This window comes from Eumetopias jubatus, unplaced genomic scaffold, assembly GCF_037043125.1.
Source record: "Eumetopias jubatus isolate StellerSeaLion01/CBP00866 unplaced genomic scaffold, mEumJub1_p1.0 scaffold_30, whole genome shotgun sequence".
NCBI lineage: Eukaryota > Metazoa > Chordata > Mammalia > Carnivora > Otariidae > Eumetopias > Eumetopias jubatus.
Window position 1 is genome coordinate 713,183 of NW_028274836.1, and position 72,089 is coordinate 785,271.

Below are 72,089 nucleotides of genomic sequence, written 5' to 3' on the forward strand. Positions count from 1 at the left end.
TATTTGCAAATGACATATCTGAGAAAGGGTCAGTATCCAAAATATACAAAGAACTTATACAACTCAACACCCAAAAAACAAATAATCCAATTTAAAAATGAGGAGAAATAGGAATAAACATTTCTCCAGAGACATATAAACACATGAAAAGATGTTCACCATCACTTTCCATTTGGGAAATGCAAATCAAAACCAAAACCACAATGAGATATCACTTTACACCTGTCAGAATCACTAGAATCAAAAAGAGAAGAAATAACAAGTACTGATGAAGATGTAGAGAAAAAGGAATTTTCATGCCCTGTTGTTGGGAATGCCAAATTGGTACAGCCACTGTGGAAAACTGTTTTTCCACTTGGCCGCATATCAGTTATCTACCCTTCTTTAATCTCTGCTCTCCGCTAGGGAAAGCTGATCCCTATGGACTATAACTCAGGTTTATTTGCTTGCTGAATTCTAGTTGAAGTTCCTGAGTCTAGGCAATTCAAGGCACCAGGAAGACATGAACAAATTTAGAAGGAAAGCCATCAGGATAATTTCTCCCTACTCTGTCTCTGTTTAAATACATCTCTGAGAGTAGCAACATCCCTATAGCATGCTCAGAGCAGCTGCATCCACAGTTCTCAATCACCCTCTACATGGATGACGCTTGCTCCTTCCCTTTGTCTTTCAACGGGGAACATGCTTCCCCCTGAGGCTAATTTCTTGATGCCCCACCATCCCTTCTGTATTCCCAGATTCCCACTCAAAATGGTAGATATATCTTCATTAGACATTAGAGTCATTGTATCTAAACCATCCAAGATGATTTCTCTTATATGTAAAGTCCCTCTTCCCCCCATACTTAAATGATTTCTAATTGTATCATTGAGCCACCAACCTACCAGACTACTTTTTGCCTAAGAAACTTAGCCCATCTAACATTTAAACTGTAATTGCACAGAGTTCCTCTTCCTTACATCAAAACTCACTCCACTGTCCTATATAGGTTTTATATTAAATGCAACTTCCTCTGGGGATAAGTCCCTCTCAATACTGTCAGTTTTGCATTGTCTGTAAACCCCCATTGTAATCTCTCTCTCTCATTTTAATTGTCTTCAGAAGTAGAGTGTTCTATGATATTCTTCACTGATCATAAGAATTATATTTCTAGAAAAGTATTAGTTTAAAAAAATTATGAGCACTTATTAACACTGAAAATACATAAATGAAATATTTATTAAATCCAAGTAAACCTTTTTAAATTATTATCAAATAGAGTTTATACAAGTTTTGCAAAGATGAGTCAATCACAGTAAATATAAGATACAATTCATTAGAATAATAGCCTAAAAGAAAAATTTCACATAATTTTTTAAGTAAATACAGGGGGAAAAAAGCATCTGGTAGAGTTGAATGGCAACTTGTGATTTTTTTTTAAATCTCAGAAAACCAGAAATGAAATGGAAATTCTTGTATCTATTAAGAAATATATGCCAAAACCAACTTTTAATAATATACTTAGTGGAAAAAACTTGAACACATTACTTTTAAGACTTAAAAAAAAAAAAAAGATTGCTTGCCATTCTGCTCTCTACTAATGGCCCAGGTCAATATAAGATAAGGAAAAACATGGTTAATGCACAATTCAAAATTATGAAATAACTAACTGAGTTTTAGCCTTAACTTGTTATTGCTGGTATATAAGGAGTGTGTTTAAGGTAGCATTGTTATATAAATGTTTATTTATGTTTAATATAGCATTGTTACCTGACCAATTTATTGAAGCTAATCATTATTTATTTGATTCATTCAATTATTCAACAAGTATTTATATAGCCTATTGTAAGCAAATGACACTCTCTTTTAAGTTAGACTAGAAATGATGGTAAACTAATTTGAAGAACACTAAGGAGACATATCCATGGATATAATGGTTGATTGGATAAGGAAAGTGAGAGAAGAGAGGATTCACAGATGTCTCGTATGTTTCTGGTTGAGGCCGCCAAGCAGAAGGAGAAAAGTTTTAGTCTTTTTTCTTGCTTTATTGTGTATTTTACAGGGACATAATGGTTTCTATACTGAAAAAGAATACTCATTGGGAAAGTGACAAAAGAACTTCAGTAACATGTGAAGTCTTTGGAGCTATGAACAGTCCTGAAAGTACTACTCCTAGGGATGTAATTCATAATGGCTACTGCTTATTCTTAGTGCATGTGGCAGCCTATTGCCTGTCAGTGATATTACAGCTATTTTCCTTTCCACAAAGACAGAGAGGAATGCCTATAGGAATTAACTAGAAAGTAACCTCCCAGTTTTTTAGTCAGGTTCGCTTTTAGCAAAATATATTCATGGGATGTAAAATACAAATTCAGCCCACCTTACTATGTCCATATACATCAACTTGATCAACAAAGTTGATTTGTTGAAACAGATTTTTGCAAAATTTTTAATTAAATTTTAAAAATAAATACCAGGATTGTGAGAAGAGTTGGCATCATGGTGCCAAGAAATAGTTTAAATAATTATGCATTCATTCAAAGAAGTTGTACACCATATACAGACAATCCAGACTTACAATGATTTGACTTAAAAATTCTTGAATTTACACTGGTGCAAGAGTGATTCATAGAAATCATACTTCAAATTTTAAATTTTGATATTTGTCAGGATAACATGTAGTCTCATGATGCTGGGCAGCAACAGCAAGCCAAGGCATAGCCCCCAGTCAGCCACATGATCACGAGGGTAAAGAACTGATACATTCACAACCATTCTGTACCCATACAAGCGTTTTACTTTCAGTGTAGTATTAAATAAACTACATGAGATATGTAACACTTTATTATAAAATGGGCTTTGTGTTAGATGATTTTGCCCAATTGTAGGCTATTGTAAGTGTTCTGAGGGTGCTTGAGGTATGTTAGGCTAAGCTATGATGTCCAATAGTGTCCAATAGGTCAAATGTATAAAGTGCATTTTTTACATAAAATATTTTCAGTTTATGATGGATTTATTGGGGTGTAATCCCATTGTAAATTAAGGAAGACTTGTGGTCTATTCCATATGTTGAAAATGTTTAGGTAAAGGGAAGATTATATTTTCAAGGGACATTTTTTTTTTCTGGCTCTGCAGGCCAAAGACCAAATCAATAACACTGAATTAGTAGAAAGGCAAATTTCCAGTTTAATCTAATTGAAAAAAAAAAAGCATAATAAGCATATATTTCAAACCGTGGGATAAAACATTTTATTCAAACAATATGCAAACAAACTTGAATGACTACTACTCAAAGGTATTTGACAGGAATTTGTATAGTAGATAAAGCCAGATGTCCTCTAAGGTCCCTACCGACTTGGAGATTGTATACTTCTAAATAAACTATCTAAAATTAAAGTAATCCCCCAAAATTATATGTAGAATCGCTCATGTTTTATATTTTCAGGTGATAAAACACTACTTTGTCTAACTCCATCTTCAAAATAGACTCTCAGCTCTGTAAGATGGGTATTTTTATACCCACTGAAAATAATAATGACAATAAAAGAAATTACGAGTTGACCATTGTTATGTAGCTAGTTATTGGTAGAATGAAGATAGACATAGGTGAACTTCTCACTTACCTAATCCTTGTAAATAAGCTATAAAAATATAATAACATGATTAAATGAATTCTGACACGGGAGTTTGGCTACTCAGAAATAAAATAAACTTGACCAATTTCTTCAGAATTAAAAGCATCTCATGAATTGTTTGCATTAAGCAGTCCTCCAGTTTCCATCATCTCTTCAAACTCCTTTTTCTTTAATCTTTCCCTATCATCTTCCTCAGTGCCCCTTTCATGTCTTTGTTACGTAATGTGTAGATGAAGGGATTTAGAGCTGGGGTGACAATTCCATAGAGCAAGGCCATGAACTTGTCCTGGTTCTGGAAGGTGGCTGCCGTGGGCTGCAGATAAGCGGCCATAGCAGTGCCATAGAAGAGAAACACCACCACCAGATGGGAGAAGCAAGTCCCTAGGGCCTTTTGGCGACCTTCATGGGACTTGATCTTCCACACAGCCCGACCAATGCAGCTGTAGGAAATAAGAATGAGAGTGAGAGGCACCAGGAGTAAAAGGGCACTGACCAGGAAGAGTTCCATCTGATTAAATGTGGTATCCACACAAGCCAGTTTGAGGAGAACTGGTACTTCACAGAAGACATGGTCTATGACATTCCTTCCACAAAGAGGAACCCGTGTGATGAGCACAGTCTGTACCAGTGAGCTAGCCAAGCCAGTCAGCCAGGTGGTGGCTGCCAGTTGCCAACAGATGTGTGGATGCATGAGAGTGGCATAGTGCAAAGGCCGGCATACTGCCATATAGCGGTCCACAGCCATGACTGCAAGGAGAATGCATTCTGCGGAACCCATGGCCAAGGACACGTACAGCTGACCAACACAGCCACCATAGCTTATTATCTTTCCTGGGCCCTGCAGGTTAAACAGCAGCTGGGGGACTGTGCTGGTGGTGTAGCAGAGGTCCATTAAAGACAAGTGGGTGAGGAAAAAATACATTGGGGTGTGGAGCCGGGGATCCAGATGAGCCAATATAATGATGGCCATATTGCCAAGCAGAGTCAGCAAGTAGAAAACCACAGTGATAACAAAAAGGGTCATCTCTAACAGAGGCTGCTCAGAGAAGCCCAACAGGAAAAATCCACCAAAGGAGCTGGTATTAGGAATAACCATTACTTTTCATTGCATATATGAGACTGAATAGAAATCTGTCATCATCTTTCCTGGGTGCCAACCTAAAAGATGCAAAGAAAGCACATTCCTCTCTGAACCATAAACAATCACTTAAAATTTAAACCCTCACCCCTCTCTTATGCCTACATTAATATTTTCTCCCTGCCTTCCTTAGAATTTTTGTCATTTGCTTATTTTATACATTTACATTGTCTGGGACCTCGACTACTCCCATTTTCTTTTACCTCTGCCTTCAAATATGCATATATATCCCATATTTTGAAAAATTGAGAACAGAAATTTTCATTCTGAATGTTGCTAAGGACTTCATATATGTTGCAGCATGCTCGGAGCTTTGTCGGAAGGTTCCATCTGCCAGATCCTTATTGCCAAAGAAATTCCTTAAACATGATCATAATATAGAATAGGCAGGGAAATGAAAGTACATTTGACCACTTTAAAATGGATTATGTTGGTGTACTCACAATGAACACCATCCATATTTTACTTTCCTAATATTTTTTAATTGGTTTATACTTTCTGAAAATTTAATTGAACTATAAATGTGTTGTGTCACACATTTTGCCTACATGATAACATTCATATATTGGAAAAGGACAAAATTATTTAAAATATTTACATGAAATCCAAATAATATTGTTTTCAAGTTAGCACACCCTCCATGACATAGAGTGAACAGATTGGTAGTTTTGGATCTATGTGCAAATAATTCATTCAATTAATTGACATAAGAGAAACATATATCTGGTAAAATACTGAAAAAAAATCGTATGAGCTTCCCTTAAATCTAGTTAATAATATAAAACTTTATTCAATTATGTATTTATTACAAAAGAGCCATAAATAAGTGATTGCTTTATTTTCCACGAGCCTCTTGTCACGAGATCTATGGACACATACATATGAAGAGAAATAAGGGCATTGTCACTGATGTTGTTTACCTGAAGTCGAAAAGCAGATGCCAGCAAAGAGAAAATGAGTCTACTCTTGGAATAGACTCTCCCTTGTCTCTAAAATGAGAATATAAGGAAGTAAGGAAGAGGGATATATAATATGTTTACTTGGCTGAGGTCACTGGGGCAAAGAACCCCAAGGAAGTAATTAAGACATGTGTTCACTAGTGTATAGTTCATCAGGAATCACTTAGGGAAAAGGATGTCTGTAGGATACAAATTTTTGTCAGTCTAATCTTATTACTTAGCAAGAGGTTATTTGAACTTTTCAGCATCCAAATAAGATGACCAACTTACTTCATTAAGTATTATAATTTCCAGAGCTACCCATGTTGTTGCAAATTACAAGATTTCGTTCTTTTTTTATGGATGAGTAATATTCTAACATTTTATATATATATATATCACATCTTTATCCATTCACTTACTGATGGACACTAGGGCTGCTTACATAATTTGGCTTTTGTAAATAACATGTAATAAATATAGGGGTGGTGCAGATATCTTTTCAAATTAGTGTTTTTGCATTCTTTGGGTAAATAACCAGTAGTGGAATTACTGGATCATATGGTATTCTATTCTTAATTATTTGAGGAAACTCTATACTGTTTTTCACACTAGCTGCACCAGTTTGCATTCCCACCGACAATACGTGAGCGTTCCTTTTTCTCCACATCCTCACCAACACTTGTTTCCTCTGGGTGTGTGTTTGTGTGTGTGTGTGTGTGTGTGTGTGTGTGTGTGTGTGTTAGCCATTCTGATAGCTGTGAGATAGTACCTCATTGTAGTTTTAATTCATATTTCCCTGATGATGAATGATATTGATCATCTTTTCATGTGTCTGTTGGCCAACTGTACTTCTTCTTTGGAGAAATGTTTGTTCATGTCTCTGCCAAACACCCTGTCTTTTGACTGGAGCATTTAGTTCACTTAGATTCAAAGTAATTATCAATAGGTATGTACTTATTGTAATTTTATTTCTGGTTTTATGGTTGTTTTTGTAATTCTTCTCTGTCCTTTATTTTTGCTTTCTTTAGTGATATGCTTGGAATCCTTTAAATTTCTTATGTGTCTGTTATAGGTTTTTTATTTGTGTTTACCATTAGGTTCACATATAACATCTCATGAATATAGAAGTCTATATTATGTTGATGGTCACTTAAGTTTGAGCCCATTTTAAAAGCACTAAATTTTTACTCCCCTCCCCATGTTTTATGAATGTGATCTCATAGTTTACATTCTTTATTTTGTGCATTCTTTGACTGATTTTTGTATTTATAATTGATCTTACTGCCTTTGTGCTTTAACCACCATACTGATTTTATAATCATTAGTCTACTACTCTTTTTATATGTTTGCATTACCTTTTAAATGTTTTCGTTTTATAATATTCTTACTCTTGATTATGGTCTTTTCTTTCCACTCAAATAATCCACATTAATGTTTTTTGTAATGCTGGTTTAGTGGTGATAAACCCCTTTAAATTTGTTTGTCTGGGGAACTTCATATCCCCTTCTACTCTGAATAATGACCTTGCTGGGCATTCTTGGATGCAAGTTTTTCTTTTTTATTCTTTTTTTTTTCTTTTGAAGGCTTTAAACCTATCATGCCACTCTCTTGTTGCTGTAAAGTTTTTGTTAAAAGATCAGCTGATTGAATGGATAAAGAAGATGTGGTCCATATATACAATGGACTATTACTCAGCCATCAGAAAGGATGAATCCCCAACTTTTACATCAACATGGATGGGACTGGAGGAGATTATGCTAAGTGAAATAAGTCAAGCAGAGAAAGTCAATTATCATATAGTTTCACTTATTTGTGGAACATAAGGAATAGTATGGAGGACATTAGGAGAAGGAAGGGAAAAATGGGGGGGGGAATCGGAGGGGGAGACGAACCATGAGAGACTATGGACTCTGGGAAACAAACTGAGGGTTCTAGAGGGGAGGGGGGGTGGGGGGATGGGTTAGCCTGGTGATGGGTATTAAGGAGGGCACGTACTGCATGGAGCACTGGGTGTTATACACAAACAATGACTCATGGAACAGTACACCAAAAACTAATGATGTATTGTATGGTGACTAACATAAAACAAAAAAGATCAGCTGATAACCTTATGGGCTTTCCCTTGTTTGTAACTTTTCTATGCTGCTTTAAAAGTTCTCTATCACTACTTTTTTTTTTGAGATTTTATTTATTTATTTGTCAGAGACAGAGCGAGTGCACAAGCAGGAGGAGGGGCAGGCAGAGGGAGAAGCAGACTCCCCGCTGGGCAGGGAGTCCTATGCAGGACTTGATCCCAGGACCCTGGGATCATGACCTGAGCTGAAAGCAGACACTTAACCAACTGAGCCACCCAGGCATCCCTCTATCATTACTCTTTACCATTTTAATTGTTATGTGTCTTGGTGTGGACCTCATTGGGTTGATTTTGTTGGGGGCTCTCTGTGCCTCCTGAATGTGGATATCTGTTTCCTTCTTGAGGTTAGGGAAAATTTCAGCTATTATTTATTCAAATAAATTTTTTGCCCCCATCTCTCTGTCTTCTCTTTCTGGGATCCTTATAATGCCAATGTTATTAGGTTTGATGATGCCACCTAGTTCCCTTAATGTATTTTTTATTTTTTTATTATTCTTTTTTTATTTGCTATTCAGCTTTATTACTTTCCATTACCCTGTTTTCCAGATCACTGATCTGCTCTTCTGCTTCCTCTAATGTTTTAGTGATTCCCTTTAGTGTATTTATTTTGAAATTTCAGTTATCGTGTTCCTTATTTCTAGTTCATTTTTATATTTCCTATATCCTTGTTGAAGATCTCACTGATATTTTCCACTCTTTTCTCAAGTCCAGTGAGTACATTTATGACCACTACTTTGAATTCTTTATCAGGTGTATCCTGCGTCATTTTGCTCTTTTGCTGTGGTTTTGCCCTGTTCTTTTATTTGAGACATATTCTTCCATTTCTTCTTTTTGTCTGACTCTGTTTGTTTCTATGTATTTGGAAAGTCAGCTATGTTCCAGATCTTGAAAATTGTGGCCTTATGAAGAAGAGATCCTATGGCGCCCTGTCATACAATATCCCCTACTCACCACACGAAGCACTTGAGGTGTGTCTCCTGTGTAAGTTGCAGGTGCCCAACTCTTGTGGCTGAACCATGTTTATTTTCAGTCCAGTTGGCTGCAATGTTCTGACACACTAGGGAGGGCTGCATTCCTCTGCCGTTATTGGGCCTGTCTGGGGCCACCATGGGCTTGTAGTTGGCATGTCAGCACTCAGAGCTGATGCCTGCCTCAGGCTATTTGCTGGGACCACAGTCACACTGAACTGCGGGGCCCTCTCACTATGCTGCCCCCTAAGAGACTTTTGTTGCTGGGCTGATCTGGCCATCAGACCAGATGCCTACTCCCAGTCCATTTATTGGGACTGCAGTCATACCTTCTTGCAGGGTGCTCTTCCCTATATTGTCCCATGAAAAGCTTTCATTTGTGGGTGGGACCAGACAGGCTAGACGCCTGCCCTGGTTTGCCCACCAGAGCCGCAGTTGCACTGATTAGCAGTGTGCTCTCTCTCTGCTGCCAGGTATAAGATTCAGCTGCTTGGACTGCTGGTGCACTGGTCTGATCATCTTCCCCCTACCCAGGGCAGGAGTCACTTCCGAATGGTGCTGGTCCCTGTTGGGGTTGCTTCCAGGGTGTATTGGGGAGTAGTCACTTTGGAGGGAGGCCTACAGAATGCGGTGGGCTGATTGGGGTGGATCTGGAGGAGAATATGTGGGTGAGGTGCATGGTGTTAGCAAGGTAGGTGGAGGCCATTCTTGCCAATCCCCACAAATGTCTTGCTATCTAGAAAATGGTGTCTTTTTGTTCTTGGAGAAGTATTTATTTACTTGAGATTAGTAAATAAATCTCCTCTTGTGTATTCTAGGCACTTTTCAAACTGCTGATTCCATGGTTATTTTTTTATGCTATCTCTTTAAGGGTGGAGACTCAGTTTTCTACTGCCCTCCAGCTCTCCTGGAGCTAAGACACTTATTTTTAAAGTACCTGGAGTTAAGGCCCAGTGATTGTAGAAACTCACCAATTTAAGCCCCACTTGTTATCAAGGCCAAATATTAGGGGGACTCATTTTAGTGCAGGTTCTCCATATCTGGGGTGCCTGGTGTGGAAGTCTTATCTTCTTGTTTCACCGTGCTTATGGTGTCCCTTTTGTTTGTGGTTAGTCCTGCCAGGTACTTGCTTCCCAAAGTATCTGCCTTTCCTAGCTTTTCTGATATGGCCTCTTCTTGATAATTAACTATGGAAAATCTGTTCTGCCAGTCTCCAGGTCCTTTTCAGAGTTAGTTGCACTAATGTGTCTATTATCTCAGTGTATTTGTGGAGTGAGGTGATCTCAGGATCTTCCTACTCTGCCACCTTCCCAGAACTCCCAATATGCCTGAATTTTAAGACCAAACACTCTTTACAATCCTTCAGCAGAGGTAACTAGTAATAGATTAAATTAACTAGTATGTTGTGAACAAAGCTATACGCACAAAGTTTACTTTTGGGTTTTTGTTTGTTTGTTTGTTTGTTTTTGTTTCTTACTGATCTTTGAACAGAGTCTTCTGATTTACCATTGGAGAAAAAGACAGTGCGTAACTAAACTTGATGTACTTCTTCCTTTTAAATGACTTTCAGCTTCCCCTCTCAGAAAAGTCAATATCAAAATCTATTGATTCTTGGAACTCCTACCACAATTTACAAACAAGAATTTCTAATACATGAAAGAATAAAAATTTAAGTAAAAATCAGGTTAGCAAAGGGTCTGGTCACTGGTCTTATATTTTAAAACTTTATTGAGTAGATTACACCTCAAAAGTGAAATAGATAATTATGAGCAGAAATTTTTGGCATTTGAAATTTGGAGAGCAGTGTTGGAATTGGATATTAGGTCATATATCTATGGATGTCCATTGCCCTAGGAAGGTTCCATCATCTCCATGTCTTCAAACCTTACAAACAAAAAGATGTAGAATACTCTATACCTTTATATCAATTTATATGGCTTAACCCAAACCACAGAATTGTCATGTTCCAAAGATGTAGAAACACTTCCCTGGAGGTCACTATTCTGTATCATCTCTGTTAGTGTAAGATGATGAAGCATGAGATTTCTAGTGGGGAAGCACAAGTTCATAATCATGCTCAAGGGTACAGGAAGAAGGCCTAGTAACACAAGTCATCTTGACAAGGGCATATTCTGTTTCTGACCCATTTCTAAATGGCCTCACTCTCTTTGTGGTAGAGTCGATATTCTCATAACCATCATCATTGGAGCTCAGGGAGGGCCTCCGATAAGGTCTGTGACTAATGATGGAGTAGCACAGTTCCTCAGAACCACTGCCATTCTCATTTTCCTGCCAAGCACAAAAACAATAATAACAATAAATAAAGGATCCAAGACCATCCATCAAATTTGAGCTTAGTGACTGCACTTCCTTTCTTCTTGTCTGACAGTGATCTTACACATCAGGTATCCAAAGCCCTTTCTCCAAATCCTGATATCTTACAGACTTCATTTTAGCAAATATGGACTGTGCTCTGAGCTACTATTCATTATGCTTTCATTTCACTTCAAATAACAAAAGAGAAAAGAAGTATATTATTATCCTTCTGAATATCTAAAAGAAAGTAGTTGTATACATTAAGTCACACATATACAGACATTAAATAGGCAATAATCATACCTCAAATGAGTAATTAATCAAACTACATAAAAAAACAAGTTTCATAAGACAAAGTAAAATTAAATTTCTGAGCTTAAATACATTCTCAGTTGCATAGACTATGAAAGAAAAATGAAAACATTAAGATACTATATTGTAATTAAATCAATAAAATGTTTGTGATGTAGTATTAAAAGGAATAAACATTTTTATGTCTATTAATTTCCACCATATTTGTAAATATAAATGTTAACTCCTGGGCTTAACTATTAGAACACAACATGGAAAACAAAAGAATTAATGTTTTATAGTAATCAAATTATAAGTGTAAATTTATTTCATTTTATTGTTGTTATGGTAGCTTTGAAAATTAAAATAATAAACTTCAGTAGAATTGCGTCAACAATTAGACATTGCCAGTCACTAAAATCAGTTAAAATAATGTTTTATTTTTTTAATGTTCTCTATTTCAACATTAAAATGATAAATAAAAGTATTTAAAGCATAAGATACATTGATAAGCTCATTCAGAAATTACAAGACCTACAGCTATCTTTAAATAAAGTAATCTGTATTTTGACATTTATCACACAAAATATTTTTATTACCTGATTAGAAGTAGATGAAACTTCTTTACCTGAAGGATTAAAAAAAATAAGATTTTTTGAACAATCACAAGATGGGGAGAAAGAGGGAAAGGATAAAATACAGTGACAAAACTACAAGGAAGTACACTATCTAAGTATGTGACATTATCTCATTTTATTATTGAGATTCTCAAGGTGAATGACAAGATCAGGAAAGAATAAATGTTAATATATGTGAATCAATGTAAAAGAACATGTGTGAATATATGTTCAGGAAGCATTAATACTGTGTTTCTGTGTAATTTGCTAAAATAAATTTGCTAAATAAAGGTAGATTTTGGATTTGAGTAATAAAATTTTCTTCACAAACATGCTATGACAATAAACTATGGCAAGTTCAAAGAAAGAACAATTATATATGAAATTTACGATATAAATTCTATAACATGACAGAGATAAATACTGAAGTAACAAAATCAACTATTTCAAATTAAATACAAATATTAAGATTCAGGTTAATTGCATCTATGAATGCTAAAGTAACTTATATTTTTGTTGTTAATCTGAGATCCACAACTGGTATTTTTTTTTTGGAGAATTATTTCTTTATTTGCCCAAATCTGTTTTTTAAAGTTTATTTTTCTTTTTTATTCCTCTTGCTTCCAGAGACATATCTAGAAAGAAGTTCCTATGGACAGTGTCAAAGAGATTACAAAACTAAAAGGCACATATGGAATGGTAGAAGATATTTGCAAAAGTCATATTTGATAAAGGGTTAGTATATAAAATATATAAAGAACTTATAAGACTCAAAAACAAAAATAAACAATCCATTACAGGGGGGCAGAGCAAGATGGCAGAGGAGTAGGAGACCTGGATTTCGTCTACTCCCAGGAATTCAGCTGGCTAGGGATCAAACCATTGTCAACACCTACAAACTCAACAGGAGATCGAAGAAAAGAATAGCAACAACTCTCTGAACAGAAAAGTGACCACTTTCTGGAAGGTAGGATGTGTGGAGAAGTGAATCTGAGGCAATATTCGGGAGGATAGACGGCAGGGGAGGGGGCCTCCATCCACCGCTTCTGGCAAGTGATAGAGCCGCAGAGCACAAAATTGGAAATTTTAGAAGTCGGCTCCGCCGAGGGATGTGGCTCCAGTGGCTAAGCTAGGGGTGGAACCCTCGCGGGACAGTGTGGTCTCAGGACCCTCGGGGTCACAGAAAGACCGGGGGTGCCTGAGTGTGGCAGAGCTCCCAGGTATCGGAGCGGGGAAGCCGGCTGCAGAGACGGAGCCGAGGAGCAAGCTCTCAGCTCGGGGTTGCCATAAACTGTGATTGGTGACAGTCAGGCCACTGCTCCTCCAGCAGGGACCCAACAAGCGGCAGATCCGGGGAGACCCCCCTTCCTCCCCCGGGAGGAGCGGCGCGGGAACGCACCGCAGGGATCTGCTGGGTTTGGAGATTCCACACGGGGTCGGGTGCCAGAGATAGAAACGCTCGGTCACAGGCCGGGTGAGCACGGAGTGCGGCCAGAGACTGGGGACACGGGAGTGACTGACTGCTTTTCTCTGGGGGCACACTGAGGAGCGGGGTCCTAAGTTCTTGGCTCCTCCAGGCAGAGACTGGGAGCCCGCCATTTCCCCTCTCATCCTCCAAAGGTGTAGGGAAAGCTTGCAGGGAACAAAAGCTCCCGAGAGCAAACCCGAGCAGCTTGCTTAGCCCGGACCGGCAAGGGCAGGTCAATTCCGCCTCCGGCAAAGACATTTGGGAACCATGGCAACAGGCCCCTCCCCAAGAAGATCAGCAAGAACAGTCAGCAAGCCAAGATCAAGTTTACCGATCAATGAGAACAGCAGAACTCCAGCGCTAGGGGAATACTGCACATAGAATTCATGGCTTTTTTAACATGATTATTTGGTCTTTCAAAGTTAATTTTTTTAACTTTTTTTAAAATTTTTCTTTTTCCCTTTTTCAACCAACATCTTGTCAATCTCTTTTTTAAAAAAACATTTTTATTTTTCATTTTTAGAGTCATATTCTATCCCTTCATAGTAGTTACCCTTATTTTTGGCATATATATAAAAGTTGTTCTCTCTTTAAAATTTTGAGATACAGTTTCTTCTAACAGATAAAAATATACCCTAAATCTCTAGCATATGGCTTTGTTCTAATCTCCTGCCTGATCACATTCTCTCCCCTTTTTTTTCTTTCTTTCTTTTTAAATCCTCTTCTTTCTTTTTTCAACCAACTTCTTAGCAATTCCTTTTATAATACTTTTTATAATTTTCATCTTTACAGTCATATTCCATCCCTTCATTGTATCAACCCTTATTTTGTACATATATAACTTTCTTTCATTAAAATTTTGGGAGGCACTTTATTCTAACAGACCAAAATACACCGAAAATCTAGTGTGTGGCACTGATTTTTGCAGCAGCCTGATCATATTTGATCATATTCTGGTTTTTTGTTTTGTTCTGTTTTTCCTTGTTTTTATCTTTTCCTTTTTCTTTTCTTTTTTTTCTCTTTCTTTTTTCTGTCTTTCCCTTTCTTTTCCCCTGGTTTCAGGTCTTTTCTGATTTGTTTAGAGTATATTTTCTGGAGACGTTCTTACCCTGTTAGCATTTTGTTCTCTCATTTATCTATTCTCCTATGGACAAAATGACAAGATGGGAAAAATCACCTCAACAAAAAGAACAAGAGGTAGTACCATCTGCCAGAGAACTACTCAATACAGACATTAGTATGATGTTGGACCTAGACTTCAGAATCATGATTTTAAAGATACTAGCTGGGCTTGAAAAAAGCATGGAAGTTATTAGAGAAACCCTTTCTGGAGAAATAAAAGATCTAAAATCTAACCAAGTCGAAATCAAAAAGGCTATTAAAAAGGTGCAAGAAAAAATGGGGGATCTAACTGCTAGGATAAATGAGGCAAAAGAGAGAATCAGCAATATAGAATCCCAAATGATGGAAAACAAAGAAGTTGAGAAAGAGAGATAAACAACTACAGGATCACGAGGGCAGAATTCGAGAGATAAGCGATACAATAAGATGAAACAACATTAGAATAATTGAGATCCCAGAAGAAGAAGAAAGAGAGAGGGGCAGAAGGTATATTGGAGGAAATTATAGCAGAGAACTTCCCTAATTTGGGGAAGGAAACAGGCATCACAATCCAGGAGGCACAGAGAACCCCTCTCAAAATCAATAAAAATAGGTGAAAACCCTGACATCTAATAGTAAAACTTATGAGTCTCAGAGACAAAGAGAAAATCCTGAAAGCAGCTCGGGAGAAGAGATCTTTAACCTACAATGGTAGAAATATTAGATTGGCAACAGACCATTCCACAGAGACCTGGCAGGCCAGAAAGGACTGGCATGATATATTCAGAGCACTAAACGAGAAAAATATGCAGCCAAGAATACTATATCCAGCTAGGCTGTCATTGAAAATAGAAGGAGAGATAAAAAGCTTCCAGGACAAACAAAAACTAAAGGAATTTGCAAACATGAAACCAGCTCTCCAAGAAATATTGAAAGGGGTCCTCTAAGCAAAGAGAGAGCCTAAAAGCAACATAGACAAGAAAGGAACACAGACAATATACAGTAACAGTCACGTTACAGGCAATACAGTGGCACTAAATTCATCTTTCAATAGTTACCCTGAATGTAAATGGACTAAATGCCCCAATCAAAAGACACAGGCTATCAGATTGGATAAAAAACAAGACCCATCGATATGCTGTCTGCAAGAGACTCATTTTAGACCCAAAGACACCCCCAGATTGAAAGTGAGGGGGTGGAAAACCATTTACCATGCTAATGGACACCAAAAGAAAGCTGGGGTGGCAATCCTTATATCAGGCAAACTAGATTTTAAAACAAAGACTGTAATAGAGATGAGGAAGGACACTATATCCTACTTAAAGGGTCTATCCAACAAGAAGATCTAACAATTATAAATATCTATGCCCCGAACATGGGAGCAGCCAATTATATAAGGCAATTAATAACAAAAGCGAAGAAACACATTGACAACAATACAATACTAGTGGGGGACTTTAACACCCCCCTGACTGAAATGGACAGATCATCTAAGCAAAAGATCAACAAGGAAATAAAGACTTTAAATGACACACTGGACCAAATGGACTTCACAGACATATTCAGAACATTCGATCCCAAAGCAACGGAATACACATTCTTCTCTAGTGCCCATGGAACATTCTCCAGAATAAATCACATCCTAGGTCACAAATCAGGTCTCAACTGGTATCAAAAGACTGGGATTATTCCCTGCATATTTTCAGACCACAATGCTTTGAAACTAGAACTCAATCACAAGAGGAAAGTCAGAAAGAACTCAAATACATGGAGGCTAAAGAGCATCCTACTAAAGAATGAATGGGTCAACCAGGAAATTAAAGTAGAATTAAAAAAATTCATGGAAACCAATGAAAATGAAAACACAACTGTTCAAAATCTTTGGGATACAGCAAAGGCAGTCCTGAGAGGAAAGTATAGAGCAATACAAGCCTTTCTCAAGAAATAAGAAAGGTCTCAAATACACAATCTAACCCTACACCTAAAGGAGCTGGAGAAAGAATAGCAAATAAAGCCTAAACCCAGGAGGAGAAGAGAAATAATAAAATCAGAGCAGAAATCAATGAAATAGAAACCAAAAGAACAGTAGAACAGATCAACGAAACTAGGAGCTTGTTCTTTGAAGGAAAAATCTTTGTTCTTAAAGATTTTATTTATTTGACAGAGACACAGCGAGAGAGGGAACACAAGCAGGGGGAGTGGGAGAGGGAGAAGCAGGCTCCCGCCGAGCAGGGAGCCCGATGTGGAGCTCAATCCCAGGACTCTGGGATCATGACCTGAGCCAAAGGCAGACACTTAATGACCGAGCCACCCAGACGCCCCCAAAATTTCAATCTTAATATTGTTTTATAATCATGAACTGAGGGATTTCCACTCTCACCTCTTTTATTCAACATAGTACTGGAAATCCTAGCTGCAGCAATCAGACAAAAAGAAATAAAAGGCATGCAAATCAGTAAGGAAGAAGTAAAATTTTCACTATTTACAGATAATATTGCACTTTACATAGAAAACCTGAAAGACTCATACAAAAATCTGCTAGAACTGATTAACAAAGTCATTAAAGTTGCAGGATACAAAATCAATGTATAGAAATTTGTTGCATTTCTATACATTGATAATGAAGCAGCAGAAAGAGAAATTAAGGAATGAATCCCATTTACATTTACCCTGAAAATAAGGTACCTAGGAATAAACCTGACCAAAGAGGTAAAAGATCTGTACTCTGAAATGTATAAAACACTGATGAAAGAAATTGAAGAGGACACAAAGAAATGGAAAGATGTCCCATCCTCATGGATTACAAGAACAAATATTGTTAAAGTGTCTACACTACACAAAGCAATCTACACAATTAATGCAATCCCTATCAAAATAACAACAGCATTTTTCACAGAACTAGAGCAAACAATTTTAAAATTTGTATGGAACCACAAAAGACCCTGAATTGCTAAAACAATCTTGAAACAGTAAAGCAAAGCAGGAGACATCACAATTCCAGACTTTGTCAGATCATAGAGCTATAGTAATCCAAGCAATATGGTACTGGCACAAAAATAGACAGATCAATGGAACAGAATAGAGAACCCAGAAATAAGTCTGCAATTAGATAGTCAATTATTCTTCACAAAATCAGGAAGGAATATCCAATGAAAAAAAGACATTCTGTTCAACAAATGGTGTTGGGAAACTGGACAGCAACATGCAAAAGAATGAAACTTACCACTTTCTTACACCATACACAAAAAATAAATTCAAAATGGATTAAAGACCTAAATGTGAGACCTGAAGCCTAAAAGCTCTAGAAGAGAACACAGGCAGTAACTTCTCTGATATTTGTCATAGCAGATTTTTTCTAGATCTATCTCCTGAGGCAAGGGAAACAAAAGCAAAAATAAACTGGAACTTCATCAAAATAAAAAACTTCTGCACAGTGAAGGAAACAGTCAACAAAGGCAAAAGGCAACCTACAGAATGAGAGAAGATATTTGCAAATGACATAGTGATAAAAGATTAGTATCAAAAATATATAAGGAACTTATAAAACTCAACACTCAAAAAACAAAGAATCCAATTAAAAATGAGCAGAAGACATGAATACACATTTCTCCAAGGAAGACATAAAAATGGCCAACAGATGTTCTGCATGAAAAGATACCCAACATCGTTCATCATCAGGGAAATATGAATCAAAACCACAATGAGATACCATCTCACACCACTCAGAATGGCTAAAATCAACCACACAAAAAACAACAGGTTTTGGCGAGGATTTGGAGAAAGGGGAACCTTCCTGTACTGTTAGTGGGCATGCAAACTGGTATAGTCACAGTGGAAAACAGTATGGAGGTTCCTCAAAAAGTTAAAAAAAGAACTATCCTATGATCCAGCAATCCCATTACTGGGTATTCACCTAAAGAATGCAAAAAACACTAATCCAAAGGAACGCATGCAGCTCTATGTCTATAACATTATCAATAATAGCCAAATCATGGAAGCAGCCCAAGTGTCCATTGACTGATGAATGCATAAAGATGTGGTATATACATATTATTTCACTCATATGTGAAATTTCAGAAACAGGGCGCCTGGGTGGCTCAGTTGGTTAAGCGACTGCCTTCGGCTCAGGTCATGATCCTGGAGTCCCGGGATCGAGTCCCACATCGGGCTCCCTGCTCAGCAGGGAGTCTGCTTCTCCCTCTGACCCTCTTCCCTCTCGTGCTTTCTATCTCTCATTCTCTCTCTCTCTGAAATAAATAAATAAAATCTTTAAAAAAAAAAAAAAGAAATTTCAGAAACAAAACAGTTGAACATGGCAGGGGAAAAAAATAGATTCAAACCAGGAAACAGACTTTTTTTTTAAAGATTTATTTTTATTTATTTTGAGAGAGTGAGAATGAGAGAGAGAGAGAGAGAGCACATGAGAGGAGGGAGGGCCAGAAGGAGAAGCAGTTTCCTCGCTGAGCAGGGAGCCCGATGCGGGACTCAATCCCGGGACTCCAAGATCATGACCTGAGCCGAAGGCAGTCGCGCAACCAACTGAGCCACCCAGGCGCCCAGGAAACAGACTTTTAACTATTAGAGCACAAACTGATGATTATGGGAGGGGAAGTGGGTGGGGGTATCATTGAATAGGTGATGGGGATTATGGAAGGCGCTTGTTGTAAGGAGCACTGGATGTTCTGTTTAAGTGATAAATCACTACATTCTACATCTGAAACTAATATCACACTGCATGTTAACTAACCAGAATTTAAATAAACACTTGAGGGAAAAAAAATAAATGTCAGGTGTTACCTCCCTCCCCACCACCACCAAAAAAAGAAGATGTGGTATATAGGTGACGTATGGAATTGTTGAATCACTGTATTGTACACCCAAAGCTAATATTACGCTGTATGTTAACTAACTTGAATTAAAATAAAAACTTTTTTAAAAATCCAAGATACTCTCCCCACCTTAAGATTTTTAATTACATCCTCAAAATCCCTTTTTGTCATATTAAAGAAAAAATAATTCAGATTTCAACTAGATGTCTTTATCCTGCCTACCACATATGTATCCCTTATTATTGAAGAAAACAGGAAAATACAGATTTGGGAGTATATGAATATTAAAGTGAATATATTAATGTAAACTGCTCATCCATCCCCCAACATTTCATAAAATACCAAAGAAAATCCTCCTTTCCCTAAGTCCATGACATAATACACTGAAAAGCATCACGATGTTTTTTGTTTTTTGTTTTTTTCTGAAATACAAAATTAACCTTCTGTTTGTTTCTTTTTTAGTAAATCTGGTAACCCTATTATGGCTCATAAGACTTTAATGGACTGCAATGTCTTTTCTGCAATTGAAACCAGTAATTATGACTGAACTGCAACAATTGGTACCATGAATGATTGAAAGCAACGAAGTCCCCAAAGTATGAGAACCTGGTTTTCGTTATATCATCAGGTTTGGTTCAGAGGCAGAGAGGATCCCAACAGTATTGAAATATGGGAAACAAGTGGTCCACGGCACACACAGCTAAGAGTTTTGCTAAAGCTAACCTGCAGCCTCCTGAATGGAAGCGGCCAGCCTAAATGGCTGTTCAATAGACCATTATGGAAAGAATGAAGAGTACAAACACTGAGCTATCAGATCATTCTGATTGCTTCTGAAGCACATAAACAGAAATCAAGATACCATCATGACTTTAAATTTGCAATTCAAGAATCAAAAGACCAAGTAAATTGCTCTGAAAGAATATCCTTTGTACTTGAGCCCACTAATCAGAGTAAAGGGTAAAATATTTTTCTCCTATATCTCTTTCACAGTGAGTGGAGAAGATCCATAAGCACATCCTGCGAAGATCACCACATGATATTTTGACCAATGGGCAACATGATCACATCGATTCTCCTATTCTGCTCTGGTGACCTGGTCCACATGAATGTAAACAAAAGAACCAACGGCAATGTGTCTTCCCTAAGGAAATCAGGAAATTAATGATTTGAATATTGAAAAGCTGCAAAGGTGGTGATTATTAAAAGTCTTTATTTAAATTGCACCTAGTTGGGGAGGAGCTAAGATGGCAGAGTAGTAGGGGCCCCTGAGTTTGCCTTGTCCCTTGAACACAGCTAGATCAACATCAAACTATTTTTTTTAAAGATTTTATTTATTTATTTGACACAGAGAGGGAACACAGCAGGGGGAGCAGCCGAGGGAGAAGCAGGCTCCCCGCTGAGCAGGGAGCCTGATGTGGGGCTCGATCCCAGGACCCTGAGATCATGACCTGAGCTGAAGGCAGACACTTAACAAACTAAGCCACCCAGGGACCCCAACATCAAACTATTTTGAATAACTGGGGGTATAATCTGAGAATTAAGAAAACAATCTGCACAACTGGAGGGAGAGAATGTGGAAGATGTGAGCCTCAGAGCTGTGAACTGGGGGAGAGGAAAGCCACAGGGCCGTGAAAGGGAGGGAACCCTTTTTGTTAAGCAAAGTCAAGGAGAGGGAGAGAGCAGGAGAGAGTGCAGCAGGTAGGGATTGTTCCATAAGACTGAGCGAGAAGGTCCCCTGGGTAGCATGGGAGAGATCACACCCCTTCCTGGAGTACATTTGCAGGAGTGTATTTTACCTCTCCAAGGACAAAAGGCCAAGTGGGAGCTGGGACATAGGTGTGCACAGAGGTCAGATACCCTGGTAGCAGCTTTTCTCTGTGATCCACAATAGACTCAAGCCACTGTGCACACATGGAGCAGCTGCTTTTCTGGACAGAACTGACCAGAGACACCCGCAGACTGCAGATAACCTGGTGCCTACCTTTTTTTTTTTTTTAAGATTTTATTTATTTATTTGACAGAGAGAGACACAGCGAGAGAGGGAACACAAGCAGGGGGAGTGGGAGAGGGAGAAGCAGGCTTCCCGCTGAGCAAGGAGCCAGACATAGGGCTCGATCCAAGGACCCTGGGATCATGAACTGAGCCCAAGGCAGAAGCTTAACGACTGAGCCACCCAGGCGCCCCATGGTGGCTGCTTTTATTTCTCTGTCACGAGAGAATCAATAGACACAATACTGTGCTTTTCTGGGACACGATGGTGCTGGGCATGCCTCAAGGCTCTGCTCTGTGGGAGAAGAGTGGGGCAGCACCTTGCCAGGCCCTTTACAATGGGGAGTTTGGAATCCCAGGCGCTCAACGGCCTGGGCACAGACAGGTTAAGGCCAGGGATCTGAGGAAAGCCCAAAGCATAGGGGACCGTTTGCTTTTCTGTGAGGACCACCAGCAGCAGCAACCATGAGTTCCCTTCCCCGGAGATGAGAGGATGGGGTGATGCCATCTTCTTCCTTCACCACCACTCCCTTCCCCCCCACAGCCCACCAGCACAGGTGGACTAAAGAGAGAAACACAGCATCTCCAGTGGAGGCTGGAATCCCCTACCCTGAACCCTGCACCCCCAGCTCCTGGCAGAAACATTTTTACAAGGGCAAGTCAGCTTGTGAGCCAGCCCACTGGGCCTCTCCCTCAGAAGAGCAACACAAACCCCCATGCATATAACAAGTCTACTGATAAAGGAGTGCTCTAAAGCGTCAGCTTCACTTCTGGTGAAAATAGGATGAGGCTTTCTTTTTTGTTTTCTTATAATTTTTTATTTCGTTTTTTATTTTATTATGTAATGTTAATCACCATACATTACATCATTAGTTTTTGACGTAGTGTTCCATGATTCATTGTTTGCATATAACACCCAGTGATCCATTCACTGCGTGCCCTCTTTAATACCCATCACCAGACTAACCCATCCCCCCACACCCCTCCCCTCTAGAACCCTCAGTTTGTTTCTCAGAGTCCATAGTATCTCATGGTTTGTCTCTCCCTCTGATTACCCCCCTTCATTTTTCCCTTCCTACTATCTTTTTTTTTAACATATAATGTATTATTTGATTCAGGGGTACAGATCTGTGATTCAACAGTCTTACACAATTCAGAGCGCTCACCATAGCACATACCCTCCCCAATGTCTATCACCCAGCCACCCCATCCCTCCCACCCCCCACCACTCCAGCAACTCTCAGTTTGTTTCCTGAGATTAAGAATTCCTCATATCAGTGAGATCATATGATACATGTCTTTCTCTGATTGACTTATTTTACTCAGCATAATACCCTCCTGTTCCATCCACGTGGTTGCAAACAGATGAATGGATAAAGAAGATGTGATATATGGGGGCAGAGCAAGATGGCAGAGGAGTAGGAGACCTAAATTTCGTCTGGTCCCAGGAATTCAGCTGAATAGGGATCAAACCATTCTGAACACCTACGAACTCAACAGGAGATCAAAGAAAAGAATAGCAGCAACTCTCTGAACAGAAAAGCGACCACTTTCTGGAAGTTAGGACGTGTGAAGTGAATCCAAGGCGATATTTGGGAGGATAGACAGCGGGGGAGGGGGCCTCTATCAGCCGCTACTGGCAAGTAATAGAGCAGCGGAGCACAAAATCGGAACTTTTAGAAATCGGCTCAGCTAAGAGACGTCACTCCAGTGGCTAAGCGGGGGTGGGGGGCTGGGGGGTTGGAACCGTCACCAGACAGTGTGGTCTCAGGACCCTCGGGATCACAGAAAGACCGGGGGTGCCTGAGTGCGGCAGAGCTCCCAGGTATCGGAACATGGAAGCCGGCCGCAGAGACGGAGCCGAGGCATGGGCTTTCAGCTCAGGGTTGCCATAAACCATGATCCACGGCACAGTTGGGCCACTGCTCTTCTAGCAGGGACCCAACAAGAGGCAGATCCAGGGAGACTACCCTTCCTCCACCGGGAGCACACCGCAGGGATCTGCTGGGTTTGGAGACACCACACGGGGTCAGGTGCCAGACATAGAAACACTCAGTCACAGGCCAGGTGAGCACGGAGTGCAGCCGGAGACCAGGGAGATGGGACTGATTAATTTTCACTGGAGGCTCACTGAGGAAGGGGGTCCTGAGTTCTTGGCTCCTCTAGGACAGAGATTTGGAGGCTGCCATTTTCACTGTCATCCTCTAAAACTGTACGAAAAGCTTGCAGGGAACAAAAGCTCCCGAGAGCAAACCCGAGCAGATTACTTAGCCCAGACTCACAAGGGCAGGGCAATTCCGCCTCTGGCAAAGACATTTGGGAACCACGGCAACAGGACCCTCCCCCAGAAGATCAGGAAGAACAGCCAGCCAAGACCAAGTTTACCGATCAATGAGAATGGCAGAACTCCAGCACTAGGGGAATACTGCACATAATATTCATGGCTTTTTCCTATGATTCTTTAGTCTTTCAAAGTTAATTTTTTTAACTGCCTTTTTTTAAATTTTTCTTTTTCCCTTTTTCAACCAACATCTTATAAATCCCTTTTTTAAAAAACATTTTTCATTTTTAAAGTCATATTCTATCCCTTCACAGTAGTTACCCTTATTTTTCATATATATATGTATATATATATACATATATATATAAGTTGTTCTCTCTTTAAAATTTTGAGATACAGTTTCTTCTAAAAGATCAAAATATACCCTAAATCTCTAGTGTATGGCTTTGTTCTGTTCTACTCCCCTGCCTGATCACATTCTCTCCCTTTTTTTCTTAAGGGCTCTTCTTCTTTTTGCAACCAACTTCTTATGTTATCAATTCCTTTTATAAAATCTTTCATAATTTTCATCCTTACACTCATATACCATCCCTTCATCATATTAACCCTTATTTTTGTACATGTATAAGTTTTTCTTTCTTTAAAATTTTGGGAGACACTTTCCTCTAACAGACCAAAATACACCCCAAATCTAATGTGTGCCACTGATCTATACACCAGCCTGATCATATGTATTAATGTTCGGGTTTTTTTTGTTTCTTTTGTTTGTGTTTGTTTTTATCTTTTTCTTTTTCTTTTTTCTTTCTGTCCCTTTCTTTTCCCCCGGTCTCAGGTCTTTTCTGATTTCTTTAGTGTATATTTTCTGGGGACTTTGTTACCCTGTTAGCATTTTGTTCTCTCATTCATCTATTCTCCTCTGGACAAAATGACAAGATGGAAAAAAATCACATCAACAAAAAGAACAACAGGCAGGATCATCTGCCAGGGACTTAATCAATACTGACATTTGTAAGATGTCAGAACTAGAGTTAAGAATGCTGACTTTAAAGATACTAGCTGGGCTTGAAAAAAGCATGGAAGTTATTAGAGAAACCCTTTCTGGAGAAATAAAAGATCTAAAATCTAACCAAGTCGAAATCAAAAAGGCTATTAAAAAGGTGCAAGAAAAAATGGGGGATCTAACTGCTAGGATAAATGAGGCAGAAGAGAAAATTAGCAATATAGAAGACCAAATGATGGAAAATAAAGAAATTGAGAAAAAGAAAGATAAACAACTACTGGATCACGAGGGCAGAATTTGAGAAATAACTGATACCATAAGATGAAAAACATTAGAATAATTGAGATCCCAGAAGAAAAAGAGAGAGAAGGCCAGAAGGTATATTGGAGCAAATTATAGCAGAGAACTTCCCTAATTTGGGGAAAGAAACAGGCATCAAAATCCAGGAGGCACAGAGAACCCCTCTCAAAATCAATAATAATAGGTCAACATCCTGACATCTAACAGTAAAACTAACGAGTCTCAGAGACAAAGAGAAAATCCTGAAAGCAGCTCGAGAGAAGAAATATGTAACCTACAATGGTAGAAACATTAGATTGGCAACAGACCTATCCAGAGACACCTGGCAGGCCAGAAAGGACTGGCATGATATATTCAGGGCACTAAACGAGAAAAAAAATGCAGCCAAGACTACTATATCCAGCTAGGCTGACATTGAAAATAGAAGGAGAGATAAAAAGCTTCCAGGACAAACAAAAACTAAAGGAATGTGCAAATACGAAACCAACCCTACAAGAAATCTTGAAAGGGGTCCTCTAACAAAGAGAGAGCCTAAAAGCAACATAGACCAGAAAGGAACACAGACAATATACGGTAACAGTCACCTTACAGGCAATACAATGGCACTAAATTCATATCTTTTAATAGTTACCCTGAATGTAAATGGGCTAAATGCCCCAATCAAAAGACACAGGCTTTCAGATTGGATGAAAAAAAAAACAAGACCCATCGATATGCTGTCTGCAAGAGACTCATTTTAGACCCAAAGACACCCCCAGATTGAAAGTGAGGATGTGGAAGACCATGTACCATGCTAATGGACAGCAAAAGAAAGCTGGGGTGGCAATCTTTATATCAGGCAAATTAGATTTCAAAACAAAGACTGTAATAAGAGATGAAGAAAGACACTATATCCTACCTAAAGGGTCTATCCAACAAGAAGATCTAACAATTGTAAATATCTATGCCCCTAACATGGGAGCAGCCAATTATATAAGGCAATTAATAACAAAAGCAAAGAAACACATTGACAACAATACAATACTAGTGGGGGACTTTAACAACCCCCTGACTGAAATGGACAGATCATCTAAGTGAAAGATCGACAAGGAAATAAAGACTTTAAATGACACACTGGACCAAATGGACTTCACAGACATATTCAGAACATTCCATCCCAAAGCAATACACATTCTTCTCTAGTGCCCATGGAACATTCTCCAGAATTGATCACATCCTAGGTCACAAATCAGGTCTCAACTGGTACCAAAACATTGCGATCATTCCCTGCCTATTTTCAGACCACAATGCTTTGAAACTAGAACTCAATCACAAGAGGAAAGTCAGAAAGAACTCAAATACATGGAGGCTAAAGAGCATCCTACTAAAGAATGAATGGGTCAACCAGGAAATTAAAGAAGAATTAAAAAAATTCATGGAAACCAATGAAAATGAAAACACAACTGTTCAAAATCTTTGGGATACAGCAAAGGCAGACCTGAGAGGAAAGTATAGAGCAATACAAGCCTTTCTCAAGAAACAAGAAAGTTCTCAAATACACAACCTAACCCTACACCTAAAGGAGCTGGAGAAAGAACAGCAAATAAAGCCTAAACCCAGCAAGAGAAGAGGAATAATAAAGATCAGAGCAGAAATCAATGAAATAGAAACCAAAAGAACAGTAGAACAGATCAACGAAACTAAGAGTTGGTTCTTTGAAAGAATTAACAAGATTGATAAACCCTTGGCCAGACTTATCCAAAAGAAAAGAGAAATGACCCAAATCAACAAAATCATGAATGAAAGAGGAGGGATCACAACCAACACCAAAGAAATACAAACAATTATAAGAACATATTAGGAGCAACTCTATGCCAGCAAATTAGATAACCTGGAAGAAATGGGTGCATTCCTAGAGATGTATCAACTACCAAAACTGAACCAGGAAGAAATAGAAAACCTGACAGATCTAAAACCAAGGAAATTGAAGCAGTGATCAAAAATCTCCCAAGAAACAAAAGCCCAGGGCCAGATGGCTTCCCAGGGGAATTCTATCAGACATTTAAAGAAGAATTAGTACCTATTCTCCTGAAACTGTTCCAAAAAATAGAAATGGAAGGAAAACTTCCAAATTCATTTTATGAGGCCACCATTACCTTGATCCCAAAACCAGACAAAGACCCCATCAAAAAGGAGAATTACAGACCAATATCCTTGATGAACATGGATGCAAAAATTCTCACCAAAATATTAGCCAATAGGATCCAACAGTACATTAAAAGGATTATTCACCACGACCAAGTGGGATTTATCCCTGGGCTGCAAGTTTGGTTCAACATCCGCAAATCAATCAACGTGATATAATACATTAACAAAAGAAAGAACAAGAATCATATGATCCTCTCAATAGATGCAGAAAAAGCATTTGACAAAGTACAGCATCCTTTCTTGATCAAAACTCTTCAGAGTATAGGGATAGAGGGCACATACCTCAATATCATAAATGCCATCTATGAAAAATACACAGAGAATATCATTCTCAATGGGGAAAAGCTGAGAGCTTTTCCCCTAAGGTCAGGAACACGGCAGGGATGTCCACTCTCACCACTGCTATTCAACATAGTATTAGAAGTCCTAGCCACGGCAATCAGACAACAAAAAGAAATCAAAGGCATCCAAATCGACAAAGAGGAAGTCAAACTCTCACTCTTTGCAGATGATATGATACTGTATGTGGAAAACCCAAAAGACTCCACCCCAAAACTGCTAGAACTCATACAGGAATTCAGTAAAGTAGCAGGCTATAAAATCAATGCACAGAAATCAGTGGCATTCCTATACACCAACAACAAGACAGAAGAGAGACAAATCAAGGAGTCAATCCCATTTACAACTGCACCCAAAACCATAAGATACCTAGGAATAAATTTAACCAAAGAGGCAAAGGATCTGTACTCAGAAAACTATAAAATACTCAGGAAAGAAATTGAAGAAGACACAAAGAAATGGAAAAACGTTCCATGCTCATGGATTGGGAGAACCAACATGGTGAAGATGTCAATGCTACCTAGAGCAATCTACACATTCAATGCAATCCCCATCAAAATACCATCCACTTTTTTCAAAGAAATGGAACAAATAATCCTCAAATTTGTATGGAACCAGAAGAGACCCCGAATAGCCAGAGGAATGTTGAAAAAGAAAAGCAAAGCTGGCGGCATCACAATTCCGGACTTCCAGCTCTATTACTAAGCTGTCATCATCAAGACAGTATGGTACTGGCACAAAACCAGACACATAGATCAATGGAACAGAATCGAGAGCCCAGAAATGGGCCCTCAACTCTATGGTCAACTCATCTTTGACAAAGCAGGAAAGAATGTCCAATGGAAAAAAGACAGTCTCTTCAACAAATGGTGTTGGGAAAATTGGACAGCCCCATGCGGAAGAATGAAACTGGACCACTTCCTTACCCCACACACAAAAATAGACTCCAAATGGTTGAAAGACCTAAACGTGAGACAGGAGTCCATCCAAATCCTAAAGGAGAACACAGCTTGCAACCTCTTCGACCTCAGCCGCAGCAACTTCTTCCTAGAAACATCGCCAAAGGCAAGGGAAGCCAGGGCAAAAATGAACTATTGGGATTTCATCAAGATAAAAAGCTTTTGCACAGCAAAAGAAACAGTCCACAAAACCAAAAGACAACCGACAGAATGGGAGAAGATATTTGCAAATGACATATCAGATAAAGGGCTAGTATCCAAAATCTATAGAGAACTTATTACACTGAACCCCCAAAGAACAAATGATCCAATCAAGAAATGGGCTGAAGACAAGAACAGACATTTTTCCAAAGAAGACATCCAAATGGCCAAGAGACACATGAAGAAGTGCTCAACATCGCTCGGCATCAGGGAAATCCAAATCAAAACCTCAATGAGATACCACCTCACACCCGTCAGAATGGCTAAAATTAACAAGTCAGGAAACGACAGATGTTGGCGGAGATGTGGAGAAAGGGGAACCCTCCTACACTGTTGGTGGGAATGCAAGCTGGTGCAACCACTCTGGAAAACAGTATGGAGGTTCCTCAAACAGTTGAAAATAGAGCTACCATATGATCCAGCAATTGCACTACTGGGTATTTACCACAAAGATACAAATATAGGGATCCGAAGGGGTACGTGCACCCCAATGTTTATAGCAGCAATGTCCACAATAGCCAAACTTTGGAACGAGCCACGATGTCCATCGACAGATGAATGGATAGAGAAGATTTGGTATATATACACAATGGAATATTATGCAGCCATCAAAAGGAATGAAATCTTGCCATTTGCATTGACGTGGTTGGAACTGGAGGGTGTTATTTTGAGCAAAATACATCAATCAGAGAAAGACATGTATCATATGACCTCACTGATATGAGGAATTCTTAATCTCAGGAAAGAAACTGAGGGTTGCTGGAGGGGTGGGGGGTGGGAAGGATGGGGTGGCTGGGTGATAGACATTGGGGAGGGTATGTGCTATGGTGAGCGCTGTGAATTGTGCAAGACTCTTGATAACATATAACATTATATGTTCCAAAAAAGAAGATAGCAAGAAGGCAAGAATGAAGGGGGGCAAATCGGAGGGGGAGACGAACCCTGAGAGACAATGGACTCTGAAAAACAAACGGAGGGTTCTAGAGGGGAGGGGGTGGTGGGAGGGGTTAGCCTCCTGATGGGTATTAAGGAGGGCACATACTGAATGGAGCACTGGGTGTTATACACAAACAATGAATCGTGGATCAGTACATCAAAAACTAATTATGTAATGTATGGTAACTAACCTAACATAATAAAGAGAAAGAAATATGGTGGAACACTACATCAAAAACTAATGAAATATTGTATGGTGCCTAACATAACATAATAAAATTAAATTAAATTAAAAAATAAAATAAATATATTTTCTAGCATGCTTTACTACAATCATGTACACCTACATACAGTCAGTGTAATTGTCTCATATGACAATTTAATGTGCAACACCCTATGATGATGTTAAAATTTATTATTCTATTTTTGGATGTGATGATGTTTGGTGAAATACATTTATTGCATGGCCAGTGAAATGTGCTCAATGACACAGTAGTATCAGAAGCAAGCCACCATGAGCTGAGAGGTGATTAAGAAATGCAAAGTTCCAAATAATGAGAAGAAGATCGCTGAAGCAATAGTGATAAGAAGTGAGTTTCTTTCACATATGTCTGTCCCCAGGGAACGAACATTGCTGTTCATAATTGTTCATTCTGAGTACTTACATGATTACTACACCTGGTTACTATGTCAAAAAAAGTGAATGCTACAGCAAAACAAGAAAAAATAAAAGAAAAGAGGGAGAGGAGAGGAGAGGGGAAGAGAAGAGAAAAAAGAAACACTTAACACAGCTAATTTTCAAAAATGGCCCTATTTAAAACACCTATATAAAATGTAAATCAGCAGATTTGGGTTAATTTCTTCCCATGGAAGTTTATAAAGTATTGCTCAAAATAAATCATATCACAATAGTTTAATTTTGCTTTTGTTTCTCTTGCCAGATAAGACATATCTTTTTAAAAAAATGCTTCTACAACTAATGTCAAAGAAATTACTACCTATGTTTTCTTGTAGGAGTTTTATGGTTTCAGGTCTCACATTTAGGTCTTTAATTCATTCTGAGTTTGTGTGTGTGTGTGTGTGTGTGTGTGTGTGTGTGCTGTAAAGAAGTTGTTCAATTTCATTCTTTTGCATGTTGCTGTTCAGTTTTCCAGACACCATTTCACCATTTGTTGAAGAGACTATCTTTTTGCAATTATATATTCTTGCCTCTTTTGTCATAGATTAACTGTCCATAGAGTTGTGGGTGCATTTCTGGTTTTTCTATTCTGTTCCATTGATCTATGTGTCTATTTTTGTGCCAGTACCATACTGTTTGGATTACTGTCGCTTTGTAGTACATCTTGGAATCTGATATTGTGATATTTCTGGTTTTGTTCTTATTCAAAACTTCTCTGGCTCTTCAGAGTCTTTTGTGGTTCTGTACAAATTTTAGGATTATTTGTTCTAGTTCTGTGAAAAGTGTTGGCATGTTGATAGGGATTGCTTTGAATCTGTAGATTGCTTTGGGTAGTGTATACATTTTAACAAATTGGTTCTTGCAATCCATAAACATGGAATATCTTTCCATATATTTGTGTTGTCTTCAATTTATTTCATCAATGTTTTATAGTTTTCAGGGTACAGGTTTTTCACCTCCTTGGCTCAGTTTAATCCAAGGTATTTTATTCTCTTTGGTGCAATTGTAAACGAGATTTTTTAAAATTTCTTTCTCCTCTACTTCATTATTTGTGTATAGAAATGTGACAGATTTCTGTATATTAATTTTTTATTTTGCAATTTTACTGCATTCATTTTCAGTTCTAATAGTTTTTGATGGCATCTATAGGGTTTTCTATATATAGTATTATGTTATCTGCAAATGAAAGTTTTTCTTCTTCCTTACCACTTTGGATGCCTTTTATTTCTTTTTCTTCTTTGATTGTTGTGGCTATTCCAGTATGATGTTGGACAAAGTGGTAAGAGTAACTATTGGGACTACACCAAAATAAAAAGTTTTTGCAGAGCAAAGTTAACCATCAGCCAAACAAAAAGGAAACCTACTCAATAGGAGAAGATATTTGCAAATGATATATCTGATAAGGAGTTAATATTTAAAATGAGTTAAGAACTTACACAACTCAACACCAGAAAACCAAAGAGGACAGAGGACCTGAATAGACATTTTTGCAGAAAAGATAATACAGATGGCCAACAGACGTTAAAAGATGCTCAACATCACTCATCATCAGGGAAACACAAATCAAAACTACAATGATATATCTGTCAGAATGGTTAAAATTAACAAAAGAAACAACAAGTGTTGGTGAGGTAGTGGAGAAAATGGAACCCTTGTGCACTGTTGGTGGGAATGCAAGCTGGTGCAGCCACTCTGGAAAACAGAATGGAGGCTCCTCAAAATTTAAAAATAGAATTATCCTAGAATCCAGCAATTGCACTACTGGGTATTTACCCCAAAAATACAAAAACACAAACTCAAAGGAAAATATGCACTCCTATGTTTATAGCAGCATTATTTACAATAGCCAAATTATGGAAGCAGCCCAAGTGTCCATTGACTAATGAGTGAATAAAGATTATATATATGCAATGGAACATTATTCAGCAATAAAAAAAATGAAATCTTGTCATTTGCAATGACATGAATGGAACTACATAGTATAATGCTAAGCAAAATAAGACAGTCAAAGAAAGATAAATATTATATGATTTCACTCAAATGTGGAATTTAAGAATCAAAACACATCAAACAAACTGATTTGTTTCCACCAGAGGGGAGGTGGGCAGGGGGATGGGTGAAATAGGTGATGGGTATTAAGAAGTGCACTTGTGATGAGCACTGAGTAATGTTTTGAATTTTTGAATCACCATATTGTACACCTGAAGCTAATATAACATTGTATGTTAACTATACTAGAATTAAAATAAAAACTTAGTTAATAAAAAAATGTGCAATTCACAAGAAAAAAAAAAGAAGAAGAAATTCAGGCTACCCAGGAAAGAATGGAATATTTCTAATAGGACAAATAGCTAAGAAGTTGGCTTCTTTCTCTCTTTTTCTGTATTTGATATGTCATTTGGTTAGCACTCTTTGGGGTTATTAGATTTTTTTTAAAGATTTTATTTATTTATTTGAGAGAGAGAGAATGAGAGATAGACAGCACGAGAGGGAAGAGGGTCAGAGGGAGAAGCAGACTCCCTGCTGAGCAGGGAGCCCGATGTGGGACTCGATCCTGGGACTCCAGCATCATGACCTGAGCTGAAGGCAGTCGCTCAACCAACTGAGCCACCCAGGTGCCCGGGTTATTAGATTTTTAACAAGATAAATAAATTATTACCACTAACAAAAAGTGAATAAAAAACTTGTAAAACTTAAAAATTTAAGGAAAATGAAATAAATCACACACAGATATTACTTTCATAAAAAAGTAATGAGATCAGTTTTGTTAGACAAAAAAAAAAAAAAAAATGAAGGACTAAGACAGCCCCATAAGGACTCGAAGCCGTGTTTCCTTCAATCCTAACATAGTATCAAAACTAATTTAGATGTTTAAATTTACAACTTCCCTTGTATGAAGAATATTATGAAGCAATAACTTACTTTTCTTATCTTGAACTTGATTTTGTCTCTCATATGTAGTCATTTCCTGCCTACAAAGGAAAAAGATAATAACATAAGACAGCCCAGTCATCTGAAGCTGAAAACACACTTGAAAGAGAGGTTTCATTCCTATTAACCTAATGTCATTGGTAGATTTACAATTCAAATGTTAATTAAAATTAAAAGCCTGCTTACTCGAGGTGTTTCTGAAAAACCATGAAATATAGTTGATAACACTGCGGGAGTTGGTGGATATGTTAATTAACTGATGAGGGGGATTCTGTTCACAAAGTATACATATATTACCACATACACTTTAAATATTTTAAAATTTTATTTGTCAATTATAACTCAATAAAGCTAAAAAAATAAAAATCTAGGAAAAGAGGGGTGATTGGGTGACTCAGTCAGTTAAGTGTCCAACTCTTGATTTCAACTCAGGTCATGACCTCAGGGTCATGAGATCAAGACCAGCAGTGGGCTTTGTGCTGGGTGTGGGGCCTGCTTGAGATTCTCTCTCCCTCTCCCTCTGCCCCTCTCCCCTTGCTCTCACACGTGTGCACTCTGTCTAAAAAAAAAAAAAAACTCTAGGTAAAGAAGAAGCAGAGAATAAAATTCCATATTTTATGAAACTTAAGGAATTAATAGATTATCATACTATGTATAATACCACATGTACAAAGAACAGATGTGCAATATAGTAAAATTTGGAACAATTTATTTTTTTAAGATTTTATTTATTTATTTGACAGAAAGATAAAGCATGCTCACAAGCAAGGGGAGCTGCAGAGGGAGAGGGAGAAGCAGGCTCCCCACTGAACAGGGGGCCCTACTTGGGGCTTGATCCCAGGACCCTGGGATCATGACCTAAGCCAAAGGCAGACCTGAGCCAAAGGCAGACACTTAATAGGTTATTTCTTCTCTGTGTCCTCCCCAAACAAATACACAAAGGTATGAACACACCATTTTATCTCACCTACTTCCATTCAAAGTACTAAACACAAAGTTTTAAACATGAACTAGATTAAAAAATAATAATATACAAAGCAGAAAAATGTATCAAAGGCAGATAAATGTAATCATCTGTAATAATTATTGTGAAAAATAATAATAAATGGAGAAATAAAGTAGCTACCATAAAGTAGGAAAACAATGTAAAGGAATAATAAAATATTTAGAGATTAAAACAACATTAAAAAGAGTCATAAGTATGATCAACTTTTTTGTTAGTTTCAGAGGTAGAATTTAATGATTCATCAGTTTCATACAACACCCAGTGCTCATTAGGTCAAGTGCCCTCCTTAATGCCCATCACCCCTTCTCCCCACCCACCTCCCCTCCAGCAATCCTTAATTTGTTTTCTATAGTTAAGAGTCTTTTATGGTTTGCCTCTCTCTCTGTTTTTATCTTATTTTATTTTTCCTTCCCTTCCCCTATGTTCCTTTATTTCATTTCTTAAATTCCACATGAGTGAAATCAAATGGTATTTGTCGTTCTCTAACAGACCAATTTCACTTAGCGTAATACCCTCTAGTTCCCTCCATGTCGTTGCAAATTGCATTTCTAAAAACAAGCAGGCAGGGCGCCTGGGTGGCTCAGTTGGTTAAGCGACTGCCTTCGGCTCAGGTCATGATCCTGGAGTCCCGGGATCGAGTCCCGCATTGGGCTCCCTGCTCGGCAGGGAGTCTGCTTCTCCCTCTGACCCTCTTCCCTCTCATGCTCTCTCTCTCTGTCAAATAAATAAATAAAATCTTTAAAAAAAATTATAAAAACAAGCAGGCAGCATGTAATGCATGCCTGAAGTGAACATTAAGTGATAGAAAATGAGAATGTAGTATGGTTAGAGAAAAATAATAAAATGGAAAGAAATAATCTCATACACATAGTTGTTAATCTTGGAGATGAGAACCACATAAATGAAACAAAAGTATTGAAAGATGTAATAAGATATCTGAAATAAAGACTTCAATCTGAAAATGTATTTTATGGGGGGCAAACCCACAAATCACATGGAATCTTGAGATATGTAATAGCTTCTGAACTTCAAGAATAAATAATAAATTCTAAAACATCCATGAGGAAAACACTTACTGTGCAACTAATTTATCAGTGAGATGAGCCTAACGTAGCCCAGCCTTCCCATCTGAAACCAAGCCCACAAAGTGGTGAAGAAAATAGGATGAAAACAAGAATTCTATGACTCTCTAAGAAATGAAAATGTACTGTCAAGTACATTAGTACCCAGGGGATATAAAACCTATGAGTTCTTTAGGGAATAAAACAAATCAGAAGATGACTGCAAACTGCATTTGAATATTATAGAATTCAAAGTCATGTTACAAAGAAGTTGATGAATGATGAATCTAAGTCGCTCAGCCAGCTCTGTCATTGAGGGTCTGGCCATAAAATCCAAATCTGTCCAAATCCATGTTGTGGATTATCACCATCTACTACTGACTGTCTATCTTAAATACAGTGAGATAGTTTTGGGTCCTGTGGCTAGCTGTAACTTGCAGATTGGAAATATCCCTGGATTTCCTTCCTTCCTTCCTTCCTCTTTCTTTCTTTTCTTTCTTTCTTTCTTTCTTTCTTTCTTTCTTTCTTTCTTTCTTTCTTTCTTTCTTTCTTTCTTTCTTTCTTTCTTTCTTTCTTTCTTTCTCTTTTTCTTATTGTTGTTGTTTATTGACATGTGTTATGGATTAAATGGTGTACTCCCCCAAATTAATGCCCAGTATCTTGGAATGCAACTGTTTTTTGGAAACAGGGCCTTTATAGAGGGAATTAAATTAAAATGAGGCTTTTGAGGTGAGCCCTCATCTAATTTGACTGTTGTCCTTATAAAAAGAGGAAATTTGGACACAGACAGGCATAGAGTGAAAATAATATGAAGATACAGGGAGAACACAGGCATATAAACCGAAGTAAGAGGCCTCAGCTTCTGAGAGAGAGCCACTCTGCCAACACTTTGATCTTGGACTTAGGGACGGCAGAATTGTGAGAAAAAAAGTTTCTGTTAAATCTTCCAGTCTGTGGTACTTTGTTATGGCAATCCAAGCAAACCAATGCAGCCTTATATGTAGAAATTAGTTCAGACAATATTGTGTTAATATGATAATCACCCTTATCCTGTTTCCTGAAGGGGAGTTGCCTGCCATTTCCCCACCTAGCTCGACCCTTCCACCACATGGGTCTTCACACACATTAGAAGATAAAGACTAGCGAATTGCCCTCCTCTCATTTCAGAACAAAGACGGACAGGAGATGATATGATAAAGACCATAAACACCTGCAACTCATGAAATGTTACTTACTGAAATACTTAGAATCAATATGAAGCAAAGAAAAAAATGAACATTAACTCAAATGAAATAGTAGTAGATTAATTTCTCTCAAACAGCAACAACAAGTAGGAAAAATAAGGACATAAAATATCTGAAATACATAATTGATCAGGTTTTCGTAATAGATAAATTTCAAATTATGAACCTTAAAATAATTATCATTGGAATTTTCAAAGCCTATGGGGCATAACAGACATAATGCTAGCTTGTACTTTTAAATGCTGGTTTCATCCGGGCATGTGCTCATGTCTGAATGTTAATTTTTAAAATGTTACTTTTACAACCACAATCTAAAGTTGCAGTATTTTTAATTGTAAGACTATTTTCCATATGAAGAAACAAGAATTTAAAGAATATAAGTAAGTAACTACTTTCAAAGTTGGTGCACAATACATGACAAAGAACTTTGACAAAATCCACAAGCAGAAATAACAGATACTGATACTGATAATAATGCAATAAAATCAGAACTTATTTAAATATATAATACACTGTTTGGAATTAAAAACAGTTCAAGTCCAAGAAAACATAAAAAGCAAAGTAACACAATTTTGGACAATAAGAATAATTCCTTTAATAACACATGGGATACAGATACAATGGAATACTACTCAGCCATCAAAAACAATGAAATCTTGCCATTTGCAACAATGTGGAGGGAACTAGAGGGTATCATGCTAAGCAAAATAAGTCAGAGAAAGACAATTATCATGATTTCACTCACATGTGGAATTTAACAAACAAAATAGAGGAACATAGGGGAAGGGAAGGAAAAACAAAATAAGATAAAAACAGAGAGAGAGGCAAACCATAAGAGACTCTTAACTATAGGGAACAAACTGAGGGTTGCCAGAGGGGAAGTGGGTGGGGGGAAGGAATAACTGGGGGGTGGTCTTTAAGGAGCGCACTTGAACTAATGAGCACTGGATGGTGTATGAAACTGACAAACCACTAAATTCTACCTCTGAAACTAACAACAACCACAAAAAGAATTGCTTGTACTTATTGATGCTTTTAATGTTGTTTTAATCTCCAAGATTTTATCATTCCTTTCCATTGTTTTCCTGCTTTATGGTAGCTACTTTCTTTCTCCATTTATTATTTATTTTTAACAATACTTATAACAGATTATTATATCTATCTACCTTTAATACATTTTTCTGCTTTGTATATTATTATTTTTTAATCTAGTTAATGTTTACAACTTTGTGCTTAGTACTTTGAATGTAAGTAGGTGAGATAAAATTTTTACCATTATAGAGGTACCCTACAACCCAGCAATTGCACTACTAGGTATTTATCCAAAGAATGCAAACTTAGTAATTCGAAGGGGCACATGCACACCAATGTTTATAGCAACAAAGTCCACAATAGCCAAAATATGGAAAGAGTCCAGATGTCCATCGACAGATGAACAAATAAAGAAAAGGTGATCTATAGTGGACTATTACTCCGCCATAAAAAAGAACAAAATCTTATCACTTGCAACAACATGGTTGGAACAAGAATGTATTATGCTAAGCAAAATAAATCAACCAGAAAAAGACAAATATCTCATTATTTTACTGAAATGCAGAATTTAAGAAACAAAACAGATGAACATAGGGGAATGGAAGGAAAAATAAGACAAAATCAGAGAAGGAGACAAACCATAAGAGACTCTTAACTATAGGAAATAAACTGAGGGCTGCTGGTGGGGAAAGTGAGTTGGGGTATGGGGTAATTGGGTAGTGGACATTAAGGAGGACACCTGATGTAATGAGCACTAGGTGTTATATGCAACTGATGAATCACTAAACTTTACCTCTGAAACTAATAATACAAAATATGTTAATTAAATTGAATTTAAAAAAAAATTAAAAGAGAAAAAATATTGGAGAAAAAGTTGTATTTTTACATGCCCCCATTTTTAAAGAAGAAAAAATTGAAACCACAAAAATTAAGTTTTTAATTCAAAGCAATTAGAATAGCATCAATGATAAAAAAACTAAGAACAGCAAAAATAAGAACCTAATAAAGATAAAAGCAATAACACTGTGACATCCTGGAAAAAAGTAAAACAGAAATCGGATCAGTGGTTGCCGGGGGTTGTCAGTGAGGGGAAAGCTGATAGAAATATTCCATATCTTGATTGAGATGGTGGTCACATGACTGCATGTTTTTATAAACTTATCAATTTACCTAAAAAGGATGAATTTTACTGTGCTATACATCTATAAACCTAACTTTTAAAAAGCTAAATGACTTGAAAGAGCTCATAATATACCTTTGGTAAATATGTTTAAAATCATGAATTAAATGATAATATTCTAGTAAAAATAAAATAACCAAAATTGACTTAAGAAGATGTAGAGATTGTGACTTTATTCAGAGAATATCATCCCGTCAAATTAGACAACATGAAACTGAATTTAGTTCCAGCCCATATAAGTCTTATATAATATATCTGATTGCAGTTGACTCAGGTGGTCAAAACAGTTGAGTTCTTCCTTACCAAACTGACTGGTTAAAGTTCTGTGAGTCCCATTCATAAAATTTGCAGCCACTGCTGAAAACAGTATGGAGGTTCCTCCAAAAGTTAAAAATAGATCTACCCTATGATCCAGCAATTGCTCTACTAGATATTTACCCAAAGGATACAAAAACAGTAATTGAAATGGATAAATGCATCCCAGTTTATAGCAGTATTATCAACAATAGCCAAACTATGGAAAAAGCCCAAATGTCCATTGACTGATGAATGGATAAAGAACCGTGTGTGTATATATACACACAATGGACTATGAGCCGTCAAATAGAATGAAATCTTCCCATTTGCAACAATGTGGATGGAACTAGAGGGTATTATGCTAAGTGAAATAAGTCAGTCAGAGAAAAACACATACCATTATGATTTCAGTCATATGTGGAACTTAAGAAAGAAAAGAGCGGTGCCTGGGTGGCTCAGTCTGTTAAGTGTCCAACTCTTAATTTCAGCTCAGGTCATGATCTCAGGGTGATGAGATTGAGCCCCAGGTCAGGCTCTGTGCTGGGCATGGAGCCTGTTTTGGATTCTGTCTCTCTTTCTCCCTACCCCCCTCCCATCCCTGCTTACGCTCTCTCTCTCTCTCTAAAAAAAATAAAATAAAATAAAAATTGTTTAAAAAGAAGCAAAACAAACAAGCAAAGGAAAAAAAAGAGAGAGGCAAACCAATAAATAGACTCTTACCTATAGAGAACAAACTGATGATGACCAGAGGGAAAGTGTGAGGGGAGATAGGGGAAATATGTGATGGGGATTAAGGAGTGCACTTATCATGATGAACACTGGGTGTTGTATGTAAGTGTTGAATCACTAAGTTGTATACCTGAAACCAATATAACACTGTATGTTAACTACACTGGAATTAAAATAAAACTTTATTTTTTAAATATTTTATTTATTTATTTGACAGAGAGAGAGAGAGACAGCGAGAGAGGGAACACAAGCAGGGGGAGTGGAAGAGGGAGAAGCAGGCTTCCCACCAAGCAGAGAGCCTGATCTGGGGCTCAATCCCAGGACCCCAGGATCATGACCCCAGATGCCTAATGACTGAGCCACCCAGGCACCCCTAAAATAAAACTTTAAAAAATTGTTCAGATGGGGACACCCTGGAGACATTTAATTTCTCATTTAGTTACTGTCTGTTTTTAATAAAGACTTGGTTGTATTTGGCATGTCAACCCTTCAGTTCCTTTAAAAGGGAAGAATTGGAGAACATCACCTAGCACAGATCTCATTTTAGACATAAGAAAGCAAAAGTCAAGTTTAAATGACTCTATGTTGTACAGAACTGGTTTGTGGTAGCCTGAGACAAGGACCTTGGTTCAATAACATCCCCTCTTCAGCCACACACTGTAAAGGGGAATTAGTTACAATGATGGCATAGCCACCCCACTGTCTACCTTTTCCTTTGTGCCAAGAAAATATAAGTGAAATACTTAGGTAATGACTGATTCCTGCAAACAGTATTTCATATCAACAATATATATGGGCCTTCCCTTCAATCCCTCACCCTTTCACACTTAGAGAAGGAGCCATCTCGGATAAAAACCCAGATCTTGACATGCAATGATTAGGAAAGAGGTTGAGTGCAAAGATATGGAAATCCCACAGTCAGCAAACAAGGCAGGGTTTATCTAAGCTGGGGTAATATATCAGTGTCCAGATAGCTGTTGTTTTTTCCACTCTTTTTTTTTTCTTTTTTCCATTGAGTATCTTGTAAAGGTTGGGCAACAGCTAGGCAAGGCAAGCAGTGGTCAGAGCCTCAAAGACCACATGGTCTATAAAGGAAGATGGACAATAAAAGGCTAAACTAACTAATATAAAGTTACTAGGCGATAGGAAAGGCATAGTGGGCAATGCAGGAAATTCATGGGATGTGGAAGCAATGTTCCCACATTGTGAGAAAACTCAAGGATGTTTTCTAGAGGAGAATGTGAGAGCCAGAATTTCCAGAAAGAGATGTTGTGAAGCACAAGCATCAGAAATAAAAACCATGAGTGCTAAAAGAGCAGTGTGCACTAGGGCACTGAGTTCAGGCTGAGCTTGGTGACTTCAAGAACAAGAAATGCTGCAGAATTCCTGGAAGATGATGGGTGAGGGTGGAGGTTGGGGCCTGAAATCAAAGAGGTGTGCAGGGGTCAATCCTTATAGGACTACAATCCCATTGAAGAGTTTGGATTTTATTCTGGGTGCAATGGAGAAAAATTGAAGGGTCTCAAGAGAAAGGCATGATGAGACTTATACTTTCCAAAGATTATTCTGAGAATGAAGAATAAGTTGGATGTGTAACCATTGTAAATAGCCAAACTAAAATAAGCATTTCAGCTATATATTTGTACATGTGCTTTATATAACCATGAAGGAATGAAACATGTGCACTTATAACCCATTTCTTTTGTTTAGAGCCTCCAACTAACCTTCTGCCAAGTCTTAGAGGCAATGACCAAAGAATTCTATGATTGTAGCTCTATGAGCTCTAAAATAAGATGTTAGCTCTTATGAGACAGATTCTCAGTCCCTTGTGAGACAGAGGTAAATCTCAGAGAAAAATGCTCTGATATACTGTGTGCTTACTGTTTTCTTTCCACATCTTGGTTTACTTTCTTGAGCTTCTTTTGGTTGTTTCTCAGGCAACTAGATGGAAACACAAAGAAAAGAGACTCTTATTTTCCTTCAAGTATTTTCACCCCCTTTTCTTGCTTTCCTTACCATTAAGACAAAGCCTGCTTTTTCTTTTTGCCAAACTTCTCTGTCATTGAAACTGGCAGGCAGTCACAAGATCCTAACAACAGGAAGGTGTGACTTCTCCAGTGAGCCCAGAGGAGACCAGCAGTTCCCGTGATTCCATCCCCATGGAATAGTTGCACCACTAACTTTGGCCCCATGAGCCAGAGCAAGATTCTCCAAATCCTGCTGGGGTTTGGCCCTCCATGCACACATAGAACACTATCATCCACACCTACATTCAGAGAAGTTTGTTGTGCATATCACTCTTGGTATTTTCCCAACAATTATCATCTTCCTTATAAGAATCAAGCAAGCACTGAGTGATGGAATTGAGCTTAGAGAAACCAGAGGCTTTCATGGTTACACAATAGTGAGATACAGACCCAAACCCATGACAGAGTTAAGCAAATTTGTCACTACACTGGTTATCCAAACAGTATTTCTTTGAATGGTCTTTTTCTTCTGTTATCACATCCTAACACTTGTCTATTCTCCTGCTTCAATGTAAGACTGCATGCAAAATATCCCAGACTATGAGCCCTCCTCTTGCTTACTGTCAATATTTGGAAAAGACATTTCCTCAGTATTGGTGTTTAAAAGTTCAAGAACACGGTTATATATTGACATGCTGGGCCAGTAAGCAAAGAATAGAGGTTGTTAAATACAAAGTAAGTCAAATTTGAGGAAGAAGGGCCCTTTTTGGAGATGAGTTCAGATGTAGAGATTTCTGGATAATATTCACAAATGATTAAATTTGGATGGAATGATTGTAAATCAGGCAAAATTTAATTTCAGTGTCCCATGTGTTTTCTTCTGTTTCCCTAGAGTCCAGTTTTCTCAAAATTCCATGTTTCTAAACTGGTCAATGAAAAAAGAATCTGATAAAATAATTCTCCTTGATGTTAGTGATTCACTGACTTTCTCTTCTAAGGGATGTTTGTATTTTATTTTATTTCATTTTTTATTATGTTATGTTAATCACCATACCTTACTTCATTAGTTTTTTATTGTTATGTTAATCACCATATATTACATCATTTGTTTTGGTGTAGTGTTCCATGATTCGTTGTTTCTTCATAACACCCAGTGTTCCATGCAGAACGTGCCCTCTTTAATACCCATCACCAGGCTAACCCATCCCCCTACCCTCCTCCCCTCTAGAAACCTCAGTTTGTTTTTCAGAGTCCATCATCTCTCCTGGTTGGTCTCCCCCTCTGACTTACTCCCCTTCATTCTTCCTCTCCTGCTATTTTCTACTTTTTCTTTTTTCTTAAAATATGTTGTGTTCTTTGTTTCAGAAGTACAGATCTGTGATTCAACAGTCTTACACAATTCACAGCGCTCACCGTAGCACCCACCCTCCCCAATGTCTATCACCCAGCCACCCCATCCCTCCCACCCCCGACCACTCCAGCAACCCTCAGTTTGTTTCCTGAGATTAAGAATTCCTCATATCAGTGAGGTCATATGATACATGTCTTTCTCTGATTGACTTATTTCACTCAGCATAACACCCTCCAGTTCCATCCACGTCGTTGCAAATGGCAAGATCTCATTCCTTTTGATGGCTGCATAATATTCCATTGTGTATATATACCACACCTTCTTTATCCATTCATCTGTCGATGGACATCTTGGCTCTTTCCACAGTTTGGCTATTGTGGACATTGCTGCTATAAACATTGGGGTGCACGTACCACTTCGGGTCCCTACATTTGTATCTTTGGGGTAAATACCCAGTAGTGCAATTGCTGGATCGAATGGTAGCTCTATTTTCAACTGTTTGAGGAACCTCCATACTGTTTTCCAGAGTGGTTGCACCAGCTTGCATTCCCACCAACAGTGTAGGAGGGTTCCCCTTTCTCCACATCCCCGCCAACATCTGTCGTTCCCTGACTTGTTAATTTTAGCCATTCTGACGGGTGTGAGGTGGTATCTCATTGAGGTTTTGATTTGGATTTCCCTGATGCCGAGCGATGTTGAGCACTTTTTCATGTGCCTGTTGGCCATTTGTTGATCTGTTCTATGGTTCTTTTGGTTTCTAGTTTATTGATTTCTGCTCGGATCTTTATTATTTCTCTTCTCCTGCTGGGTTTAGGATTTATTTGCTGTTCTTTCTCCAGCTCCTTTAGGTATAGGGTTAGGTTCTGTATTTGAGACCTTTGTTGTTTCTTGAGAAAGGCTTGTATTGCTATATACTTTCCTCTCAGCACTGCCTTTGCTGTATCGCAAAGATTTTGGACAGTTGTGTTTTCATTTTCATTGGTTTCCATGAATTTTTTAAATTCTTCTTTAATTTCCTGGTTGACCCTTTCATTCTTTAGTAGGAAGCTCTTTAGCCTCCATGTATTTGAGTTCTTTCTGACTTTCCTCTTGTGATTGAGTTCTAGTTTCAAAGCACTGTGGTCTGAAAATATGCAGGGAATGATCCCAATCTTTTGGTACCGGTTGAGACCTGATTTGTGACCTAGGATGTGATCAATTCTGGAGAATGTTCCATGGGCACTAGAGAAGAATGTGTATTCCGTTGCTTTGGGATGGAATGTTCTGAATATGTCTGTGAAGTCCATTTGGTCCAGTGTGTCATTTAAAGTCTTTATTTCCTTGTTGATCTTTTGCTTAGATGATCTGTCCATTTCAGTCAAGAGTTGTTAAAGTCCCCCACTATTATTGTATAGTTGTCAATGTGTTTCTTTGCTTTTGTTATTAATTGCCTTATATAATTGGCTGCTCCCATGTTCGGGGCATAGATATTTACAATTGTTAGATCTTCTTGTTGGATAGACCCTTTAAGTAAGATATAGTGTCCTTCCTCATCTCTTATTACAGTCTTTGTTTTAAAATCTAGTTTGTCTGATATAAGGATTGCCACCCCAGCTTTCTTTTGCTGTCCATTAGCATGGTAAATGGTTTTCCACCCCCTCACTTTCAATCTGGGGGTGTCTTTGGGTCTAAAATGAGTCTCTTGCAGACAGCATATGGATGGGTCTTGTTTTTTAATCCAATCTGACAGCCTGTGTCTTTTGATTGGGGCGTTGAGCCCATTTAAATTCAGGGTAACTATTGAAAGGTATGAATTTAGTGCCATTGTATTGCCTGTAAGGTGACTGTTACTGTATGTTGTCTGTGTTCCTTTCTGATCTTTGCTGCTTTTAGGCTCTCTCCTTGCTTAGAGGACCCCTTTCAATATTTCTTGGAGGGCTGGTTTCGTGTTTGCAAATTCCTTTAGTTTTTGTTTGTTCTGGAAGCTTTTTATCTCTCCTTCTATTTTCAATGACAGCCTAGCTGGATATAGTATTCTTGGCTGCATATTTTTCTCGTTTAGTGCTCTGAAGATATCTTGCCAGTCCCTTCTGGCCTGCCAGGTCTCTGTGGATAGGTCTGTTGCCAATCTAATACTTCTACCATTGTAGGTTACATATCTCTTCTCCCAAGCTGCTTTCAGGATTTTCTCTTTGTCTCTGAGACTCATAAGTTTTACTATTAGATGTCGGGGTGTTGACCTATTATTGATTTTGAGAGGGGTTCTCTGGCCTCCTGGATTTTGATGCCTGTTTCCTTCCTCCACATTAGGGAAGTTCTCTGCTATTATTTGCTCCAATATACCTTCTGCCCCTCTCTCTCTTTCTTCTTCTTCTGGGATCCCAATTATTCTAATGTTGTTTCGTCTTATTTTATCACTTATCTCTCGAATTCTGCCCTCTTGATCCTGTAGTTGTTTCTCCCTCTTTTTCTCAGCCTCTTTATTTTCCATCATTTGGTCTTCTATATCACTGATTCTCTCTTCTGCCTCATTTATCCTAGCATTTAGTACCCCCATTTTTGATTGCACCTCATCAATAGCCTTTTTGATTTCAACTTGGTTAGATTTTAGTTCTTTCATTTCTCCAGAAAGCGTTTCTCTAATAACTTCCACGCTTTTTTCAAGCCCAGCTAGTATCTTTAAAGTCATGATTCTGAACTCTAGGTCCGACATCGTACTAATGTCCGTATTGAGTAGTTCCCTGGCTGACGGCACTACCTCTTGTTCTTTTTGCTGAGGTGATTTTTTCGTCTTGTCATTTTGTCCAGAGGAGAATAGATGAATGAGAGAACAAAATGCTAACAGGTTTACAATGTCCCCAGTAAATATACTATATACAAATCAGAAAAGACCTGAAACCAGGGGAAAAGAAAGGTAAAGAAAGAAAAAAGAAAGAGAAAAAAAAGATAAAAACAAAAACAGAACAATACAAAAAAAGCAGAATGTGATCAAATATGATCAGGCTAGTGCATAGATCAGTGCCACACACTAGATTTTGGGCGTATTTTGGTCTGTTAGAAAAAAGTGCCTCCTAAAATTTTAAAGGAAGAAAGACATATATGTACAAAATAAGGGTTGATATAATGGAGGGATAGAAGATGACTGTAAAGATGAAAATTATAAAAGATTTTATAAAAGGACTTGATAAGGTAAGAAGTTGTTTGGAAAAAGAAAGAAGATTTTTAAAAAAGGGGCAAGAGAATGTGATCAGACAGGAGACTAGAACAAAGCCATACACTAGTGATTTAGGGTATATTTTGATCTGTTAGAAGAAACTGTATCTCAAAATTTTAAAGAGAGAACAACTTATATATATATGCCAAAAATAAAGGTAACTACTATGAAGGGATAAAATATGACTCTAAAAATGAAAAATAAAAAATGTTTTGTTTTTTTTTTAAAAAGAGATTGATAAGATGTTGGTTGAAAAAGTGAAAAAGAAAAAAAAAACATTTAACAAAAATTAACTTTGATGAACTAATGAATCATGGTAAAAAAAAGCCATGAAGTCTATGTGCAGTATTCCCCTAGCGCTGGAGTTCTCCCGTTCTCCTTGATCGGTAAACTTGGTCTTGGCTTGCTGGCTGTTCCTGCTGATCTCCCGGGGGAGGGGCCTGTTGCTGTGGTTTCCAAATGTCTCTGCCGGAGGCGGAATTGCCCCGCCCTTGTCGGTCCGGGCTAAGCAAGCTGCTCGGGTTTGATCTCAGGAGCTTTTGTTCCCTGCAAGCTCTCGGTACAGCTTTGGAGGACCAGGGTGAAAATGGTGGCCTCCCAATCTCCACCCAGAGGAGCTGAGAACTCGGGGCCCCGCTCCTCAGTGCGGCCCCAGAGAAAAGCAGTCACTCCCGTCTCCCTGGTCTCCGGCCGCACTCCGTGCTCACCCGGCCTGTGACCAAGCGTTTCTATCTCTGGCACCCGACCCCGTGTGGAGTCCCCAAACCCAGCAGATCCCTGCGGTGCGCTCCCGCGCCGCTCCTCCCGGGGGAGGAAGGGGAGTCTCCCCGGATCTGCCGCTTGTTGGGTCCCTGCTGGAGGAGCAGTGGCCCGACTGGGCCGCGGATCACAGTTTATGGCCACCCCGAGCTGAGAGCCCGCGCCTCGGCTCTGTCTCTGCAGCCGGCTTCCCGGCTCCGATACCTGGGAGCTCTGGCGCACTCAGGCTCCCCCGGTCTCTCTGTGACCCCGAGGGTCCTGAGACCACACTGTCCCGGGAGGGTTCCACCCCCCGCTTAGCCAATGGAGCGCCGTCCCTCCGCGGAGCCGGCTTCTAAAAGGTCCGATTTTGTGCTCCGCGGCTCTAGCACTTGCCAGAAGCGGCCGACGGAGGCCCCCTCCCCCGCCGTCTATCCTCCCGAATATCGCCTCGGATTCACTTCTCCGCACGTCCTACCTTCCAGTAAGTGGTTGCTTCTCTGTTCAGAGAGTTGTTGGTACTCTCCTGTTCGATCTCCTGTTGAGTTCGTAGGTGTTCAGAATGGTTTGAACCCTATTCAGCTGAATTCCTGAGACCAGACGAAATCTAGGTCTCCTACTCCTCCACCATCTTGCTCCACATCATTAGTTTTTGATGTAGTGTTCCATGATTCCTCATTTGCATATAACACCCAGTGCTCCATTTAGTACATGCCCTCTTTAATACCCATCACTAGGCTAACCCATCTCCCCACTCCCCTTCTCTCTAGAACCCTCAGTTTGTTTTTCAGAGTCCATAGTCTCTCATGGTTTTTCTCTCCATCCGATTTGCCCCCCTTCATTCTTCCCCTCCTGCTATCTTCTTTTTTTTTTTAACATATAATGTATTATTTGTTTCAGAGGTACAGGTCTGGATTTAATGGTTTTACACAATTCACAGTGCTCACCATAGCACATACCCTCCCCAATGGGATGTTCGTATTTTAAAGTTAAGAACAGGAACATAAAATCCTTACCATTAGCAGGAACCTAATTGGAATTCCATGTCATTATTACTGAACATAAATGGGCACTAAATTCTGCTATATACAAAGTAATTTTTTTAATCAAGCAGAGTTCAGATAATGTCAGGCCATAGGTGATGTACAAAGATTTATTGGCTGAAATAATGTATCATCTTATACTCTATCATTAAGACAATAGACATTAAATGAATCTTAAAAATGTATCTTGGTCAGTGTTGAGATCATGGGTGATTTTTCCATACTTCCTGGCTTTTTTTTAATTCTTTTTTTAACTCCTCAAATATTTGGAATTAATTTAAGATATTATAACTCCACAAAGGAAATCTAAATGCAAAAAATCAACAGTTTACATTCTATTTCTTTATCAAACAATAAAATTAAAAATCAACAATGAAGTACCTAAAAATGTACATATGTCTAGATATTAAGTAATATAATAAGTAATCTTTATTTTAAAGATGAGAACATAAAGGAAATTTCCTAAAACACTAATAAAATGATAGTGAAAACCACAGAAGACAATTTCCAGGATATAGATAAAGGGCAATGTGAAGAAAATGAGTTGTTTTCATAAGAAAACACAAATGATTGAAAATGACAAAGTAAGATATCTATCTACCTAGGAAAAAAGAAAAAGGAAACAAAGAAAGTTATGGGCAGAAATGAATGTGAGAACCAAATATCAGAAAAGAATAATATTGGCAAGATGGGCAAAAATCTGGCAGGATCATTTAAGTAAAAAGAAAAGGGGAATAAAACTAAAATCAAAACAAATTTCAGAAGTAAGTACTACAGAGATAAAAAAATAAGTAGTATGAACAGCTATATAATAAACATGATGACTTAAAATGGATATCTGAGAAAAACAAAATGCAAAAATTGTCACTTGAATATCACCCATACCTCAAAATAGTCTAGCCAACATGTTTCCATATAAAGTTTTACCAAATTTCATGTGACAAATATATCTTCTTATAAAAGATGTTCCAGAAATAGAAAAACAGAAAATAATGTCAAATCCATTTAATGAGATTAGAAGACTCTTCAGTCCAAAATTAAATAAATGGGAGAAAAGAATTACAGGTCTAATTTATGCATGAAAATAGATATGATAATCCTCAATAAAATATGAATTAACTAATTCTAAAAGTTCAGTAAAAATAACACACACCTGACAATTGAGTAGGTTTTATCCCAGAAATTAAAGGGTAGGTCATCAACAAAAAATCCTAGTCCCTGGGGCGCCTGGGTGGCTCAGTCCTTAAGCGTCTGCCTTCGGCTCAGGTCATGGTCCCAGGGTCCTGGGATCGAGCCCCGCATCGGGCTCCCTGCTCCGCGGGAAGCCTGCTTCTCCCTCTCCCACTCCCCCTGCTTGTGTTCCCTCTCTCGCTGTGTCTCTGTCAAATAAATAAATAAAATCTTAAAAAAACAAAACTTAGTCTCATGATTTACCACCTTAGAGGTCTAAGAGAAAAATTACAAGTTTATCTTAATAGTTTCAAGAAATGCATTTGATGATATCTAGTTCCATTAACAATAAAAATTAAACAATAAAACTTATTATAAGAGGAAACTTCCCTATTGTGATAAGGTCAATATACCAAAAACATACAGCAAACTTAATGGAACAATTCAGGAAAAAAAAAATCTAAGATCATTTACAAGACAAGGACACCCAAGAACATTGATAGTTTTAAACATAATAATGACATAAAACAAGAAAAAAGGTACTAGTTGTAAGATGAAAAAGGAGAGAAAAATCTTTAACTTTATAGATGCTACATTAACTATGTAGAAAGCCCAGTAAAATTAACAAAGCATTAAAAGAAATGAGAAGGTCAGCCAGGCTGATCTTACAAAATTTAGTAGCATTTCAACAATAGCAGGCTAGAAAATAAAACACTTTATAGACTATTGTAAGTGGCTTCTAGAAATCAACCTAACAATGCAAGAAAGACAAAAATTATCAACTCTACCAAAATGCATGAGGAGAGACTTGAATAAATACCATATAAATAATTGTTTTTATTGATTAATATATTTGCATAAACATAGCATTTTTCCCTCAAATTAATCTGTATAGTCAGTGTCATCCCAATCAAAATTCAAGTTTGTACTTTTGATAAAATTAACAAATTCAGTGTTAAATAAGTGTGGGAAGAGAAAGTCACCAAAAAGCTAAATCAGTTTTGAAACAAAGAACAAAGAAGGCATGTCCTGGAAACTATTAACAGGCAATGTCAATGTCCATTCCACATTCCTTCTGGTCAGAGGGGAAAGCAACATCTAGCTACCTTTCTAGGACTCACTTGCAGCCACTGTTCAGGCTGTAAATTAGGTGCTGTCCAACGTGCCCAGAGGCCTTTTGTGGCTCTTTCTCTGACAATCAGTCTCAGAGGTGGGAATTTTTTCAGCATCAACATTCTGGTGTCCATTCTCCAACCTCACAGACATTGCTGGTGGCGAATTCTCAAATGTGGAATCACTCAAAAAGCCTCCTCAGCAACAATAGCTCCCTGGATCAATTCTGTAGGGTGAGGGTATCTTTACAAGAGCCCAGGCTCAAACCCACACCTTCAGCCATTCCAATGATTTTGTAAGCACCTAATTCTTTATATTGAAACCCATCTTATTTTAAAAAAAAAATCTGCCATGGTTTATATCTCCTGTGCCAAGTCTCTATGATGTCATAGAAGATGACAACACACCAGATACCAGATGATGCTACAAAGTCACAATAATAAAAACAGTATGCTGCTAGTAAAGACAAACAAGAACTAAGTCAATATAGAGAAATTAAGTAGAAAGGAACAGATCTATCTATATGTAGAAACTTGATATGTAATAAAGAAGTGACCATAATTCAATGGGAAAAGAGCAAATGAAGTTAAAGTTGCAAAATCTGACTCACTATTTGGAGAGAAAAAAAAAGTAAAACCCCTACTTCATGCTTTATTCACTGGAAAATAAAGATCTAAATAAGAAAGTCAGCCAGAGAAAATTTAGAGAAATAGCTTTGTCACCTAACAGTGGACGAAAATATAGGAGCCTTCACAGGAGAATGAAGACCCAAAGAATCCCATAGATGAGCAACAGTTAGAATGCTGCATCGCATCCCCTTAATCCCCTCTGAAAACGTCGAAAAGTTCCTGGGCACAGCATGGGCTCACTTTTAAGATGGAAAGGAGTCCTATAGAAGACCTCTCTCAAGTAAGGAGAGAAGGCCAGTGGGCTTTGGAGTCTTGTTTGGTTTATTTCTAGGGATTTAAATTACCTTTTCCTACTGTGAAACTACAATCCTTTAACCTAAATTTCAAAACTTGTAAAATTTGGAATAACATCTCCTTTATAGGCTCATTAGGAGTTAAGACCAACTATATAACATGCTTGGCACCCTTCAATAACTTCATAAATGTCATTTCCCTTCCTCATTAATTCCATTGGACTAGAGTGACTGAGAATAAAATCTGGAGAGCCTTTGGTACAAGTCCTGTGGCTCTTTTGTTGCTTGGCTGACCTGGGGTAATGGCTGGGTCTGGAGACAGTGAAACACTTTGTCATAGAAAATGAAGGTGACTCATGATGTAGAATGAGTGTCTATTTCTTCTCAGTTCTGTTTCCTTCATCTCGTACATTTGTTGAGGATCTGACAGCCAAGGTGGAAATTGGGAATTTCCCAACTCAGTATCACCTCACGTAAAATCCATCCCTGTTCTCCCTGCTTCTGTGTCTCCTCCATCTCCATATACATACAGTATATTCCAAGATTCTCTAATGATGGAGAGCTCTTTGGGAGATACCAGGAGTAACTTTAAATTTCATTTGGGGAAATAGTCTTAGCCTTCTCTTATACCACATCAGTGATCTAAATGACTGACAAACATCAAGATGAATCATTGGAAATGCATTTACTTTAACTGAAACTTTTTTTTTTCCATTTTGGTTGTTCCTGACAAATTTCAGCCCTTTACCATCTATTGCTTGGTATATTTTAAGTTTCTTAACTTCTCCATTTTTGTCTGTCATTCCATCTCATTCACAGAGGACAGACATTTGTCCCTAAAATATGAGCCACATTACATCTTTCTACAATTCACAAATATCCAGTGAATCACTAGTTCCTATGGGCCTTTGAAGACTGCAACATCAAATACCAAACTTCATTTCCAACTTCTTTTCCTGTTGGCTCTATTCTTGAACAATATGCTTCTTATTGACAGCTAATTGTCATTCCATCAGATATTTCAAACTCTTATACATTTTCACATATTGTCCCTTCAGTCTAGAAAGTCTTTTCTGACTTTCATTAGCTTGTTAAACATTTGCAGCACAATGCATACAGCAATTCCTTAAACGTGACCTTCCTTCTGGCCATTTCAAATCAGAATTACATTCATTATTCCTCTTGTTTCTAGAGCACATTCTCTGTGCTTCTACCTAAAATACATTAACTTCCTTTTTCTTTTGCCCTTCAAAGATTTTATTTATTTGAGAGAGAAAGAGAGAGAGCATGGCAAAGAGCAGAGGGGGAGGAAGAGGAAGAGGGAAAGAATCCCAAGTAGAATCTGTGCTGAGCATGGAGCCCAACCCAGGGCTCAATCTCAGGACCCTGAGACCAGGACCTGAGCCAAAGAAACCAAGAGCTGGATGCTTACCTGACTGAGCCATCCAGGCATCCTGTAACATGCCCTTTAATCTCACTACATCTTTCAAAGAACAGAATTTTTATGGGTGATGGGCATTAACACATTAACTTCTGCCTTAGCTGAAAAAAGAGGTTATTGTGGTATAGTGGAAATGACACATGACCTGACATCAGAAATTTTACCCTCATACTCACTTCACAGTATATTAGATATATTAAATCATCATGCCATAAACCCCGAAAAAAAGGGAAGACAGAAATTACACTGTAACTTCATCACGTAATAGCAAAAAAGACCTTGACAAGTGTTCATCTTCTCTTAGCTATGTAATTTTTCTTAAGTTACAGCTTAGTGATTAAGTGCAGTGTTTCTTGAAAGGGCTTCTTTTTTTTTTTTAAATCAACATCCACTGAGATCTCTTCTCTAATTTTTTTCTTAAGGCCAAGAGTGCTCATATAGATTTTCCAAAAATATTGATTAATCCCAAAGAGAGGAAAGCACTTTCCATCAAAATGCATGTTTGAATTCAACTCTTTGAGCACAATTATGTTGTTTTCCCTCCATCTCCAAGGAAGACACACAGATGACCAATAGGTATATGAAAACATACTCAACATAAATAATTATGAGTGAAATGCTGATCAAAAACACAATGAGTTATTATTTCATACCTGTTAGGAGGGCTGTTATCAAAAAATTAAAAAATAATAGGTGTTGGTAATGGTATGAAGAAATTAAAACTCTCGTGCACTGTTGGTAGGAATGCAAATGGTACAGGTACTAGGAAAAACAGCATGAATCCTCCTCAAAAATTAAAAATAGAATAACTATATGAACCAGCAATCCTGTTCCTAAGTATATATGCAAAGAATCAAAATCAAGATCTTAAAGACCTGTCTGCACATCCATGGTCACCATAGCATTATTTACTAATAACCAAGACATGGAAACAACCCAAATGTCTCTCCATAGATAAACGGATAAAGAAAATGTGGCATATACATACAGTGGAAAGTTAGTCAGCCATAAAAAAGAAGGAAATACTACCATTTGCAACTACATGAATGAACCTTACAGATATTATGCTTAAATGAGTTAATCTGGTGACAGGAGAACAAATACTGAATTACCTCACTTATATGTGAAATTGAATAGAGTCAAACTCTTAGAAGCAGAAAATGGAGTGGTGGCTGCCAAGGGCTAGGGAGTTGTTGCCTAATGCATACAAAGTTTGTTATGTTGCATGAATAGTTTCCAAAGATCTGCTGTACAACATAGTGCCTATAATTTAGAATACTGTGCACTTCAAAATATGTTAAAAGGGTAGATCTCATGTTGAGTGTTCTTATCACACACACACATGAACACAAGGAAATTGAAAGTAATGGATATGTTTAATACCTTGATTGTAGTGATGATATCACAGGAGTTCACATATGTCCAAACTCAACAAAATGTATCCTTTAACTAGGAGCAATTTTTTGTCACCAATTATACCTCAGTAAAACTTAGAGGGGGGAAAAAAACAAAACGAACTCAGGATAATCAGGGTGGGATGTGGAGTGGCCAAGTAGTGAACCAACTCATTTCATTAACCTCATATACTCCTCTCCTTTTCACCCCACTACACACCATGCTCAGACTCTTTTCGGGGTCTTCACGTACGGTCTTTTGTCTGGAAGCTAATCCCTCAGATCCTTGCCTAACCTGCTCATTCTTAATTATCCAGGTCTCTCCTCAGAAGTCAGGTCTCCATAGTATCACACCCTCCCTTCTGCTATGTTTCAGTCATAGTCCTTATGACCAACTGATTTATATGATTTATATAACTGTTTGCAACCCCTTCATCCTGCTAGAATAAGTTCCATGAGGTGGAATTTTTCCAACCTGTTCTCAATCATACCTACAGTGCACTGAATGAGATTCCTTGAGAACCACATAATTCCTGTGACTGGTTCATTGAAACAAAATATATAGCTCAAGAACCTGAAAACAAGTTCAACTTCAAAGCACTATAAGTAGTTAAATAACAGCTAATACTGGTTAATCACCTACCATGTTCTTGCTAACATAAATGCATTGTTTCATTTTATCTTCACAAAATCTAGGATCTGGTAATATTCATATCCTTACTTTGGGTATGGGTATATAGAATCAGAGAAACCAAGGAATGTATCCTGTACTACAGGAAAAGCAGGATGAGATTTCACAGGTGAACTTTTATTGGAAACTCTCTATTTCCCTTTTATCTAATTGTATGAGCTCCAAGCAATGCTGCTAACCTGCCTTCCAAAGTTCACCAATGATCTACTCAAAGAATACAAGAACACTAATTCAAAGGGATACATGCACCTCTATGTTTATTGCAACATTATTTACAATAATCAGACTATGGTAGCAGCCCAAGTATTCATCAACTGATGAATGGATAAAGAAGATGTGGTGTATATGTACAATGGAATATTGCTCAGCCATAAAAAAGAATGAATTCTTGCCATTTGCAACAACATGAATGGAGCCAAAGAGTATAATGCTAAGCAAAATAAGCCAGTCAGAGAAAAACAAATATCAAATGATTTCACTCATATGTGGAATTTAAGAAACAAAACAAATGAGCAAAGGGAAAAAAATAAGAGAGACAAATCAAGAAACAGATTCTTAACAACAGAAATAAAATTGTTTTGTAATATAAAAGCATTACTAAGGACCAATCAAATAATAATAATAATAATAATATTTACCAATAAAAGGAGTGCTCTACACAGAAATTACCTATATTTTACTTACTGGGAATAAAAGATCTCCATCACCAGTTAGTAAATATATCCAACTATGCAATTCACATTTATTTATTTACTTACTTACCTATTGATTGAATGATTGATTCCACAATCATAGTACATGAGGGTAATAACAACAACCACATCATATAGTAGTTATGAAAAATAATGAGATAATCCTGTGAAATTCTTAACACTATGTGGACAGAGAGAAAGCCTGAAATCATAATCACTTGTTATTATCAATGCAAGTTGAATACTGTGTTCAGTCCTGTGAATTCCTTGAGTGCCACTGAATCTGGCTGCTGTAAAGTGTGTGGGAATGTTGGACTGTGGAGGTCTCATTCACAGATACCTATGGTGAGACCTCCTGAATCAATGTCCTCCTCTTTCCTCTTTGTGTCTGTATGGATTTTAAAATAGAACTGAAACCGGTATCACACTGTATGTTAACTAACTGGAATTTAAATAAAAACTTAAAAAACAAATAGAACCAAAACCCAGCAAATGGACTTCTCCAAAAAGTCAGGCCTAGAACCCTAAGCAGAGAGCAATGACTGAAGAGCAGAATGAGAAGGGGTCTTTGCAACTGCAAATGTGAGCAAACCAAAACATTTCCATCTCTCTGAGTCTAAATGGCTTCACTCCAATATGGTTGAATTGAAGTAGCATCCTCTTGCTGCTTAAATGTTTATAAAGTAAAAGTCCATGGTTGTTCCCAAAGACCGCCATCTCTATCAGAATATGGTAACAGATGTATGTCAGAAAATTTAACAATCAATTCAGAAAGGGAGATAATTAAAAATGGAAAGTTCCTTTAAGTCTCTGTATTCTGAAGCAGATCATTTTGTCCTCTGCTTCCCTCAAATGAGAATTACATATGCTTCTTCATACTAGCCAAAAATCATTTATAGAAAAACTTCTTTCCATAGAGCATAAGCACAAGTTTCAGGGATGCTCAAGTTTTAAAGGCACTGTCATTGTAATCAAAGGATTCATAATCTAATGGCACTAGGTAGAATGTGGTTAGTGTCATAAACGTTTATAAACCATTTACAAGTCATAAAAATGTGAAAGAATAATTTCTGGCAAAGATCAGGAAGATGTCACATTTGGCCCAGGCATTGCAGAATGAATATTTTGACAAGTAAAGATGATTGAAAATGTACTTTGGAGTAAGAGTTTTGATAGCCAGTGCACAAAAGCTTGCAATCAAAAGGTAAACCAGTGGTCAGATTGATAAGGGTATAGGGTATGCAACATATTTATGGTAGAAAGGGCAGGAAAGTATATTTAACCATATTAATTTTACTTTCTTTAAGTCCCTGCTTTGTGCTAAGTTCTAGAGAGACATAGGGACTGCAAAGATATATTCAAGGCAACAATTACCCTTGAGAGATTCTCTACTAAACAGAAAACAACTGATTAAAGGCTCATTGCTAAGCCAGGCAGTGGAGCCAATGCCCAAAGTGAGAAGAGAACAAGAAGGAGGGAGTTATTAAAACAGAATATATAAGACCTTAAATTCCAAAATAAGTGGTCTACAGTTTACATGTTAAGTAGTGGGAAATGGATGTACCCTGAAACACAGAAGTAATGTGATTAGAGTTTTGCCATGGGTAGATCAATCTAGTTGTGTTAAAGAACACAACAGAATGGCCAAAAGCTACATTAAAAGGTCCTCGACATCAATAATCATCAGGGAAATGCACATCAAAACTACAATGAAATATCACCTCACGCCTGTGAGATGGCTACCATCAAAAAGAGAAGAGGTATTAAGTGTTGGCAAGGAAGTGAAGAAAAGGAAACCCTTTTATACTATTGGTAGAAACATAAATTGATTTAGCCACTATGGAAAACAATTTTTAAATTAAAAATGGAACTACCATATGATCCAGCAATCCCACTTCTGGATATACAGCCAAAGGAAATGAATACAGAATATCAAAGAAATATCTGCACTACCATGTTTATTGCAAAATTACTCACAATAGCCAAGATATGGAAACAATCTAAGCATCTGTCAATAGATGAATGAATAAAGAAGATGTGGCAGAATCAAAAGGAATGAAATCTTGCCATTTGCAATGACGTGGATAGAACTAGAGGGTGTTATGCTGAGCGAGATAAGTCAATCAGAGAAAGACATATATCATATGACCTCACTGATATGAGGAATTCTTAATCTCAGGAAACAAACTGAGGGTTGCTGAAGTGGTGGGGGGTGGGAGGGATGGGGTGGCTGGGTGATAGACATTGGGGAGGGTATGGTGAGCGCTGTGAATTGTGCAAGACTGTTGAATCACAGACCTGTACCTCTGAAACAAATAATACATTATATGTTAAAAAAAGAAGAAGAAGAAGATAGTAGGAAGGGAAGAATGAAGAGGAGAAATCAGAGGGGGCAATGAAGCATGAGAGACTATGGACTCTGAGAAACAAACTGAGGGTTCTAGAGGGGAGGGGGAGATGGGTTAGCCTGGTGATGGGTATTAAAGAGGGCACATTCTGCGTGGAGCACTGGGTGTTACGCACAAACAATGAATCATGGTACACTACATCAATAGCTAATGATGTAATGTATGGTGATTAATATAACATAATAATTTTTAAAAATGTGGTGTATATGTAAAAAAATAAAATAAAATGAAGGTGAAAAAGTTTATTTTATTTTTTTAAAGATTTTTATTTATTTATTGAGAGAGAGAATGGTAGAGAGAGAGCATGAGAGGGAGGAAGGTCAGAGGGAGAACCAGACTCCCTGCCGAGCAGGGAGCCCAATGCGGGGCTCGATCCGGGGACTCCAGCATCATGACCCGAGCCGAAGGCAGTCGCCCAACCAACTGAGCCACCCAGGCACCCAGAAGGTGGAAAAGTTTAAAAAAAAACAAGATGTAGCAGATAGATGATAGATTAGGTAGAAAATAGATAGATGATAGATGATTGATGATAGATAGATATGATGGATAGAATATGCCCATGTATATTATTCAGCCATGAAAAAAAAAAGAAATCCTGCCATTTGTGACAACATGGCATGTCATGAACTTGAGGGCATTATGCTAAGTGAAATAAGTCAGACAGAGAAAGACAAATATCACTTCTATGTGGAATTTTAAAAAGCTGAACTTTTAGGAACAGAGAGTAGAACAGGGCTGGAGGTGGAAAAATTAGGGAGATATTGTTTAAGGGTACAAACTTGCAACTAGTAGATACATAAGTCTTGGAGTTCTAATGCACAAAACAGTGATTATAATCAACAACATTGTATTGTAAATTTCAAACTTGCTAAGGAACTAGATCTTAATTATTCCAAGCACAAAAAAGAAGTGATAATTTATGTGATGTGATAGAAGTGTTGGCTAATACTATGGTAGTACTCATATTATAATATATAAATGTATCAAATCAACAAATTGTGCACTTTAAACTTATACAATGTTATATGTCAATTATATCTTAATTTTAAAAATCTAGTCTTGTTATATAATTATAATTAGACTGGAAGGAGGTAGAGTAAATGGATGGGAGAGTGAGGCGCTATAAAGAAAATCCTTTAAGATTAAGCAAGCCATAAGAAGAATGTCTGTTATCCATATCTATTCTATGACTTCAAAAGCATTTGAGGGGCACCTGGGTGGCTCAGTCGGTTGAGTGTCTGCCTTTGGCTCAGGTCATGATCCTCCTGGGATCAAGCCCCACATCAGGCTCCTGCTCAGGAGGGAGCCTGCTTCTCCCTCTCCCCCTGCCTGTCACTCCTTCTGCTGGTGCACTCTCTCTCTCTGTCAAATAAATAAATAAAATCTTAAAAAAAAAAAAAAGCATTCAAAGATGAGGAAGGCTAAAAATCACCAAGAGAAAGCACTACTTAAATCAAAAGCATTTGAGTACATTGTTTTGCATCCATAATTTTCAAGAACCTGACTGTTTATTCTCATGCAGATCCCATGAAGTTGATGAATAGGAAGATAAACCATACACCCAGATGAGGATAGAAAGGTATAGAAAGATTCAAGTGACTACAGACTAGGGTTTCTGGATAAAATGCAGAATGACAGTTAAATTTGAATTTCAGATAAACAACAATTTGTTTAGTGTAAGTATGGCCCATGCAATAATGCTCCAAATATTGAATAAGGCATACTTACACTAAAAAAAAAAAAAAAAAGTTTGTTTATCTGAAATTCAAATCTGACTTGGCAACCTGTATTTTTATTTTCAAAATCTGGCAACCTACCATGGTTCCAAAGAAAGGCAAAAGAGTGAGTAAACTGAGGTGGTGAGGGGTCACTGTGTGTTCTTAAAGAATGTTTTCTTCAGGTTCAAACCTCTTAAAGCACCACAGTCTTGCTGTTCCAAATGCATACACCCAGTCTCCCACTCCCTGTTCTTCCAACAAAGAACAGCTTCAGACTCACCTGAATTCTCTCAGGAGATAATTCCCCATTCTCTCACTGTGACTCTGCTTTTCAGCTCCGGAGTTTTACTCCACTTTCACCAATGATGGGCACAATATGAGGCAGGACGTGGCATCTGACCACTGACTTGTGCTGCTACCAACCATGAGCTGCCAAGGAATGGGCATGCTAGAGAAGGCAGGAAACATTCTGAAGGGGAGGGGAAAAGAAAAAGGCACATGGGTAAAAAAAAAAAAAAATCAGGCTGAAACATGAGAGAATAAATCTAACACTCCAGGTTCACCTTTCTTTCAAGGAAACTCCAGGATTGGAGAATCAGAAGAGGGAGGGACTTTCCGGTTCTTCAGAAATCTTAGATCTCCAGAATACCGATATTTTGTCCTCTTCCAAACACACAAAAAGAAACCTCTTGTAGGAAAACTTAAAAAAGAAAAAGATAAAGAAAAGTTAGAAATAAAATGTGTTTGTTCCTCAGGTTATAAACATCAAATCAAATATAAAGGTCTCTCCTAAAAGGTCTGATACTCAAAAAATAACAATAACAAAATGGGAAAGAAAGAGAAAAAGAGTATGAAAATAGAAGAGTATTGATGTTATACAAGCTAGGTAAAGGAGTAATTGTTCTTCCTGTTGTTGTTCCAAGGCTAGCACTGCAATGGGGAAGGAGACAGAGCCTGACAGACCTATCTCCACCATCTGTTCCCCCGCTTCCTCCCCTACACTACCCACCAGAGCCACAGGGCACAAGCTGGCTGCAGTGATAATTTCATGCAGGCGATTAGCTGACTGCTGACCCTGAGCTGTTGCTGTTGGGGGAATGTAACAGTTTATTCATATTGTCTCTCACCCAATGGAGTGCAGAACAGATTAAAACTTTTCCAGTTTTTATCTCACATGAAAATGATTTGCTGAACTCAAAAATTATATGCTCATCTATCCCAACATTTTGTTTTGTTCTGTTTTTAAACCAAATGTAGATACCGAGTCTGAGGAAGTTTGTTAGGGCTACCCATTGGCAGTGCTCAGGGTCTCAAATGCTTTGCAGTCATTTCTAAATTTTGTAGTACTATTTTTGTTTCAATCATAGCATGGAGAAAAAAAGCATTTGAAGCAGGAATGTCACAAACCCATGCTGGGTTTATGCTTTACCTAACTCATATTTGTGAACCTATGTACTAAAACCCTGCATCCCAAACTTTCACATTTTACCAATCCTCAGAGGACTCTTAAACGCTAATCCTGATTCTGTCAAACTAGGTTCAACATTCTGCCTTTTTAACAAGCTCCCAGAAGATACCACTCTTGCTCTTCCTTTGAGTAGCTAGACACTAGACCAGCAGTCCTCAAAGCATAGTCCCAGACTGGTGGCATCGGTTTCACCTGAACTTATTAAAAATACAAATTCTCAGGTCCTAACTCACACACACCTGCTGAATCAGAAACTCTGGGAGCAGAATCCTCTTGTTGCCTGCTAAAAGCACTACAGTCAGCTTTCTCTTGTTCTGATTACTCATGAATAAAGTCATTAATCCACAAATGCTCAGTTAAGTAGGTCCCTGTTGGGTCTCAGACACTAAATGATAGAGATGTGGTACTCAGAACGCTTTTAGTTTCTTCAGCCTCTTTAACTCCCCTTTCTGCTCACGCTAGCATGAATCTATCTGGGAAAGGACAAGACTTTAATTCCACTACCAATGTCTAACCAATGGACATCCTGGAACTCGTCTTCTTCTGTGGGATGGATAAGATATAAGGAAGTGAGTTTTAGTGAACTGTAGAGTATTCTGCAGGGATGGTGGCAGTGACTATTCACTAAGCACAATAGATATGCACACGTCCAACTTCATCTGGACTCTCAGTGCCATGTAGAAGAGACAGTAGTCCTTTCAATGCCAGTGTCTCAACTTACCCACGGGATGCAGGTCATTTATATCTCTACAGGAGTTCTCTCTGCTAATATCTTCTACTTGTTTGCTACTCTGTTTGGTCTCACTACTTAGTCTTCTGCCCATCAAGAAGTTCAGGTTTTACACAAAATACGCTGGTGACTCTGATACTCAAAGAACTATCATCTCAATGTGGGCTTTTAAAGTCAGGAATTTTGAATGGGAAAAATCTGTAGTTAAGAATACTCCATCTAGCAAGGTCATCATTCAGAAAAGAGAGAGAAAGAGTTTCCCAGGCAAACAAAAACTAAAGGAGTGTGTGACTTCTAAACCAGCCCTCTAAGAAATACTAAGCAGACTCTTTGAATGGGAAGGACAAGAAACAACAAAGACTACAAAGGAACAGAGAAAATCTGTAGAAACCATTACAAAACAAGTAATAGAATGGCACTAAATATGCGTCTATCAATAATTACTCTGATAATAAAGAGACTAAATGCTCCACTCAAAAGAATCGATAAGAAAACAAGGCCCATCCATATGCTGCCTACAAGAGATTCAAGTTAGACCTAAAGACACCTGCAGATTGAGAGTGAGGGGGTGGAGAACCATCTATCATGCTAATGGACATCAAAGGAAAGCCAGAGTAGCAAATACTTACATCAGACCAACTAGATTTTAGACCAAAGACTAACAACAGATGAAGGGTACTGTATCATAATAAAGAGGACTATCCAAAAGGATCTAACAACTGTAACTATTTATGCCCCTATTTTGAGGCATCCAAATATATAAAACAATTAATAACAAACATGAAGGAACACAGTCATAATAATACAATCATAGCAGGGGATTTTTAATGCCCTGCTTACAGCAATGGATAAATCATCCAAGCAGAAGATCAGCAAGGAAACAATGGTTTTGAATGACAAACTGGACCACATGGACTTAAAAGATATATTAAGAGTATTTCATTCTAAAGCAGCAGACTACACGTTCTTTTAAAGTGCCCATGGGACATTCTCCAGAATAGATCACATACTAGGTCACAAATCAGGCCTCAAGAAGCACAAAAATATTTAGATCATACCATGCATATTTTCTGACCACAATAATGGGAAGCTTGAAATCAACCACAAGGAAAAATTTGGAAAGACCACAAATATATGAAGGTTAAAGGACATCCTACTAAAGAATGAATAAGCCAACCAAGTTGGACATTTCCTGGTTGGAAATTAAAGAGGAAATAAATACATGGAAACAAATGGAAATGAAAACATTATGGTCCAAAACCTCTGGGATACAGCAAGTGGTCTTAAGAGGGAATTATATAGCAATACAGGCCTACCTCAAGAAGCAAGAAAAATCACAAATAAACAAACTAACTGTACACCTAAAGGTTAAGCTAGGCAAAAAAAAAAAAAAAAAAACCACCTATGGACAACAGAAGAAAAATAATAAAGATCAGAGCAGAAATAAATGATATAGAAACAAACAAAACAAAAACAAACAAAAACAAACAAACAAACAAACAAAAACCCACTGTAGAATAGATCAATGAAATCAGGAGCTGGTTCTTTGAAAAAGATAATAAAATTGATAAACCACTACCAGACTTATCAAAAAGAAAAGAGAAAGCACCTAAGTAAATAAAATCACAAAGGAGAGGCAAGATGGCGGAGGAGTAGGAGACCTAGATTTCGTCTGGTCTCAGGAATTCAGCTGAGTAGGGATCAAACCATTCTGAACACCTACGAACTCAACAGAAGATCAAAGAAAAGAATAGCAACAACTCTCTGAACAGAGAAGCGACCACTTTCTGGAAGGTAGGACTTGCGGAGAAGTGAATCCGAGGCGATATTCGGGAGGATAGACGGCGGGGGAGGGGGCCTCCGTCAGCCACTTCTGGCAAGTGCTAGAGCCGCGGAGCACAAAATCGGACCTTTTAGAAGCCGGCTCCGTGGAGGGACGTCGCTCCAGTGGCTAAGCGGGGGGTGGAGCCCTCGCGGGACAGTGGGGTCTCAGGACCCTTGGGGTCACAGAAAGACCGGGGGAGCCTGAGTGCGCCAGAGCTCCCAGGTATCGGAGCGGGGAAGCCGGCTGCAGAGACGGAGCCGAGGCGCGGGCTCTCAGCTCGGGGTGGCCATAAACTGTGATCCGCGGCCCAGTCGGGCCACTGCTCCTGCAGCAGGGACCCAACAAGCAGCAGATCCGGGGAGACTCCCCTTCCTTCCCAGGGAGGAGCGGCGCAGGAACGCACCGCAGGGATCTGCTGGGTTTGGGGACTCCACACGGGGTCGGGTGCCAGAGATACAAACGCTCGGTCACAGGCCGGGTGAGCACGGAGTGCTGCCGGAGACCAGGGACAAGGGAGTGACTGAGTGCTTTTCTCTGGGGGCGCACTGAGGAGCGGGGCCCCGAGTTCTCAGCTCCTCCGGGCGGAGATTGGGAGGCCACCATTTTTGCCCTGGTCCTCCAAGGCTGTACCGAGAGCTTGCAGGGAACAAAAGCTCCCGAGAGCAAACTCGAGCAGCTTGCTTAGCCCGGACCGACAAGGGCGGGGCAATTCACCCTCCAGCAAAGACATTTGGAAACCACAGCAACAGGCCCCTCCCCCCAGAAGAGCAGCATGAACAGCCAGCAAGCCAAGACCAAGTTTACCAATCAAGGAGAACGGGAGAACTCCAGCGCTAGGGGAATACTGCACATAGAATTCATGGCTTTTTTTTACCATGATTCATTAGTTCATCAAAGTTAATTTTTGTTAACTGTTTTTTTTTTCTTTTTCTTTTTCCCTTTTTCAACCAACATCTTATCAATCTCTTTAAAAAAAAAAACATTTTTTATTTTTCATTTTTAGAGTCATATTTTATCCCTTCATAGTAGTTAGCCTTATTTTTGGCATATATATATAAGTAGTTCTCTCTTTAAAATTTTGAGATACAGTTTCTTCTAACAGTAAAAATATACCCTAAATCACTAGTGTATGGCTCTGTTCTAGTCTCCTGCCTGATCACATTCTCTCCCTTTTTTCTTTCTTTTTTTTTTTAAATCTTCTTTCTTTTTTCAAACAACTTCTTATCTTATCAAGTCCTTTTATAAAATCTATTATAATTTTCATCTTTACAGTCATCTTCTATCCCTTCATTGTATCAACCCTTATTTTGTACATATATGTCTTTCTTCGTTTAAAATTTTAGGAGGCACTTTTTTCTAACAGACCAAAATACTCCCAAAATCTAGTGTGTGGCACTGATCTATGCACTAGCCTGATCATATTTGATCACATTCTGCTTTTTTTTGTATTGTTCTGTTTTTGTTTTTACCTTTTTTTTTCTTTTTTTTTTTCTCTATTTCTTTTTTCTTTCTTTCCCTTTCTTTTCCCCTGGTTTCAGGTCTTTTCTGATTTGTATACAGTATATTTACTGGGGACGCTGTAAACCTGTTAGCATTTTGTTCTCTCATTCATCTATTCTCCTCTGGACAAAATGACAAGAAGAAAAAAATCACCTCAGCAAAAAGAACAAGAGGTAGTACCGTCAGCCAGGGACCTACTCAATAAGGACATTAGTACGATGTCGGACCTAGAGTTCAGAATCATGACTTTAAAGATACTAGCTGGGCTTGGAAAAACCGTGGAAGTTATTAGAGAAACTCTTTCTGGAGAAATAAAAGAACTAAAATCTAACAAAGTCGAAATCAAAAAGGCTATTGATGAGGTGCAATCAAAAATGGGGGCACTAACTGCTAGGATAAATGAGGCAGAAGAGAGAATCAGTGATATAGAAGACCAAATGATGCAAAGTAAAGAGGCTGAGAAAAAGAGGGAGAAACAACTACAGGACCACGAGGGCAGAATTCGAGAGATAAGTGATTCGATAAGACGAAACAACATTAGAATAATTGGGATCCCAGAAGAAGAAGAAAGACAGAGAGGGGCAGAAGGTATATTGGAGCAAATAATAGCAGAGAACTTCCCTAATGTGAGGAAGGAAACAGGCATCAAAATCCAGGAGGCACAGAGAACCCCTCTCAAAATCAATAAAAATAGGTCAACACCCCGACATCTAATAGTAAAACTTACGAGTCTCAGAGACAAAAAGAAAATCCTGAAAGCAGCTCGGGAGAAGAGATATGTAACCTACAATGGTAGAAATATTAGATTGGCAACAGACCTATCCACAGAGACCTGGCAGGCCAGAAAGGACTGGCAAGATATCTTCAGAGCACTAAACGAGAAAAATATGCAGCCAAGAATACTATATCCAGCTAGGCTGTCATTGAAAATAGAAGGAGAGATAAAAAGCTTCCAGAACAAACAAAAACTAAAGGAATTTGCAAACATGAAACCAGCCCTCCAAGAAATATTGAAATGGGTCCTCTAAGCAAAGAGAGAGCCTAAAAGCAGCAAAGATCAGAAAGGAACACAGACAACATACAGTAACAGTCACCTTACAGGCAATACAATGGCACTAAATTCATACCTTTCAATAGTTACCCTGAATGTAAAAGGGCTAAATGCCCCAATCAAAAGACACAGGCTATCAGATTGGATTAAAAAACAAGACCCATCCATATGCTGTCTGCAAGAGACTCATTTTAGACCCAAAGACACCCCCAGATTGAAAGTGAGGGGGTGGAAAACCATTTACCATGCTAATGGACAGCAAAAGAAAGCTGGGGTGGCAATCCTTATATCAGACAAACTAGATTTTAAAACAAAGACTGTAATAAGAGATGAGGAAGGACACTATATCCTACTTAAAGGGTCTATCCAACAAGAAGATCTAACAATTGTAAATATCTATGCCCCTAACATGGGAGCAGCCAATTATATAAGGCAATTAATAACAAAAGCAAAGAAACACATTGACAACAATACAATACTAGTGGGGGACTTTAACACCCCCCTGACTGAAATGGACAGATCATCTAAGCAAAACATCAACAAGGAAATAAAGACTTTAAATGACACACTGGACCAAATGGACTTCACAGACATATTCAGAACATTCCATCCCAAAGCAACGGAATACACATTCTTCTCTAGTGCCCATGGAACATTCTCCAGAATTGATCACATCCTAGGTCACAAATCAGGTCTCAACCGGTACCAAAAGATTGGGATCATTCCCTGCATATTTTCAGACCACAGTGCTTTGAAACTAGAACTCAATCACAAGAGGAAAGTCGGAAAGAACTCAAATACATGGAGGCTAAAGAGCATCCTACTAAAGAATGAATGGGTCAACCAGGAAATTAAAGAAGAATTAAAAAAATTCATGAAAACCAATGAAAATGAAAACACAACTGTCCAAAATCTTTGGGATACAGCAAAGGCAGTCCTGAGAGGAAAGTATATAGCAATACAAGCCTTTCTCAAGAAACAAGAAAGGTCTCAAATACACAACCTAACCCTACACCTAAAGGAGCTAGAGAAAGAACAGCAAATAAATCCTAAACCCAGCAGGAGAAGAGAAATAATAAAGATCAGAGCAGAAATCAATGAAATAGAAACCAAAAGAACAGTAGAACAGATCAACGAAACTAGGAGCTGGTTCTTTGAAAGAATTGACAAGATTGATAAACCCCTGGCCAGACTTATCAAAAAGAAAAGAGAAATGACCCAAATCAACAAAATCATGAATGAAAGAGGAGCGATCACAACCAACACCAAAGAAATACAAACAATTATAAGAACATATTATGAGCTACTCTATGCCAGCAAATTAGATAACCTGGAAGAAATGGGTGCATTCCTAGAGATGTATCAACTACCAAAACTGAACCAGGAAGAAATAGAAAACCTGAACAGACCTATAACCACTAATGAAATTGAAGCAGTCATCAAAAATCTCCCAACAAACAAAAACCCAGGGCCAGATGGCTTCCCAGGGGAATTCTATCAGACATTTAAAGAAGAATTAATACCTATTCTCCTGAAACTGTTCCAAAAAATAGAAATGGGGGGAAAACTTCCAAATTCACTTTATGAGGCCACCATTACCTTGATCCCAAAACCAGAAAAAGATCCCATCAAAAAGGAGAATTACAGACCAATATCCTTGATGAACATGGATGCAAAAATTCTCACCAAAATACTAGCCAATAGGATCCAACAGTACATTAAAAGGATTATTCACCACGATCAAGTGGGATTTATCCCTGGGCTGCAAGGCTGGTTCAACATCCGCAAATCAATCAACGTGATACAATACATTAACAAAAGAAAGAACAAGAATCATATGATCCTCTCAATAGAAGCAGAAAAAGCATTTGACAAAGTACAACATCCTTTCTTGATCAAAACTCTTCAGAGTATAGGGATAGAGGGTACATACCTCAATATCATAAAAGCCATCTACGAAAAACCTACAGCGAATATCATTCTCAATGGGGAAAAGCTCTCTTTCCCCTAAGGTCAGGAACGCGGCAGGGATGTCCACTCTCACCACTGCTATTCAACATAGTATTAGAAGTCCTAGCCACACTGAGGGTTCCAGAGGGGAGGGGGGGAGGGGGATGGGTTAGCCTGGTGATGGGCATTGAGGAGGGCACGTTCTGCATGGAGCACTGGGTGTTATGAACAAACAATGAATCATGGAACACTGCACCAAAAACTAATGATGTTATATATGGTGATTAACATAACAATAAAAAAATTTTAAAAAAAAGAAGTCCTAGCCACAGCAATCAGACAACAAAAAGAAATCAAAGGCATCCAAATCGGCAAAGAGGAAGTCAAACTCTCACTCTTTGCAGATGATATGATACTGTATGTGGAAAACCCAAAAGACTCCACCCCAAAACTGCTAGAACTCATACAGGAATTCAGTCAAGTAGCAGGATATAAAATCAATGCACAGAAATCAGTGGCATTCCTATACACCAACAACAAGACAGAAGAGAGACAAATCAAGGAGTTGATCCCATTCACAATTGCACCCAAAACCATAAGATACCTAGGAATAAATTTAACCAAAGAGGCAAAGGATCTGTACTCAGAGAACTATAAAATACTGAGGAAAGAAATTGAAGAAGACACAAAGAAATGGAAAAACGTTCCATGCTCATGGATTGGAAGAACCAACATTGTGAAGATGTCAATGCTACCTAGAGCAATCTACACATTCAATGCAATCCCCATCAAAATACCATCCACTTTTTTCAAAGAAATGGAACAAATAATCCTAAAATTTGTATGGAATCAGAAGAGACCCCGAATAGCCAGAGGAATATTGAAAAAGAAAAGCAAAGCTGGCGGCATCACAATTCCGGACTTCCAGTTTTATTGCAAAGCTGTCATCATCAAGACAGTATGGTACTGGCACAAAAACAGACACACAGATCAATGGAACAGAATCGAGAGCCCACAAATGGACCCTCAACTCTATGGTCAACTTATCTTTGACAAAGCAGGAAAGAATGTCCAGTGGAAAAATGACAGTCTCTTCAACAAATGGTGTTGGGAAAATTGGACAGCCACATGCAGAAGAATGAAACTGGACCATTTCCTTACACCACACACAAAAATAGACTCCAAATGGTTGAAAGACCTAAACGTGAGACAGGAGTCCATCAAAATCCTAAAGGAGAACACAGGCAGCAACCTCTTCGACCTCAGCCGCAGCAACTTATTCCTAGAAACATCACCAAAGGCACAGGAAGCCAGGGCAAAAATGAACTATTGGGATTTCATCAAGATAAAAAGCTTTTGCACAGCAAAAGAAACAGTCCACAAAACCAAAAGACAACCGATAGAATGGGAGAAAATATTTGCAAATGACATATCAGATAAAGGGCTAGTATCCAAAATCTATAAAGAACTTATCAAACTCAACACCCAAAGAACAAATAATCCAATCAAGAAATGGGCAGAAGACATGAACAGACATTTTTCCAAAGAAGACATCCAAATGGCCAACAGGCACATGAAAAAGTGCTCAACATCGCTCGGCATCAGGGAAATCCAAATCAAAACCTCAATGAGATACCACCTCACAGCCGTCAGAATGGCTAAAATTAACAAGTCAGGGAACGACAGATGTTGGCGGGGATGTGGAGAAAGGGGAACCCTCCTACACTGTTGGTGGGAATGCAAGCTGGTGCAGCCACTCTGGAAAACAGTATGGAGGTTCCTCAAACAGTTGAAATTAGAGCTACCATTCGATCCAGCAATTGCACTTCTGGGTATTTACCCCAAAGATACAAATGTAGGGACCCGAAGTGGTACATGCACCCCAATGTTTATAGCAGCAATGTCCACAATAGCCAAACTGTGGAAAGAGCCAAGATGTCCAACGACAGATGAATGGATAAAGAAGGTGTGGTATATATACACAATGGAATATTATGCAGCCATCAAAAGGAATGAGATCTTGCCATTTGCAACGACGTGGATGGAACTGGAGGGTGTTATGCTGAGTGAAATAAGTCAATCAGAGAAAGACATGTATCATATGACCTCACTGATATGAGGAATTCTTAATCTCAGGAACAAACTGAGGGTTGCTGGAGTGGTCGGGGGTGGGAGGGATGGGGTGGCTGGGTGATGGACATTGGGGAAGATATGTGCTACGGTGAGCGCTGTGAATTGTGTAAGACTGTTGAATCACAGATCTGTACTTCTGAAACAAATAACGCAACATATTTTAAGAAAAAAGAAAAAGAAGAAGATAGCAGGAGAGGAAGAATGAAGGGGAGTAAGTCAGAGGGGGAGACGAACCAGGAGAGATGATGGACTCTGAAAAACAAACTGAGGTTTCTGGAGGGGAGGAGGGTAGGGGGATGGGTTAGCCTGGTGATGGGTATTGAGGAGGGCACATTCTGCATGGAGCACTGGGTGTTATGAACAAACAATGAATCATGGAACAGTACACCAAAACAAATTATGTAATATATGGTGATTAACATAACAATAAAAAAGGAAAAAAATCTCAAAGGAGAGAAGAGAAATAACCAATACCACAGAAATTCAAACAGTTATAAGAGAATATTATGAAAAATTATATGCAAACAAATTTGAAAATCTGGAAGAAATGGATAAATTCCCAGAAACATACAAACTTACAAAGCTGAAACAGGACGGAAAAAATGTGAACAGACCAATAACAAGCAAAGAAATTGAAACAGTAATCAAAAATCTCCCAACAAACAAAAGTATGGGGCCAGCTGGCTTAACAGGGGGAATTCTACCAAATATTTAAAGAGTTAATACCCATTCTTCTCAAACTGTTCCAAAAAACAGAAAAGGACGGAAAACTTCCAAATTCATTCCATGAAGCCAGGATTACCCTGATACCATAACAAGACAAAGACTCCACTATAAAAGACAACAACATCCTAATGAAATTGGAAGCAAAAATTCTCAATAAAATACTACTGAATCAAATCCAACAGTACATTAAAAGAATCATTTACCATGATCAAGTGGGATTTATTCCTGGGCTGCAAGGATGGTTCAATATTCACAAATCAATATGATATACCATATTAATAAAAGAAAGGATAAAAACCACATGATCCTCTCAAAGATGCAGAAAAAGCATTTGACAAAGGACAGCATCCATTCATGATAAAAATCCTCAACAAAGAAGGGATACAGGGAACATACCTCAAAATAGTAAAGGTCATATGCAAAATCCCAGAGCTGTTATTTTGTATATGACAAACGATGCCTAAGTCATGCATTAGAAGAAAAATATTTAAGATTAGAGCAGAGAAAAATGAATTGGATACTAGAAACACAGTAAATCAAATCAGATCAATGAAACTAGGAGCTGGTTCTTTGAAAGAATTAATAAGATCGATAAACCACTGGCAAGACTTACCCAAAGGAAAAGAGAAAGGACGCAAATTAATAAAATTATGAATGAAAGGGGAGAGATCACGACTAACACCAAGGAAATAGAAGCAATTATTAGAAATCATTATCAACAACTATACACCAATAAGTTAAGCAACGTGGAAGAAATGGTTGCCTTCCTAGAAACCTATAAACTGCCAAGACTGAGACAGGAAGAAATGGACAACCTGAATAGGCCAATAACCAGTAACGAGATTGAAGCAGTGATCCAAAACCTCCCAAAAAACAAGAGTCCAGGGCCTGATGGATTCACTGGAGAATTCTACTAAACATTCAAAGAAATAATACCTATTCTCCTGAAGCTGCTTCAAAAAAATAGGAAACAGAAGGAAAACTTCCAAACTCATTCTATGAGGCCAGCATGACCTTAATCCCCTAACCAGGCAAAGACCCCATCAAAAAGGAGAATTTCAGACCAATATCCCTGATGAATATGGATTCTAAACTCA

At 38.2% G+C, this 72,089-nt stretch overlaps 2 protein-coding genes across 2 annotated transcripts; both read right to left on the reverse strand.

Moving 5' to 3' along the window:
• Positions 1-3,783: 3,783 nt before the first annotated feature.
• On the reverse strand, positions 3,784-4,710 carry LOC114201997 (olfactory receptor 2B8-like). The gene has a single exon (XM_028094983.2). The coding sequence runs from the start codon at positions 4,708-4,710 to the stop codon at positions 3,784-3,786; it is 927 nt and encodes a 308-aa protein (XP_027950784.2).
• Positions 4,711-10,566: 5,856 nt separating this feature from the next.
• Positions 10,567-60,306, reverse strand: GCSAML (germinal center associated signaling and motility like). The gene is made up of 6 exons (XM_028094979.2): positions 60,173-60,306; positions 59,890-60,078; positions 41,650-41,709; positions 33,211-33,260; positions 12,002-12,030; positions 10,567-11,084 (listed from the first exon to the last, which is right to left on the reverse strand). The coding sequence occupies exons 2-6, from the start codon at positions 59,916-59,918 to the stop codon at positions 10,842-10,844; spliced, it is 411 nt and encodes a 136-aa protein (XP_027950780.1). The 5' UTR covers positions 59,919-60,078; positions 60,173-60,306; the 3' UTR covers positions 10,567-10,841.
• Positions 60,307-72,089: the final 11,783 nt, after the last annotated feature.

Excerpts from the sequence above, each read along its gene's own strand:
- LOC114201997 (XM_028094983.2), bottom strand. The coding sequence starts at position 4,710 with ATGGTTATTCCTAATACCAGCTCCTTTGGTGGATTTTTCCTGTTGGGC.
- GCSAML (XM_028094979.2), bottom strand. The coding sequence starts at position 59,918 with ATGGGGAATTATCTCCTGAGAGAATTCAG. Across the intron at positions 33,261-41,649 it reads CAAGATGTGGAAAGAAAACA|GCAGGAAATGACTACATATG; the intron begins GTAAGCACACAG and ends TTTCCTTTGTAG. Across the intron at positions 12,031-33,210 it reads TCAAGTTCAAGATAAGAAAA|GTAAAGAAGTTTCATCTACT; the intron begins GTAAGTTATTGC and ends TTAATCCTTCAG.